This window comes from Zingiber officinale, chromosome 4A (assembly GCF_018446385.1).
Source record: "Zingiber officinale cultivar Zhangliang chromosome 4A, Zo_v1.1, whole genome shotgun sequence".
Taxonomy (NCBI): domain Eukaryota; kingdom Viridiplantae; phylum Streptophyta; class Magnoliopsida; order Zingiberales; family Zingiberaceae; genus Zingiber; species Zingiber officinale.
In genome coordinates this window covers 61,337,118-61,409,206 of record NC_055992.1, presented here as the reverse complement: position 1 = coordinate 61,409,206, position 72,089 = coordinate 61,337,118, and the positions used below count along the sequence as shown (strand labels likewise).

At 41.3% G+C, this 72,089-nt stretch overlaps 2 protein-coding genes and 1 pseudogene across 2 annotated transcripts; all 3 read left to right on the top strand.

The window, feature by feature from the left end:
- The first annotated feature begins 45,897 nt into the window (after positions 1-45,897).
- LOC121969956 (flotillin-like protein 1) lies at positions 45,898-47,557 on the top strand. Its single transcript, XM_042520288.1, has 2 exons — positions 45,898-46,883; positions 46,979-47,557. Exons 1-2 carry the CDS (start codon positions 45,951-45,953, stop codon positions 47,480-47,482), a joined length of 1,437 nt encoding a protein of 478 aa, XP_042376222.1. The 5' UTR covers positions 45,898-45,950; the 3' UTR covers positions 47,483-47,557.
- A 4,634-nt stretch (positions 47,558-52,191) lies between these two features.
- Positions 52,192-59,582, top strand: LOC121972419. Its single transcript, XM_042524089.1, has 2 exons — positions 52,192-52,357; positions 59,269-59,582. Exons 1-2 carry the CDS (start codon positions 52,192-52,194, stop codon positions 59,580-59,582), a joined length of 480 nt encoding a protein of 159 aa, XP_042380023.1.
- A 1,203-nt stretch (positions 59,583-60,785) lies between these two features.
- On the top strand, positions 60,786-62,868 carry LOC121973328 (annotated as a pseudogene).
- Positions 62,869-72,089: the final 9,221 nt, after the last annotated feature.

Sequence of the window (72,089 nt, the reverse complement as noted above, 5' to 3'; positions counted from 1 at the left end):
GGATTTCTTACCGAGGAAGAAGAGGATTGGCCGTTGCTTTGCATCGAATGGATGAGGAACCTATACTTCTTATTGTATTAAGAAAGAGGATTGTTGCTTTGCATCGAATGGATGAGGAACCTATACTTCTTATTGTATTAAGAAAGAGGATTGTTGCTTTGCATCGAATGGATGGAGAACTTCTACTTCTCATACCCATCGAGGAGGAAGAGGAAGGGAGATCACTTACAAAGGAGGAGAACCATGTCCTTTGAGTGTTGAATCATCAACGAGAGAGGGGAAGAGCACAGATCATCGACTAAGGAAAAAACAAGCACGGGATCATCGACTAGGGAGGGAAAGGACTTGAGATCATTAGCGAGAAGGGGAAGAGCACGAGATTGTTGATGACTATGAGAAAGAGTATATTTTTTTTGAAAGATTAATACTGACAATTAAATTTAGAAAAATAGAGTATCAATTTGAAAAAAAAGAAAAGTCCATTGATTTAAAAATTTATTAATTAAAAAATATAATATAAAAAATATTAAAAATATTAGGACTCTTAGAGCCTCACTAAAATAGACACCCTAGCCTAAATCATTAGTATGTCTTGAATCGGCATAAGCATACTTTTTCGTGGCTTATATTTTGAGTCGGACCATCCCAATAACATAAATTAAAGTAGAATAGAGGTTTATTTTAATAATAAATAAAAGGGACATTCTATTGTCCATTGTAATTAATAAAAAAAACATCTTTTTATTTTTTTTTACCGTTATTTATTTGGTTTGCGTACCTCTACACTTGCTTGTAGTCAACATAACTATCATATTAATTTATTGCACGACGAGTATAAATTTGGGTATTGTCCACCAATTACATGGTTGAAAACGTGGTTCAACCTTTTTTTACATTATTATATATATATATAATTCTAAGGCTATTATTCACAAACGGAATCCTCTTGATCCCGCTGACTTAGTTCATTTTTAGATAAAAGTAATGATTAGAGAAATTCATCTCCATCTATTAAAATAATGGTTCAGAACACATTATTAAAAAAATAAAATTTTATTTTAATAACTCCAATCTGTTCCATAAATAACATAAATATAAAAAAAGGATAAATATATATATATAGATATTAGGCCTAAGATAAAATAAATTTTACATCGTCAATTCCTGAAAATTAATCGCTAATTACTATACAAGAGATATCATACTCCTATTGTATTTATGTGGACTAGAAGAATTGACATTGGGCAGTCAAGCCTTCTCCCATACTTAATTGAAAGATTATGGGTTCGGTATTTACTAAATCATGTTGAAATATTTTCAGAATATTTAAATTAAGTACTTAATTTTAGAAATTCTCAAATCGTATTCCTTTTCTGTTATACCCATCTTTCCATATAGGTAAAAGTGGTCTGTAATTTTGTTTTTATTCGGATGAACACACGTTGAAAAGAAGAGGGATACAAGGGGAAAAGGATACGTGAGAATTTTCAAAGTTGCGTCTATGATTTAGATATTTCAGAAATATTTCAATGATTCAGTAAAATGCTGTTATTATTGTGTTCATCAACTAATCATATGAGAAATTAAATAATCGACTTTGTCAGGTCATGACAGGATTTAAATAATCTTTTTGTTAAAGGTTCTCAAACTCATTCAATACGCTGCCGATACAACAAACTCAAAGACGCGTTTGCAGCTGCCATGCAACTTCCTCAGTCAATGCGTACACATTTACACGATAAGTACATGATAATTAAATTTGTATAGATCTTTAGAAATAAAAATGATATCGCTTATTTCAAATAATTGAGTATGATTGATCATACAATAAATAAATCATAAAAAATATTATATCTTAATATAGTGATTTTTTATATGAGAAAAGCTAAACAGTATCTAATAATAAGATTGATCCTGTCCGAACACTAAATCAACGGACGCTGAGTACGTGTCGCTCTCCGAGTTGCTGACGTAGATCTCCGGCCGGTCGTATGGACCTCCGGTAAACCTGCAAGGAAGTCTGGCCGAGAAGGGGTTCCCGGCGACGACCTTCCGACGCTCAAGTCAAGCAAGTGGATAGCAAAAGGTGGCTTCGAATATCCAAGAATGCGTACCTCCGGTGAAGTGTGAGGCTCCTTATATAGAGCTGGAAAGGAACTCATGCACACATACTGAGGTGAATACGTGTCCCCAGCCCATACCTCAGTAAGGGCTTATCAGAAAGCTTGCCTGACACCATACTGCTACAGTCCAAGCACGTCTTCGATGTGACAGCGGAACCCTTTGTCGTAAGGTTTGGAGTATGGCCTGACCATAGAGCATGCACGTTGTCAGAAGATGTTCCTTGTCCTTTTCTCCTTACCCCATGACGGGTGTCCGGCCGGTCGGCACTCCACTCACGTCCGGCCGGTCATGAGTACTGGTCCACTTCAGAGATTCCCGGTAATGTGCTCTGTCAAGACTTTGCAGTATGCTACTCTATGCCTTCAGCCGAACGGGCTATCTGCTCGGCCATATGCCTCTCTTCAACCCGAACGTCGGAACCCTAACTCTTCGCCGGGTGCCTCTCTGATGAGACCCCGTTCGGCCAACCGTGCTTCCCCTTCTCCGGTCGGCCGTTCGGCCCTTTGACTCCACGTGGCGTTGACTTCCCTCAGAGGGGGGTCCCTGTTCTTACCGCCGGATCACTTGCCTCCCCTTCAAGTCTAGTCGAAGGAGGCGGTTAGTCCGACTGACTGGACCATCAGTTTGGCCGAACGGCGTGCTGCAACTACCATCCGCTCGGAAACCAGGGGCAGCCAAAACGCCAGTCAACGCCACCGTTACTCAGCATCTCTTCGAATTTTCCGCCAATCTCCATCATTAAGGTCTAGCACGCGCTCATTAAATGCGTTCCAGTGGTTGAATGCCACGTGGCGATGCTGCTGTCATCGTACGGCGGCGGCGTGGTGTTCTGATGGGATCGAGGCGGTTCGAAATGGACGGCGCGATTCGTGCTCCGATTCTCGCGACCTGGATCCAACGGTGGAGATCGCCCGGGCTCCGCCCTATAAAATCTTCGCCTTCTCCCCTTCACCGCATTTGCGTCTGCGCGAGTTCACCGCTTCCTCTTGCGTTCCAGACTCTCGGCGATCTCACGCTTCTGTTTCCGGCGATCTCCGGTGCTTTTCCCTCGATCTTCTTCTTCGTTGTAAGGTTCTTTTCCTTTCTCATTGGTTCTAGCATTTTCTTTGCACCTCTTTCCCAAGTTTTCGTCCTCGGGTACTGTTCTATTGCCATCTTCTTGCTTTTATCTTCTGCCTTCGTTTTTTTGGTTTCGTCCGCTCGGACAATGGCCGAATCTTCTCAACCCGAACACCAAACCCTCGGCCCATGGTACACTACCATGGAGTCACGCTTCGATCGGCGCGACGCCGACCTTCTAATTAATACTTTCGAGATCCCCTCCAACCTTGAAATCATCCTACCCACAGATTCCGCTCGGCCAAACAAACCGCCGCGCGGAGCGTTTTGTGTTTTCCGTGACCAGTTCACAGCCGGTCTGCGACTCCCCATTCATCCCTTCTTTGTAGAAGTTTGCAACTTTTTCGGCATTCCGCTTGGAAGCCTAGTCCCCAATACTTTCCGCCTCTTATGCGGTGTAGTCGTCTTCTTTAAAATCTATAACATTCCCCTCCGACTGGAGGTCTTCTACTACTTCTATTACCCAAAACAGTCCGAGCCGGGCACTTATATGTTCCAGGCTCGGCCTGGCTTGGTTTTCTTCAATAAACTTCCTTCTTCAAATAAGCATTGGAAAGAATTTTACTTTTACATTCGCCTTCCCGAGCGGGCTTCCTTCCGAACCCAATGGCAGGTCGGGAATCCTCTTTCCCCAGAGCTCAAAAAATTCAAGACCCGGCCGGATTACCTTCACGCCGCCAACATGCTCCCCGGCCTGCGGTTCGACATCAACAAGTTCCTTCCGGAAGGGGTCATGTACATATTCGGCCTGAGTCCGATCAGAACCCCCCTCCCGAGCGGCTTCGGTAAGAATTTTACTTGGTCATTTGCCTTGATTGCTAACTGATTTTCTTCTTTTTCCTTTGCAGCGAATATTGTCATGGAGTCGGTGATGGCTGGCATTCTGAAGAAAAAGGCGGCGGCACTCGAAGCCGCAGCGGCCAAAGAAATGGAGACGCTCGGCGTCCAGCCGGTCGGATTTAATGAGGGGGAGAGCGGGACCCATGCTGGGGAGTCGGCCGCTCAGGCTTCTCTTCCAGGGCAAGCGACTGGCGCAACTGCCAGTCGAGAGCCTTCCGCTCGGGATGAGGGCTCGGCGCAAGAGGAAGAGCGCCCCCTCCGACAAAAAAGACGCCGGGAGGAAACGCCACTCCGCTCAGCTGCTTCAGCTATACAACCATCCGAGCGGGTTACCGCCGCTTCTCGAGGTAAAGCTCCAGAGATCGAGGCGATCTCGTCCGATCGGACTCCCTCCCAACTGTTGGGTTTTTCGGGTCGTGAAAACCACTTTTTCGCGTCGCGGAAACCCCGAATCACCCTAGCCAACGGATCTCGTGCGAAGAAAAATTTCAAAACTAAATTACGAGTACGAGTTTCTACTTAGATCTACTCCTAGATCTACATGAAACGAGTTATACCTTTGAAGCGAAGCCCTTCGCGTTCCCGCTCGTCCAAACGGTGCCGGATCTCAAGAGTATCAAGATAGATACTCGTCTAGAAGTATCCACACGAACACGTAGGTGGAGAAAATCACACAAAAAGGTGTGCTAGCACCTATGTGTGGTTCGGCCAAGTTGAGGAGGAGAGGGAGAGGAAGAGAGCTCCAAGAGGAAGAAGAAGGAATAATGCACTTGAATGAGGAAAATCAATTTGATTCCCATTCAAAAGTGGCCGGCCACTTTCAAGTTGTGTAACTCCCAAAAATTGCATTAAGTGCAATTAATGTGAAGCTATTAAAGAAAATGGCTTTGTAACTTCCATGAGGTGGCACCCATGATGATGTGGAGTAACATCATTGGTCCACATCAATGCCAACTCACCAATGAGGTGGCATAAAGTCAAGTCAAACTTGACTTTTATCTTCCTCTCAAGTCAAGTCAAACTTGACCAAATCTCCTCCATGGTTGATCGAATCCAACCATTTGATTCAAGCCAACTTAATATAATGAATCTAATTCATTTAATTAAATTGATTCAATGAGTCATAATCTAAATTAGACTCATTGAACACATGAATCAACTTGAGTCGAACTCAAGTTAGCCCAATTAGGATTACTCTTAATCCAATTTGATTCATCAAATGAATCTAATCCTCTTGGTTTATCATATGAACCTAATCTCCATCTAATTGTCCTTAGTGTGTGACCTTATAGGTTCTTGTAACGTTGGCAATGCCCTAAACCCATTTAGGAGCATAAGTAATGAGCGGTATCTAGCAACACATCATTACTACCCAAGTTACAAGAATGTTGAGATCCAACATCACCTTGTGACTACTAATTGTGACTCCTCATAATATATGACAAGTGTCCTTCTATCCTAGACATCTAGATTGGTCAATGTGAGGCATAGACCGTGTCATCCTCTGACCAATCTAAATCTTGAACTCCAAGTAGACTCACTAAATCAAATGAGCTCAATATCCTATATTGACTCATTTGGGCATGGTCATGCACTTCGTGGTCTCACTCTATAAAGAATACCGATGTCTCTCCCGTCATATAGGAGGGATAGATCTCATCTACATCACTCACATCCCTCTGCATAACTTGTTATATACCCAGTAATCGCCTTTATAGTCCACCCAGTTACGGGTGATGTTTGACGAAACCAAAGTATATAACTCCTTATGTAGGGATCTATGGTAACTTCGGGTCTAAGGACTAGTAGTCATACTAATAGCCACATGAGAAAGTATATGACACTCATATAACGATCCATGATACTTTCTCATGGCGGGTCATTCAGTATACATTTTCTAATGTATACCCATGTGTCAACTTGATATCTCTATATCCATGACTTGTGAGATCAAGTTATCGAGTTGACCTACATGCTAGTCTTATTGCATTAACATTGTTCCTGAATGTTAATACTCGACTAGGAATGATTAAGAGTAGTGTTCCCTATATCATCTCACTATCGATTCAACCAATCGATTGATAAAGGTAAGAACCTTCTACTCAAGGACGTTATTATACTTAGTTTATTTGGCACCAATACAAGTAAGTATAATAACCAAACAAATGCCTTTATTAATATAAAAATATGATACAATAAGTCCATAATACAATCATCAAATGATTGGCTCTAGAGCTCTAGCTAACAATCTCCCACTAGTACTAGTGCCAATTAGTGTAGGCTCTAAGCCCAAATGACCTAGTGTGACCATCATGCTTCCTCTGTGCCAAAGCCTTGGTCAAGGGATCTGCGATGTTAGCCTCTGTAGGTGCACTGCAAATCTTCACATCTCCTCTCTCGATGATCTCTCGAATGAGATGGATGCGCCGTAGTATGTGTTTGGTCCGCTGGTGTGAGCGAGGTTCCTTCGCCTGTGCTATAGCTCCATTGTTGTCACAATAGAGCTCAATGGGGTCAGCAATGCTAGGAACCACCCCAAGTTCAGTGATGAACCTGCGGATCCAAACTGCCTCCTTTGTTGCCTCTGATGCAGCAATGTACTCGGCTTCTGTTGTAGAATCAGCTACTGTATCCTGCTTCGAACTCTTCCAGCTAACAACACCACCGTTAATGCAAAATACGAACCCCGACTGCGATCTATAGTCATCCTGGTCGGTCTGGAAGCTAGCATCACTGTATCCCTTTACAACTAGCTCATCATCGCCTCCATATATCAAGAAATATTCTTTAGTCCTTCTTAAGTACTTAAGAATATTCTTGACCGCTATCCAGTGACTTTCATCTGGATCTGACTGGTATCTGCTCGTCATGCTCAAAGCATACGAGACATTAGGTCGAGTACATAGCATGGTGTACATGATCGATCCTATGGCTGAGGCATAAGGGATTTGATCCATGCGGTCTCTCTCCTCTCTAGAAGAGGGACCTTGAGTCTTCGAAAGACTCACGCCATGTGACATTGGCAGAAATCCCTTCTTGGAGTTCTGCATGGCAAACCGAAGGAGTACCTTGTCAATGTATGTACTCTGACTTAGGCCAAGCAATCTCTTAGATCTATCTCTATAGATCTATATCCCTAGAATGCGGGATGCCTCACCTAAGTCCTTCATTGAGAAGCAACTCCCTAGCCAAGTCTTGACAGACTGAAGCATAGGGATGTCCTTCCCAATGAGTAGTATGTCATCCACATACAATATGAGGAAGACAACTATGTCCCCTACAACCTTCTTGTAGACACAAGGCTCATCTTCGTTCTTGATGAAACCAAACTGTTTGATTGCATCATCGAATCGAAGATTCCAGCTCCGAGAAGCTTGCTTTAGTCCATAAATGGACCTATGCAGCTTGCATACTCTGCTAGTATGCTGTGGATCTACAAAACCCTCAGGTTGTGTCATGTACACATCCTCGAGCAGGTTTCCATTCAGAAACGCGGTTTTGACATCCATCTGCCATATCTCATAGTCATGGTAGGCTGCAATAGCAAGTATGATCCGAATGGACTTAAGCATCGCTACTGGAGAAAAGGTTTTATCATAGTCAATACCATGAATCTGCTTGAAACCTTTAGCTACCAAGCGACCCTTATAGATAAGTCCATCCATGTCAGTCTTTCTCTTAAAGACCCACTTACACCCAATGGGTTTTACCCCTTCAGGTGGATCAACCAAAGTCCATACTTGGTTGGTGTACATGGATTCCATTTCGGATCTCATGGCCTCTAGCCATTTCTCGGAATCTGGTCTCATCACAGCTTCCTGATAGGTGGTAGGCTCTTCCTCTATGAGCATAACGTCATCATGGTCAGACAAGAGAAATGAGTATCTCTCAGGCTGACGACGTACCCTATCAGACCTGCGAAGAGGTATGTCTACTTGAACTGGTTGTTGTTCCTCAACTCCTTGTGGAACAACATCATCCACAACACTTTGTGGTTCCAGTTCAATTTCCATCGAGGCATCAGTGCTATTGTTCGCATCTTGAACTTCTTCAAGATCGAACGCGCTCCCACTAATCTTTCTAGAAAGACCCCAGTCTTTGCCACAACTACCTTGTGCTGACTGGGAATGTAGAAATAATATCCCTTAGTTTCCTTAGGATATCCAATAAAGTAGCACTTGTAGGATTTGGGTCCTAACTTGTCTGAGACTTGACGTCGAACGTAAGCCTCACAACCCCAAATCCTCATGAAAGACACCTGGGCATCTCTCCCAGTCCATATCCTATATGGTGTATTTATCACGACCTTGGATGGAACTCGGTTGAGTATAAAATCTGCCGTGTCTAGAGCATAACCCCAAAGGTATGTCGGAACATCTGTGTGATTTATCATAGATCGCACCATATCTAATAGGGTACGATTCCTCCTTTCGGATACACCATTCCACTGTGGTGTTCCAGGAGGAGTGAGTTGGGATAGAATCTCACACTCAGCTAGATAGTCACGGAACTCATGGCTAAGGTATTCTCCACCTCGATCGGATCGAAGTATCTTAATACTCTTGCCAAGCTGGTTCTGTACTTCATTCTTGAATTCTTTGAACTTTTCAAAGGATTCAGACTTATGTGTCATCAAGTACACATAACCATATCTACTGAAGTCATCAGTAAATGTGATGAAGTACCTATAACCGCCTCTAGCAGCGATATTGAAAGGGCCACATACATCACTATGTATGAGTCCTAACAAATCAGTCGCTCTTTCGCTGTGCCCTCTAAAGGGAGTCTTGGTCATCTTGCCTCGTAGGCATGACTCGCATATCTCATATGATTCTAAATCAAATGAGTCCAGCAAACCATCCTTATGGAACTGGGATAAGCGCTTGTCATTTATATGACCTAAGCGACAGTGCCAGAGGTAGGTTTGGTTCATGTCATTTGACTTGAACCTCTTGGTATTTATGTTATAAATAGGGCTCTCAAGGTCTAGAATATAGAGTCCGTTCATCAGAGGTGCACTACAATAGAACATTTCGTTTAAATAGACGGAACAACATTTGTTCTTTATTTTAAATGAAAAACCTTTCTTGTCCAAACAAGAAACAGATATAATGTTATTTGTTAAGGCAGGCACATAACAACAATCATCTAATTCTGGTACAAGCCCAGAGGGCAGAGATAGATGGTAAGTTCCTACAGCAATAGCAGCAACCCGTGCTCCATTGCCTACTCGTAGGTCTATCTCACCCTTCGTCAATGCCCTGCTATTTCTCAGCGCTTGTACATTAGTACAAATGTGCGAAGCACATCCGGTATCTAATACCCACGATGAAGAAATAGAGAGGTTGACTTCTATAACATGTATACCTGAAGTAGAAATCTTATTTCTCTTCTTCGTAAGGTCTTCCAGGTATTCTTTGGAGTTCCTCTTCCAGTGCCTTGCTTGCCCTTGATATAGGTGACAAAGATGTTCAATCATATCGTAAGCGCCCATCAACTCATGTTGCTTCTGAAGCTCAGAGTTCATGGTCGCGAGCATAAGACATGACACATCTAATGCGTCATCTTGATGCTTCTCGTAAGCATCTCGGTTTGCTCGCGTAGCAGTGGCAGGAGGAGCCTCCGGAATGGGCTGCTCCAGAATGTACAGTTTACGTTCTTGGGTGAGAACTATTCTCAGATTCCTGTACCAGTCCAGGAAATTTGCTCCGTTGAGCTTGTCCTTCTTAAAGACAGATCGCAGGAAGAAGGTGTTCGTGTTCGACGTCATGACAATTCTACAACAGAAATAAATGCAGAAATAAGTATCATATTCTTAATCATTTAATTAGGCCTTTAACTAAATGATGCTCCCACTGAATTCTATAATTCATGTGGGACAAGATCCACATCATACTAACCCTTGAGTTAGGTTTGGCTAATACGCCCAAGACTTAGTATGATCGGTAGGTAACGATTACCAATTACATCTCTATGCAACTCTTGTTTATAGGATAAAATCCTCATTTATATTAAAACTCGAGTTAGCTTTGGCTAATACGCCCGAGAATTAATATAAACGTGATTTTGTCCTACCTTTCTAACCATTGGAAGAATGCCTATAGTTGTACTCGATCCAACCGAGTAAACTAGGAATACTCAATCTAATTGAGTTTGTATTCACCCATGCGTTGATAGGCGGGACCAAGATTGTCCCTCCGTACCCTACCAAGATAGTATGTGTTGCTCTGCTTTGGCAGATTCAACAACAGCATGCGATCGAGGTAGTTGTAGGTATCACGGCATGATAGGCATTACGAGTTGACGCGTTTTAGATCTAATCTAAATGATGATGCGTATCATATACTCGATAGATCTAATCTAATCGAAGGGTGCATCATGTGCACGATTTAGATCAAATCTAATCGCTAGGCACTAATTAATTACTTAATTAACTAGCATGCATCACATACATATAAGCAATTAATTAAACTATTTTGTGATTGTGTCATGGCCCTACTACGATCTTCTCAAGCCAATGAGAAGATCGGATGGTCAACCTAAGGTCAACAGCTTCTCAAGCTTCTTCCTTTGACCACCTTGTGTTGCTCGCGCCCTCCTCGTAACTCCGTCTCGTGTGGACCTTCTACCGCTTCAAAATTACATTACAATTTTGAAACTCGAGTTACATTCGAGTCTAAATCTAATTTACAACCAGAATATAAGAGAAAGGCACGACGTGCAGGTCGTGAAAAAAAAAATAAAATACAAGCACGCACATCACATAATGGCACGCAGGCCGTATTATGAATTACAACACAATTGTCCAATCGAATTGGGTCTTTGGGCCATGACTATCACAAAAATAATATATAATTCAAAATTATATATTTTTCATAATTTTTCTGTAATTTTTCAAAATTTTACAGATTTTATGAGTAAATTTTCCCGGCGGTCCCGATTAGCGATTTCGGGCGCAATCGCGGAGCAAATTCCCTTGCGGGGTTAGGGGCAGTACCCCTACCCGCGATCTAACCATCGCGAGTTGCTCCTAAGCGATCCAAGAGCGCCTTAGCCCGCTGTCCCAAAAAATTTTGGGGCGAAACTTTGCCGTTTCGAAAATTCTTCTTGGTAGTCGAAGCCTACAAGTGCCGAAACACTTGTGCTTCGCTTCTACGAGAAAAATACCCATTAAAACTATAAAAAACATGAATTTACAGAAAGTTTAAAGATTTATATTTTTCATAAAAATACGAATCTAAACTCGTACTCGCTTCGCACGTGGCTCTGATACCACTGTTGGGTTTTTCAGGCCGCGAAAACCGCTTTTTCGCGTCACGGAAACCCCGAATCACCCTAGCCAAAGGATCTCGTGCGAAGAAAAATTTCAAAACTAAATTACGAGTATGAGTTTCTACTTAGATCTACTCCTAGATCTACATGAAACGAGTTATACCTTTGAAGCGAAGCCCTTCGCGTTCCCGCTCGCCCAAACGGTGCCGGATCTCAAGAGTATCAAGATAGATACTCCTCTAGAAGTACCCACACGAACACGTAGGTGGAGAAAATCACACAAAAAGGTGTGCTAGCACCTATGTGTGGTTCGGCCAAGTTGAGGAGGAGAGGGAGAGGAAGAGAGCTCCAAGAGGAAGAAGAAGGAATAATGCACTTGAATGAGGAAAATCAATTTGATTCCCATTCAAAAGTGGCCGGCCACTTTCAAGTTGTGTAACTCCAAAAAATTACATTAAGTGCAATTAATGTGAAGCTATTAAAGAAAATGGCTTTGTAACTTCCATGAGGCGGCACCCATGATGATGTGGAGTAACATCATTGGTCCACATCAATGCCAACTCACCAATGAGGTGGCATAAAGTCAAGTCAAACTTGACTTTTATCTTCCTCTCAAGTCAAGTCAAACTTAACCAAATCTCCTCCATGGTTGATCGAATCCAACCATTTGATTCAAGCCAACTTAATATAATGAATCTAATTCATTTAATTAAATTGATTCAATGAGTCATAATCTAAATTAGACTCATTGAACACATGAATCAACTTGAGTCGAACTCAATTTAGCCCAATTAGGATTACTCTTAATCCAATTTGATTTATCAAATGAATCTAATCCTCTTGGTTCATCATATGAACCTAATCTCCATCTAATTGTCCTTAGTGTGTGACCCTATAGGTTAACGTTGGCAATGCCCTAAACCCATTTAGGAGCATAAGTAATGAGCGGTATCTAGCAATACATCATTACTACCCAAGTTACAAGAATGTTGAGATCCAACATCACCTTGTGACTACTAATTGTGACTCCTCACAATATATGACAAGTGTCCTTCTATCCTAGACATCTAGATTGGTCAATGTGAGGCATAAACCGTGTCATCCTCTGACCAATCTAAATCTTGAACTCCAAGTAGACTCACTAAATCAAATGAGCTCAATATCCTATATTGACTCATTTGGGCATGGCCATGCACTTCGTGGTCTCACTCTATCAAGAATACCGATGTCTCTCCCGTCATATAAGAGGGATAGATCCCATCTACATCACTCACATCCCTCTGCATAACTTGTTATATACCCAGTAATCGCCTTTATAGTCCACCCAGTTACGGGTGACGTTTGACGAAATCAAAGTACATAACTCCTTATGTAGGGATCTATGGTGACTTCAGGTCTAAGGACTAGTAGTCATACTAATAGCCACATGAGAAAGTATATGACACTCATATAACGATCCATGATACTTTCTCATGGCGGGTCATTCAGTATACATTCTCTAATGTATACCCATGTGTCAACTTGATATCTCTATATCCATGACTTGTCAGATCAAGTCATCGAGTTGACCTACATGCTAGTCTTATTGCATTAACATTGTCCCTGAAGGTTAATACTCAACTAGGAATGATTAAGAGTAGTGTTCCCTATATCATCTCACTATCGATTCAACCAATCGATTGATATAGGTAAGAACCTTCTACTCAAGGACGTTATTATACTTAGTTTATTTGGCACTAATACAAGTAAGTATAATAACCAAACAAATGCCTTTATTAATATAAAAATATCATACAATAAGTCCATAATACAATCATCAAATGATTGGCTCTAGGGCTCTAGCTAACACCAACTTGACGCGTCTGCGGACCCTCTCGAGGCAGTTCTAGTCAGCGTCTTTCCGCCCGCTCCCCGCCAGGTCCATGTTCTACAATTTTGTCCCAGTTTTCTGCGCCGGCTTCCACTCCTTCTCTGGCTTCCGCCCAGACGACACCCGGTCGGCGCCGCACTATCCGAGTCTCACTTCACCTCCCTACCGAATAATTGCTGCCCGAGGCCGATCGACCCTCCACGCCCGAGAACATGATCACAGTGAAGGGGCCCTTAGCTGAAATGTGGGCCGACGCTCGGGCGCGTGTGGCGCTGATTCCGCTCCGCAACTTGGCCGATAGTCACATGTAACAGGCCACCGGGGTAGGTGTATTTCCTCCAACCCCCTCGCACATTCTTTCCGCTCGGCTTATAATAAATTTTCTTTTGTCAGAGATGGGTGGAGGAGATCGCCGTTTCCAATCGGCTTGCGATGGTGGACGAGGAGCTTAAAAGGCTACGGAGCTTGGGCGGCACTCCTCCGCAAGGCCCTTCGTACGCTGAGCTTCAGAAGGAGCTCAAAAAGACTCAGGATTTGCTGGTGGCCGAGCAGAAGAAGATGGTCGATCAGGCCCACGCCTTGGCCGAGTCCGAGCGGCAAGTCAAGTTGCTCGACCAAAAAATAACCCTGGCCACCACTCGAAAAAACACGGCCATCTCCGATCTGGAGAAAAAGAATGTCGAGGCTCGGGGATTGGAGCAGAAAGTCAAGGAGTTGATGGAGCAGCTCGATAAAGAGAAGGCGGGCCGCTCGGCCGACGCAATCAAGCATAAAGACGAGCTGAAAACTCTGCAGGAATCCCTCGCTGCGTCCCAAGCGGTCTTCACAGAATATCAGGAGGCCGAGCCTAGCCGGGTCGCCGCCTTGAGACAGAATTACATCCGCTCGCGTGAATTTTCAGAGAAGGTTTGCGAGCGGATGTATACTGCATTTGACCTTGCTATGACCGCCACGATGACCTATTTGAAGTCCAAGGGGCACCTTCCCGAGTCCACCATCATCCCGACCGCAGATCAGGTGACTCTTCTCGACAATATCCCGAAGGATCTGTACGATTATCTTGAATAAGAAATTTTTATGTAATTCGGCCGCTCGGGCAAAGACTGCCCTTTTTGTAATTTGGCCGCTCGGCCTTAGTTTCTTTAATATAATCTCCTTTTGCTTGCTTTGTCCTTTTGCTAGTCGATGTGTGCTATCCGCTCGCCTCCTATCATACCTCTCGTGTTCGAAAGGGATTTTTACGAAGTATTTTGAGTAAGTATTCCGCTCAGCTGAATATGTCCTGCTTCAACAAAAGATGTTGTTCGCGAATATTGAAGTACCTTTGGGTACTGGGCCGAGCGGAACGTAGGGGCGGTCGAACGATTATCGATGGCGAATACCCTTGGATACTTGTTTGCAAAGTCCTTTTTTATTGCCTTCTTCCGCTCGGAAGATTTATAGACGTCGGCTCGTCTCGATTTTTAACGTCGGAGCTCGACGGTCTTCCGCTCGGAAGGTTTATAGAAGCCGGCTCGTCTCTCGATTTTTAACGTCGGAGCTCGACGGTCTTCTGCTCGGAAGGTTTATAGATGCTGGCTCGTCTCTCGATTTTTAACGTCGGAGCTCGACGGTCTTCCGCTCGGAGGGTTTATAGACACCGGCTCGTCTCTCGATTTTTAACGTCGGAGCTCGACGGCCATTAAGGCTAATTTTGACACTGTCGTTCGGCGAAGCTATTTGCCATCCTTTAATTATTTCTGCTTCCTGCATTACAAGGACATGGACGACCAAAACATATATAAAATTACATTTGGTGCACCTCTCACCCAGCTTGGTACGGCTGGAGATGATTCGCGCTCCATGGTCGATCCAGCAGCCGTCCGTTGCTTCCGATCGGATTCAGGAGCGTTCCCACAGACGACGCCAAATTGATCCTGTCCGAACGCTGAATCAACGGACGCTGGGCACGTGGCGCTCTCCGAGTTGCTGACGTAGATCTCCGGCCGGTCGTACGGACCTCCGGCGAACTTGCAAGGAAGTCGGGCCGGAAAAGGGTTCCCGGCGACGACCCTCCGATGCTCAAGTCAGGCAAGTGGATAGCAAAAGGTGGCTCCGAATATCCAAGAACGCGTACCTCCGGTGAAGTGCGAGGCTCCTTATATAGAGCTGGGAAGGAGCTCATGCACACATACCGAGGCGAATACGTGTCCCCAGCCCATACCTCAGTAAGGGCTTGTCAGAAAGTTTGCCTGACACCATACTGCTACAGTCCAAGCACGTCTTTGATGGGACAGCAGAACCCTTTGTCGTAAGGTTTGGAGTATGGCCTGGCCATAGAGCATGCACGCTGTCAGAAGATGTTCCTTGTCCTTTTCTCCTTACCCCATGACGGGTGTCCGGCCGGTCTGCACTCCACTCACGTTCGGCCGGTCATGAGTACTGGTCCACTTCGGAGATTCCCGGTAATATGCTCTGTGAAGACTTTGTAGTATGCTACTCTATGCCTTCAGCCGAACGGGCTATCCGCTCGGCCATATGCCTCTCTTCAACCCGAACGTCGGAACCCTGACTCTTCGCCGGGTGCCTCTCTGATGAGACCCCGTTCGGTCAACCGTGCTCCCCCTTCTCCGGTCGGCCGTTCGGCCCTTTGGCTCCACGTGGCGTTGACTTCCCTCAGAGAGGGGTCCCTGTTCTTACCGCAGGATCAAAGATATTTTACATCCGTAAAAATTAAATAATAATAGGAAAATGTATTTTAAAGTTTTGAACCACAATTAAAATTTTCATTTTAATCTGATTTTCCAATCAAAACATGGTAGAATACAAATTCGGGATCAACTAAAAGTTGAATTCGCTTTCGCGAACAGTGGCTCAAATGGTAGAAAACAAACACAAAACAACCATAGAATTAAAGATTGAAATATATTTTCGTCTCTATATTTGAGACAACATTAACATTCCGTCTCTAATTTAAGACGAAGAGATGGAACTTTAAGTCCGTCTTTAATTTGGTCATTAATAATAAAAAATAAATTAAATATGAAATTAATAGCAATAAAAATAAATTATCTGTCTCTAAGTAGCGATAAAATTTAAACGTTCGTCGCTACTTAGTGACTGATTTTTAAATTCAGTTGCTATTTAGTGACGAATAATTTGGTTTCATTGCTAATATTACTATATTTAAATATTAGCAACGACATAAATCAATTTGTTGCTATATAACAATGGAATAAATAATCCGTCATTAATATCGGGATTTAGGGCACCGCTCAACTCCGATCTCCAAAAACGCTCTCTCCTCTAGTGATTCACGATCTCTCTCATGACCGTGCCCTCCAATCTATGACGCCCTCTCCTCCGGCGACCGTGCCCTTCCATATCTGGCATCCTCTCCTCCAGCGACCATGCAGGTATGATCTTCTCCCTTCCCTCTCCTGTTGTTTTAACCTAACAGCGACGAGCTTGGTCAGCCCTGAGCTCGCGGTCGTGAGCTTGGTCAGCCCTAAGCTCATGGCCGGGAGCTTGGCGGGCGCTAAGCTCGCGACCACGAGGTTGGCCGTCCCTGAGCTCGCTACTACGAGCTTGGCTAACTAGTCGACCTTGACAAATCTACCATGAGCTTGGCCGGTCGGCTAACCTTGACAAATCTACCATGAGCTTGGCCAACCCTGAGCTCGCTATCGCGAGCTTGGCCAGCCAGCCTTAACGAATCAACCGTGAGCTTGGCCAACCCTGAGCTCACAGCTGAGAACTTAGCATGTTAAGAGCTTGGTTAGCTAGATATGCCCCGACTACGACATCAACCTTATCCATGAGGGCTCAGCCAACTAGTTGGTTGTAAGGTTTAGAATTAAAACCTAAATACGATTCTTGATGATTTTAACCTAGTTTGACAAGTTGTAGAATTTTAACCCAGTATCATTGCCTTGATTGAACAACTTCTTGTGTACTTATTTTTTTTTTTTTGAATTCATGGCATGCTTAGTTAATACATTGAATTATATGTGTAGTACCTCTCTTATTTTGATGGATGTATGCTTAATAATATATTAAGTTTTGTATTACCTCGCTTATACATGGAATCATGTTATAGTACCTCTCTTGTATTAATTGTATAATTGCATAATTGCTAAGTAATCAATTGTATGCTCATTAAAATACAATATACATGAACAAAGATTGTATGTACAACAGATTAGCATATGAATTTATTCAAGATGAATATTTTACTAGAGTTGAAGAGTTTGTGAACTTTGAAAAGAGTTATCTAGAATGTATAGATGGTGTCGAGTTATGTTGTCCGTATAATCATTCTAAATGTAAAAATAAAGCTTTCTGTGATGAGGACACTATAAAAGTACATCTATGTAAAAAAGGATTTGTTCCAAATTATTATAACTGGTACTGTCATGGAGAGCCTTATTTGTCTTATCGTATTGGAACTTCGGTTACTTCTTCATCTAGCAATACTCCTCTAGGGGAATCATCATCTAATAAGAATGTAATGCAATCAATGGTTTATGATGCCATGAATGCAGTTGATCATTCCAATATAGATGAAATGTCAATACCTGAAGTTCAACACCTATATGATATGTTAAAGGCTAGTGAAAAAGAAATATGGGAAGGGATTCCATATGGTCATTCTCAACTATCAATTGCTACAAGATTACTGAACATCAAGGCAGAGTGTCATTTATCATAACAATGTTACGATGATATTTGTAAATTAATGTCAGACTTGCTCTATACTGATCATTTAATGACTAATAATTTCAACATTATAAAAAAATTAGTGAAGGGTTTAGGTTTGTCTATAGAGAAGATTGATTGTTGCATAAACAATTGTATATTATTTTAGAATGAAGACAATAAACTGATTGAATGTAAAATATGTACTTACCCTCATTATAATAATTGTAGTCATAGACCACGGAAGAAGAAGAAAAATATTGCATATAAAGTTATGCAATACTTCCTGTTAACTGCTAGACTTCAACGCTTGCATGCATCTGCTGCAATAACAAGCCACATGAGGTGTCATCATGAGCATGTGCATGAAGAAGGTATAATGTGTCATCCTTATGACTCCCTTGCATGAAAATATCTTGATACAACATTTTCCTTCTTTACAATGGAATCACATATGAGACTAAGACTTTCTGTAGATAGATTTTAGTCATTTGTTTAGTCGGAATAGTAATATTCATCTTAGTCAGTTATATTAACACCTTACAATATACCACCATGGATGTGCATAATGATAAATTCATATTTTTTTACTATACTTATTCCAAGGCTAATGAATTTGAAAGAAAAGATAGATATTTTCTTGCAACTTTTAATTGCCGAGTTGAATGAATTATTGAATGAAGGCTTAGAGACTTGTGATGTTGTAAGTAAAACTAATTTTACATTGCATGCTGTCTTATTATAAACGATCAATGATTTTTCAATATACTCAATGTTGGTGGGATGGAGCACGACTATAAATTTGTTTGCCCATATTGCATGACAGAGTTAGATGCATTTTTATTACCTTGAAGTATGAAGGTATTTTGTTTGATAATCACCATAAATTTTTTCTAGTTGAACACTCTTTCAGGTGAGATAAGAAAATTTTCATTAAGAATGTTGTAGTCAGAAAACTTCCTCCAACAATCAAATCAGGTGAAGAATTATTGACCAAAATAGACAACTAAGGATTCCTACCAGTGCCTCAACCTAATTCTGATAAGATAAATAGATACATTATTAGAAAGTGTAAGTGTGATTGGAACAAAAGAAGTATTTTCTGGAAGATTTCATATTGAAAGTATCTACTTATTCACCATAATTTAGATGTGATATATGTTGAGAAATTTTTTGTGATAATATCTTCAATACTATAATGAATATGGTTGGAAGAACTAAAGACACTGTAAAATTAAGTAAGGAATTTAAAAACATAGTTAATAAGGTAGAGTTGTATGAAGATGAAACAATCAATAAATTTCTAAAGATTTGTTATATATTGAATAAAGATGGTAAATAAATTTTATGTATTGATTGAAAGAAATCAAATTCTCATATGCGTATATTTTGAATATAGTTCAATGTATAGATATGAATATATTAAAGGTGTTTAGAATGAAGAGGAATCGATATAATGGAAAAGGATATTTGAGAATTTTTAAATTTTCGTCTATGATTTAGATATTTCAGAAAAATTTCAATGATTCAGTAAAATGTTGTATGATTGTGTTCATCAACTAATCATATAAGAAATTAAATAATCGACTTTGTCAGGTCATGACACAAATTTAATAATCTCTTTGTGTAAAGCGTTCTCAAACTCATCCAATACGTCGCCGATACAACAAAGTCAAAGACACGTTTGCAGTTGGCATGCAACTTCCTAAGTCAATGCGTAGACATTTACAAGATAAGTACATGATAATTAAATTTGTATAGGTCTGTAGAATTAATAGTGATGAAAATAAATTATTAACCACTACTATGGAATTTAAATTCTCTCGCTACTTAGCGACAGATTTTTAAATTCAGACGCTATTTAGTGATGAATAATTTGACTTCTTCGTTAATATTATTACTATATTTAAATATTAACGATGACATAAATCAATATGTCGCTAATACTGATGGAATAAATAATCTATCACTAATATCAGGATTTAGGACACCACTCGATCTAGATCTCCCAAAGTGCTCTCTCCTTCGACGATTCTAGATTTTTTCAGCGACCGTGCATGTATGATCTTCTCCCTTCCCTCTCCTCTCATTTTTAACCTAACAATGATGAGCTTGGTCAACCCTGAGCTCGTAGTCATGAGCTTGGCTAGCCTTGAGCTCATGGCCATGAGCTTCGGCGGCCTTGAGTTCACGACCACGAGCTTGGCCAGCCCTGAGCTCGCTACTACTAGCTTGGTTGGCCCTGAGCTTGCTGTTGCAAGCTTGGATGGCCAGACCTGACGAATCTATCGCGAGCTTGGCTGACCCTGAGCGCGGTCAGGAACTTAGAATGCTGCAAGCTTAGCCAACCAAATATGCCCCGGTTACGACATCAGCCTTATCCTTGAAGCCTCGGCCAACTAGTTGGTTGTCAGGTTTAGAATACAAATCTAAATACGATTCTTGATTATTTTAAACTAATTTGATAAGTTGTAAAATTTTAACCTAGTTTCATTGCCTTGATTGAGCAGTTTCCTGTATACTTATTTTTTTTTGTATTCATGGCATGCTTTGGTAATACATTGAATTATATGTGCAACACCTTTCTTATATTGATGGATGTATGCTTAATAATATGCTAAGTTTTGTATTATCTCACTTATACATGGAATCATGTTGTAGTACCTCTCTTGTATTGATTGTATAATTACTAAGTAATCAATCTTATACTCAACAGGATACAATGTACATGAACAAAGATGGAATATACAACAGATTAGAAAATAAATTTATCTGAGATGAATATTTTGCTAGAGTTGAAGATTTTGTGAACTTTGTAAAGAATCATCCAGAATGTAGAGATAGTGTCGAGTTACATTGTCTATGTAATCATTCTAAATGTAGAAATAAAGTTTTCCATGATGAGGATACTACGAAAGTACATTTATATAAAAAGGGGTTGTTCCAAATTATTACAACTAATACTGTCACAGAGAATCATCTTCTAATGTCTAGAGTGCAATGCAATCAATGATTTATGACGCGATGAATGCAATTGATCATTAAGTATAGATGAAATACTAATACTTGATGTTCAACAATTGTATGACATGTTAAAAACTAGTAAAAAGAAGTGTTGGAAGAAATTTTGTCTTTCATTCTCAACTATTAGCTGCTGCAAGATTATTGAATATCAAGGAAGAACATCATTTCTCAGAATGATGTTATGATGATATTTTTCAATTGATGTCAGAGTTTCTCCTTGCTAATCATCTAATGACTAATAGCTTCTGTAGGATCAAAAGCATTAGGAGGGTGCACAGCTTTCGTGGCTTTTACGTTCATTTAAAAATCTCGGAGAGACAAGCGAAAGCAAGATAAAGAAAGAAAGAAAATAAACAACGCTAACAAATTAAGATTTACTTGGTTCGGAGCCTGTGACAACTCCTACTCTAAGGCCCGCATATGAGAATGCATTCATTGGGGAAATACTAATCAAACAGAAAGTTACAAGAGTGATTACAATTTGAGTACAAGTAACTTGAATAATAAAATCAATGCTGACGACTTAGAGAATCAGATCTTTATTGTAGTCATCGTCAAAGCAGCTTTCGAGCATCGTAGAGACTATATCAGAGCAGTGCAAAGAAGCGGAAGATGTTTGGGATGATGTCTTGAAGTTGCTGGTCAAAGCCTCCTTTTATAGTCCCATCTGGGTGCCTGGATTTCCTCCCAGGCGCTTGGACTATGCTGACGTAGCGAGCTCTCATTGAAACTTCATCCTCGAAGTTTATCTACGTCCGGGTGCTTGGAGCACCTTCGAGTGCCCGAACTGCCCCAGTACCTAGCCAGGCACCCACCCGGGCGCTGCCTCTACAAAAGTTTCCAAGGCACCCGAAGCCACTTCGGACGCCCAAACTCCGAGCGCCCGGATCCCTTTCGGGCGCCCAGACAACCTTTTTTACAACATCTTCTTCTTGCAAAATAAGGTTAGTCCAGACAATAATATATGAAGCATAATAAGTTTTGACAGCCTTCAGACTGTTCGGTCCTGACTTTGAGTTTCGTAGAAACTCTAGGTCTGATCGACACCTACTGTTCCCTCTTTAGGGAACACATCCTCACCTATTCCTCTCAGAAGAGATTATCTTTTGCCAAACTACCATCTGGACTTTTGTTCAGCGTCCTAGACGTCAAGATTGCTAGATGTTTGATCCCTGACTTGTCCAGTCTTCCACCTGGTGTCTGTGACCCCCAGGATTTTCACCTAGCATCCTCGACTTTAGGATTTCACCCAGCGTCCTCGGCCAGCTAAATTTTACCCAGTCTCCTAAACCAAGACTTCGTTGTCTAACCATAGCTAGGACATTCCACCTGCCTAGCCTCAACTAGGATTTTGCTTTGCCTAAGATCACTTAGAACTTTTTTGCACTCTTAGTTCAACTTGTTAGACAACAAGAAACCTTAAGTTTGAACCCATTGCCATAATAAAAACTTAGGTTTGATCATTTAGTACTTCATGCACCAACAATCTCCTCCTTTTTTATTATGACAACATAGTTCAAAGTTAAGTAAAGCATAACAAGAAATAATGTAACATAAGTAAAAAATTTGAGCATAAATTTGACAATAAAGTAAAGATGCTTCCCCTTAATTTAATCCTCAACCTTTTGAAAAAAATTATTTATTAAGTTATGTTTGACTTAACTTCTTTTAACCTTTCTCTCCCCCTTTGACCCCCCTTTGACATGAATAAAAAATAATACAAAGAAAAGTTATTTAATCTAGCTAGGTCCGTGAGACCGGATAGTTGGTGGAAAATCTAGATAGGTCAACGGGCCGATCGGATATTTGGTAGGAAGACCAATTGGGTCCGTGGGACCGGACAACTAGCAGAAGTCCAGTTGGGTATGTGGATTGGACAGTAAATTGGTAAGTAAAGGTAAGTCACTGGAGGAGAGTGACTAAGTGAGGACGCATCATGGTTGAGGGACAGTACGCGTCGGTCTAGGTTAGGTCCATTTTGGATCCCTAATCTGAGACATTGACTAGTTCCTAATCCTAGAAGGGCAGTAACTTTAGTTTGCAGGATAGATATTTTAGATTTGGACTAATACAACTTGCAGGGTAAAAGGAGAAAAAAGTCTTTGGATGAATAGTACCCGAAGGCGCCTTCAAGCATTGGAAGGCACCTTCGTACTGTTCATGGAAGGCGCCTTCAATGGCTTAAAGGTGTCTTCCAAGGGATAAATTTTGGACTCCATCACAGATAAGGCACAACGAAGTCAAGATCAAATTTATCACATTGAAGGCGCCTTCAGTGGTTATGGAAGGCACCTTCCATGCCCTTTATAAGGCAGTCTCGACCAAGCATCAACCAACTACTATACGAACTACTACACATCTATTTGAGGTTCCGACTGCTCTGACTTCTTGCTGCGACTCTGTTGTGAAGTTGTTACAACTCTGTTACGAAGCTGCTACACCCGACAACTACTTTGAGGACTTCTGATCGTGGCTGGCAGATTGACACCGACACTCATGCACCCTCACTTCAATCCCTATGTGTCGGTAACAAAGTCATTTTTTATACTTAATTTCTACAAATGGAAAGTATAGTGTGTTACACTTTTCTAGTCTCTTTGTACTCGATCTCCTCTTCTGGAGGTACTGGAAGAGTTTTTTTAGTGGATTACCCATCAATAGGTCCACGGGACCTGGGTCTTGGAGTGGGAGTCGTCGAAGGCTCCGAACCAAGTAAACCGCTTATGTTCATATTGTTTTTCATTTGTCTATTCTCTTATTCCGTTGCGTTCATACTATGATTTGAAAATTGAAAAGAATGAGATTTTAAAAATCACGTGATTCACCCCCCCCCTCTCACGTGCAACTCGATCTAACAAGTGGTATAAGAGCATGTTCTACTATGAATTGGTGCAACCACCAATCAAGCCAGGGGAATTATTTTCTTTTCTTTTCAAATTTTAGTTTTTCATATTCAATTTGAATTGGTAGAACTTACCCCTTCAAATAATGATCTATCATTTGATTTTTAACTCAAAGTTGGTGCAACACCACTTGAGTTCTTCGAAATTTCTTATTCTTCTTCTCAAACTTTACTAATCCAAGATCAAGTCTTAGTACCTTTCTTTAGTTTTCTATCTATAGCTCTAAATGACCCAAAATGAAGGGTACATCACCGTTCTCCCCCCACTCTTTAACGGGGATGATTTCTTATATTGGAAGAGTGAATGGAGGTGTACCTGAAAACTAAATTCGACTAATGATTCAACGTCAAAACGGAGGTGGTATGACTATTTCAACGGGATTAATTAATGGGATTAGAATGAAAGCCTATTTGGAATACCCAAAGATGGGAGTTGATTGAGGAATAAACTTAGGTTTTGATTTACCTAAACCTAAGTTCAAATTTATAAATCCTTTCCTATTCAATTCGCTCCTAACTCGTGCCCTAAGTCCCTCACTGTCGAACCCATCTCCTTCCCTTCCTCTCAGTGCCAACCACCTCTTCCTCTTCTCTTCATCTTGCGACGCCGCTCTCTCCTCCTCCTCCCCTTTTCTCTTCTCGATGCTGCCAACCACCGCCCGGAGGACGATCACCTCTCCCTGATGCCGATTCTTGAGAGCCTCCGAGTGCCACCCAAGTGCCGCTTCTCAGAGCAACGTCGTCATCTTCTTTGAGCAAAGATTCACTCGATGATGTAGCATATCTATCGCTGATCGACACATATTTCCAATCGTGCCGACATCGTTTGCTCACCTTGGTTGAGCCGCCTCCTCCTCTACTCGCAGAGGTTCGTCCGGTTGTTTTCCTCTCCTGATCCACCCACGTCACGTATTCCGATTGCTGATGCTGGCCACCCCTTTCCCAACCCTAGCCGTGGACACCAAGAATTCACCGGGGGCCGAGCACTTGATGCCATCTTTCCAACGTACTGTGCTGTCAATCCATGATTTCATGTTCTGCCTGACTCTCACCCTCCTTGCCATAGGAAGTGAGGTTCTGGATTGTAGATCCCTAGCTGTGGCGATCCCTGTGGCTTGAAAGATTGTTGCTAGGGTTTGTAGAGACCATCAGCTCCAGCAACAATCTTCTCCAACAGCGAATAAATTGTTGGGGGCATTTAGATTGAGCAACTTCCATCTTGCTCCGGCCACGATCCACGGCAGCAAGCACATCTTCGGCTATGGATCACCAGTTCTTCCAGGTTTGGGTGAGTTTCGAAGATTATTTCATGTCTGCAGTTGATGTGATTAGTGTGATGTAGATTGGATTGATTAATAGATATGAGTGGATGAAGTTTGTGACCAGTTGTAGGTTATTACTTAGGGATTTATCAGAAATTATGATTCGATTGGAATTACTCTAATTGGGTTGGGAGTTTTAGTTAGCTATCTTATTCATGTGAATTTAGCTAAATAAAATACATTGATACAGAACTATAATTTGAGGCGAGCACTTCGATGTGGAGATTGTTTAGCTCGATCTGTATTTAAGGCGAGTACTTCTTAATTTGACTCTCTTTAGTTCTTTGAAACTTGGTGCATGAGCTATTATTTTTGGATAAGCTAAGGACTGCTTTACCTCCACTCATATTTTTCTTGTGCTTGATACTTCCACTCAAACCTTTGAGTTATTCGTTTCTATATCCATACAGTCTCTTGTTGTCATCTATGATATTTAGAAAATATTAGATACCAACCTTGTATGCTTTAATTGTTGTTTATTTATGTACCGTATTGAGCATGCTGGCTTCATGTAACATACCTGATTCATGTTACATGTATATGATGAATGTTGTATTTTACGCATCATATCATTGCATACATGTTAACAATAAATTCTTCCTTACAGTCGAGAGAGTCGTTAACCAGGGCCGCACACTCGACCACTAGAGAGAGTGGTAGCTGGAGCAGATGTCGCTTGTCCTGTCGTGTCATACTCGGTCACTTATGGGTAGTAGTAGCTGGAGTTGCGAGTAGCAGGGTACCCTTACGCTTTGTAGCTAGTTTGCTACTCAGTACCTACCCACTTGGTCACTCGAGACTTGTGGTGGCTTTTGAGTGGTACAGTTGTCATCAATCCGGCCTCTCGACCATACAGGGGTCGTGGTGCAGAGAGGTGGGCGGGGTGACCATCTGTGCATACGCTATTATTATTATACCGGCTATGTTGTTGCCTACTTATGTTGTTGTTGCTTACTTATGCTGCTGTTGCTAGCTTATGCTACTGTTGTTTACTTATGCTGATATGCTTACATAGGTTGAGATATATATCTGTTGTGTGTGTTTAGACTAACTTACCTATTGGTAATATATATATACCTCACATGTTACCCTTGTAGTTATGAGTAGTTCTGTAGTGGAGTTGTTCTACTCCTGATTTTACTAGCCTAGGATACAGTGTCAAGTATGAGCATATATTATGGTTTTATTTTAGTATCTGCTATTTCCTTTATGAGACTGTATATTGTTGGCTCACTCTGTATTTGTATATTGTTCATGCACTATCTTTCTTTACCCACTGAGTTCCAATACTCACCACCCCACAAACTGATTTTTCTTTCGCCAGGTAGCAAGTAGATGAATCAAGGATGCTTGGAGAGTCCTAGCTGCCAGTCCCACTACACTCTCGAGGATGAATTTCTTTTCAGTATTGTTTCTATTTAGTGGTATATTGATTTTGCATTTTTTTGTTTTTTTAATATAAGTTGATGTGGGTTTGGAGTCTAGTCCAGTGGTTACAGGTTTTGTGGTTAATGACTTTGTTAGTCGTACATTCATATTTCTTTATGATTTTCGTTGTGTTTATTTCCAACCGTGTGGGTTGTTATTGACTGCGTGGTTGTTTTCATTTTGTCCAGCCGGGTAGGTTGAGTATATTAACTATGTGGTTGTTTCTATTTTTGTTCCAACAAAGTGGGCTAAATATATATAACTGCGTGGTTATGAACATATTCCAGCTGTATGTGGCTGATGTATTTTGTATGTATGTATGCTTCAGATTGCCACCGGTACAGGAGAGATGCTGTCGGATTTTTTTTGTCTGGCAGGGACTCCTCTGGGGGTGTGGCAATAACTATTCTAGTTTAGGTGATGAAAAATATGATTTATTTTTTCTTTTGCTTTGTGCCTAAAAAGGCTCCCATTTAGTTCTTGATAAATGATAATGGTTGGTTTGATCTCATTGCGATCTTTATTTTCTAAGAATTATTTTGAGTTTTGCCATTTTGTACATGTATTTTTTATTTATTTATTTTTTGTGCTTTGCCAATGATGATGAGTTGAGAATGTGAGCATGATTTTTTTTCTATTTTTTCTGTTGTTATCCTATTTCATTGTTCTTATTTACTTAATTTTATTCCTTTTGTAAGAGTTGTTCTATTCATCTTTCATTTAAGTAATTAGACATACTTTTATCTTTCTTTATTTTTTTAAACAATTTTGAATATATTTATTTTTTAGCTAAATAAATCGTAAACTTATTATCGACTTGAGGTATATTATTATATCTAATAATAATACTCTGTTTAATACACTAAAATTTATACTTCTCTAAATTAAGTTATCAAAATATGAATATAAAAAATTAATAAATAATTTTACATCTCAAAAAGTGAGAAAATTAAATTTTATAAAAAATAATATTTTAATTTGTTAAAAAAAATTAATCCATATTTTTATCCCAAGTCTGAATGAAAAAAAGTGTGGAATTTGTTTTTAAAAATAATGTCAAAAGCTAATTTTTTTTTTTGCCTAGGGCCTCAAATATGCTTAAGCTAGTCCTGGCGGCTAGCCATCAAGATGCCAGTAAGCAACTAAGGAGGTCGGCGGCAATGGCTGGATGAGGGAGATGATGCATTAGGCAACCGTCGCTCCTAGCGGCGTCGGCGTGTAGAGGGCGACGAAGGGCTCGTCGCGCGCGTGAACAAGGAGGAAGGTCGCGACAATACATCAAAACTTAGGTTTTGATTTTTCCAACATAGGGTTTAGTTCCAATCAACTCCTCCTTTAAATAGAGTGTTCTTAAAGAGGCTTTATCTTACCCATTTATCCCTATAAAATCAAAATAGCTCATATAAAATCCATAAAAGTTATGGTAAATTCTAAAAAATCATATAAATTTATTTCCTAATAAATTATCCACTAAAATATATTTATTTTCATTAAAATCATTTAATTATGTCAAATTTGAATTGTTTACATCTTTATCTATATTTTTGATATATTACAATTAATTTTGTCACTGTATAGCGATAGATTGATTTATGTCATCGTTAATATTTAAATACAGTAATACAATTTGTGATGGAACCAAATTATCCGTCGCTAAGTAGCGACTGGATTTAAATGTCCATCACTAAGTAGCGAGAGACATTTAAATTTCGTCGCTATTTAGCAACAGATAATTTATTTTTGACGCTATTAATTTCAAGTTAAATTTATTTTTATTATTATCAATCAAATTAGAACAGAAATAAAGTTCCATCTCTATTTAGAGATGGAACTTTAAGTTCGTCTCAAATTAGAGACAGAATGCTAATGTCAACTCTAATATAGAGACAAAAATATATTTCCGTCTCTAATTCCGTCGCCAAAATTTGATTTTTTTTTTTTTTTTAAGTGAATCCTAATCTATTCAATCAAGTAGGGTGAATACTAGATGGATGGATGGATATATACACTAAATAATAGTCCCTTCAACTATTGGACATATAAATGAGTCCCTAGGTGATTAATTAGACGTGCGCTTGAAATTTACTTTAGAATTTAATCAAATAACTAAAAGAGAATCATTCAATATACCAGAATTAATCGGATCAAGTCACCAGAGCAAATCAAATTAGTATTGGGATTTAATAATTATTAAAATAATTTTGTTATAATTATTAGAATAATTATGTTATTAATTGGTCAATTGACCAAGTAGTTCTTCTACATTATATATTGTATTGTCCTTAGGACAAATATTAATAAGAATTATTATTGCTATCATATTTTTTTCTTGTCTTCTTCCTATTCTTCTTCTTTCATGGTATCAGAGTCAAAGCTCTTCTTCTTTCACGACACTCTCGGAGACACTCCTCGAGTCCTTTTCTATTGGTTTCTTCAAGTTTTGTGGATCTCACACCCACGAATCGCTGAAATTCTAGATTTCTTGGAATGATTCAAACTTCCATTGTTGCAGTTTACTTTATTACTGAAATATATCATCGCTTGCTCTCTCTCTCTCAGTCTCCTCCGCCAGCTTTATCTTTTTACCAGCTAAGTTATCTTTCTTTCTCTCTTTCTCGTTTTCTCTTTTCTAATAACTCCATCTTCCTTTCTTTCCCTCTCCCACCTTGCTATCGGAACCCCACTGGCGCAGAACCCCACTATTGCATCTCCCGCAAAACCCCATTGTTCTAACCCCTCTTCTTTTTCTTTCTTTTCCAACAAGCAAAAAAAAAAAAAGTCTCTTTGTTTTCTTTTTCTTTTTTGCTTTCTTTTCCAAAAGGAAAAAAAATCTCCCTCTTTGTTTTCTTTTTTTTTTTACTTGCTTTTCCCATAAAAAAAAAAATTCCCTCTTCGTTTTCCTTTTCTTTTTTGCTTTCTTTTCTAGTAAAAAAAACTAACGAAGACTTCATCTTTTTCAATCCCATCACAAAATCATCCCTTTCTGTCACTGTCCGTACTCATTTCCATGCCTTTGTTCATTTTTTATTTTATTTATAATGTCAAATAATTAACAACATCATGGTTAAAGGCAAAGTTCAGAACAATATCAAACCTGTCACATTATTGGACATACTAGATATCAATGTAACAGAAGATTTGATTGGTCATATACAAGAAGAAAATATCAAATTTGCCTCAGAATTGGACATATTGGTATTCAATGTCTTAGGTGATTTGACTCAAATTTCATTGGTGGTCCTACAACTTCAAGGCAATCAACTGCTTCATAAGTTTATCCTAAAATCCTCTCGTCTGTGCCTACTTATGGTAAACCCCCAGAGTTTTCATCTATGGAATATTATATTGACATTGGAGCAACACATCATGTCACATCAAATTATAATATTCTTATAAATGTAATGTCATATTATGGCTCAGATATGCTGAAGTAGCCGATGATTCAGGTTTGCAAATTACTAATCTTGGAAACACATACATTCATTTATCTAATCATACTTTTCACATGTGAAATATCTTTCATGTTCCATCTATTACCAAAAATTTACTTTCCACACGTCAATTTTATTTTGATACAATATCGTGTTTGAATTTCATCACAGTTATTATCCTTAAAAAGATATAGGAACAGATAATATCTTATTTCATGGTGGCATAAAAAATGGTCTCTACTATATTCAAAGTACTTCCATTAAAGTTTTTATTGGTAAAGGCACAAATAAACCAGCTTGACATGCAAGACTTGGTCATCCTTCTCTTCATATTTTTCAGATAATCATCAATAAGTATGATTTACCTACTTCCTTCACCTCCTCTCCATTTCATTCATGTAGGACATGCATGTAGACTAAAAGTCATAAGTTACCTTTTTATTCTTCCCATCATATTTTTAGTTTTCAACTTGAAATAATTCATTTGGATGTTTGGGGCCCTGCACCTATCTTGTCTAACCAAGGTTTCTTATATTATATTTCCTTCATTGATCATTTTATTAAATATACTTGGATTTATCCTATGAGAAGGAAATCTAATTTATTTGCCATATTATGTTTTTTCAAAAATAAGTTGAATGGTATTTTAATCATAAAATAATCTCTCTTCATTTTGATTGGGGAGGAGAGTATCAAGCTCTCCATCATTATCTTGTATATTGTGAAAATTTTCATCGAAATTCTTGTCCTCACACTCTGGAACAAAATAATTCTACTGAAAGAAAATATAAATATATAGTTGAAACTGCTTTAACACTTCTTCATCATGCATTAGTTTCGCATAAATTTTGAAATAAAGCTGTTAGCACTACCATATATCTCATAAATATACTTCCTACTCTATTGTTTAATCATAAGTGTTCTTTTGAAAAACTTTATAATCAAACTCCTGGTTACACTTTCCTTCAAATTTTTAGTTGCGGATATTATCCGTGGTTACGCCCCTACTCTAAACACAAAACTTGACTCTCGTTTACTACAATGTGTTTTCATTAGTTATAACTATTTGTATCATGGTTATCGTTGCTTGCATATGCTAACAAGATGAATTTATATTTCATGACATGTTACTTTTGATGAGTCTTTATTCCTTTTTTCAGTAGTTTCTTCAATCTCTCCTCCAGATACAGGTGGCACATTCTTGATATCACCTAACATTGTCAGAAGTGATGACATACTAGGTCTTATCCCGAAGCTCTCTGATAACTCCCCTATACCATCAAAATCATCTCAAGTTGTTGCTCCAATCTCGAAAGTCTCACCAGTCGAAGATAATATGCTCTCTAATTCTGGATCTTCAGATATTACAAGTTCATCATCTAAATCACCATGTCAACCTACTTCCTCATCGCCATCAACAAGTAATTCATTTGATAAACTCCTCACTGCATGCATCCCTTAAGTGACATCTATGCACGTTATCCACCAATGACAACTTGACATCCTCTTCCACGCGCTCTAGTGGTCTCTTCAAAATTTATCCAACCAACTTGTTTTTCACAAACAAGGATCCGAATTGGTGTAGTGCAATGGCTACAGAATTTAATTTACTTCTTTATAATGGAACATGAAGCCTAGTTCCGCGCACTTCCTCTATGAATGTTGTGGGCTCTAAATGAGTATTCTATCTTAAGGATCGAGCTGATGGTTCTCTTGAACAACATAAGGCTCGATTTGTAGCCAAAAGATTTAGTCAACAAACAGGTATTTACTTCAATGATACTTTTAGTCCAGTCATCAAAAATTACATCAGTAAAACTTTTATTATCGGTAGTTGTTAGTTCTAATTGACATGTATGACAATTAGACATTTCAAATGCATTTATTCATGGTTATCTTGAGGAAACTGTATTTTTATAGCAACCACCTGAGTTCATTCATCCATAATTTTCATCTCATATTTTTTAACTCAAGAAATCCTTATATGGTCTTCGACAAGCTCCTTGTACATGGTTTCATCAATTATCTAATTGGTTAATAAGCTCAAGGATTTTCTGGATCAAAGACTGACTCGTCTCTATTCCACAAATATAATAATGGATCTATGATATTTTTTCTTATTTATATGGATAACATCCTAATAACCGGCAATGATCATAAGAGTATCACAACTTTATTAAGTCTTCTCAATCACGAATTTCCTACTCAAAATTTGGGTAATGCTCACTTTTTTCTTGTATTGAACTTATTCCACAAGAGGAAAGTTATTTTCTCTCTCATAGCAAATACATTATTGGCTTCTCCAAAAAGCCAAAATAGATGGAGCACGTCCAGTTTCTACACCAATTACTATAACCAACTCTACAACTTCATCATCTCCTGCTCTGTCTGATCCATAGATTTATCGAACCATTGTTGGAGCCTTACAATATGTACTATCACACGATATGATATTTACCTTTGTAGTAAATCGTGCTTATCAATTTATGCATGCTCCAACTGAGCAAAATTAGAATAATGTAAAAAAATACTTCACTATCTCAAAGTACCATTTTACATTATCTTCTTTTATATCGTCAATCATCTTGAGATTTACATGGCTATAGCGATGCAGATTGAGCAAGCTCTCTAGAAGACAAACGATTTACAAGTGGATATGCAATATTTCTTAGACGAAATTTTATCTCGTGGAATTGAAAAAAGTAACCTACGGTATCTCGTTCAAGAATTGAGACTAAATATAAATTTATAACTAATATAATGTCTGAAATTATTTGGTTTCAATCACTTCTTTCTAAACTTCATCTTGCATCAAATATTGCACAAAAAATTTAGTGCAACAATATTGGAGCAACATATCTTATAGCTAATCCAATCTTTTATGCTCATACAAAGCATGTAAAAATTGATTTTCATTTTATTCGTGAACGTGTGACAACTCAACCGTTATCCATTTCTTATATTTCTGCTGAAGATCAAATCACTGATATCTTTACTAAGACATTATCCAGACTATGTTTCGACAAGCTAGCAAGCAAACTGATCAACGTCAAAGATCTCCTATTAAATTTGTCAAGGGATAAAAGAGAATCATTCAATATACCAGGATTGACTGGATCAAGTTATCGGATCAAATCAAATTAATATTAAAATTTAATAATTATTAAAATAATTAAGTTATAATTTCTTAGAATAATTTTATTATTAATTAATTAATTAATTGACTAAATATTTTTTCTATATGATTCGGTGGTAGGGTGGGGCCCGCCCGGTAGAGGGTCAAGATGGTCAATGCCCCGGGAGTTCGTCCGATCGGGCGACCCTTCCTTCCCGATCGGCGCAAGGAATACCTGATCCAACACTACAATAGCTCGGCCAAATACCGAGCTTTCGACGCTCAAAAAGCTCAAGCATGGAAGGGCGAAGGCCGAGCGGCCGTCCCGCTCGGTTGAACAGTGGATGCAGCCCCAACCAAGCAAGCTCGGCTCCCTCGTTCGACAGGACGGAGCCGAGATAGTGGACCATTGGCCAAGCGGCCTCTCCCGCTCGGCCCGGCAATGATGTCACCCGGACGACGGACTGGCCGAGCGGCTCTCCCGCTCGACCCAATAACGAACAAAAGGAGCAGTTGGTGATTCTTCCTAGGGATCAGTGTCACCGATAGGCAGCATGACTGGCGGCATGGTTAGACGGAGAATCGTACGGTGGAAGCTTCCACTATCACGTCAAGGATATGCTCGGACTGTTAAGGTATGACGTCAGACACGTTTTTCTGACACGTCCTTTCTAGGTATGCTTTGAGAAGCGTGCATACCTTGGGAAGCATGCACACGCCTCCCGAGAGCCCTATATAAGGACCCCCAGGCTTCGACGGAGGTATGTTCACTACTACTATAGCTACAGTTACGCTGTTGCTCTTTTCTCTTCTCTACTTCATTCGCTTGCCGCCGGTGACTGACTTGAGCGTCGGAGGGCCATTGCCCAGGAACCCCTCCCCAGCTCGACACTAACAACATGTGGTTGTAGGCTTAGCTCATTGGAGGTCCACGCCATTTTCAGTCTACATCCAGTCAACGTGAGCGCCATCTCCCCAGCATCCGTCGACTCGACTTTCGGACAGGATCAAATTTGGCACCGTCTGTGGGAACGCACCTGAATCCGAGATGAGACGATAGAAGAAGCTGGACATGTCCACACCGTGATGCTCACTCAAGAGGAGCTTGATGCGCTCATTCAAGTATGAGCGGTAAAAATAGTTGAGCAACAGCAGCAAAAGGCGCTAGCCGATCGGTTGGCGCAACAAGCGACATCGGCCTCGGGAGGTCGAGCGGCTCACGAAGATCGACCGGAGTAGCTTTCCATCTAGGGGTAGAATAAAATGTCGACCGACACTCATGGAGAAGCTCCACCCGTGCCCATTTCATTTCACTAAGCATTATTTCAGACGCCCTCAGAGATTGCTCAGGCCAACCAGTAAAGGGGCTCTTCCTCAAATGAAGCTCCCGTCTGGGACTCAAGAAAGGGCAAAGTGCCCCGTGCTGATCTGTCTCCCGAGCGGATCAACCGATAATTCTCTGAGGTAATTCTACAAGATCCACTGTCGAGGCACTACGCTCGTTTGGCGATTCTACATCCAATGCTTCAATAAGGTGCCGATGGATATTCCCTCGGTCTCGTCCAAGATCATGATGAATGCGTTCACGCAAGGGCTCGTGGACGGGGACTTCTTCCGGTCGCTCGTCAGGAATCCGCCTCACGACTACGACCACATATTGAAGAAGGCCAACGAGTACATAAACGTGGAAGAAGCCCAGGCAGCCAAAAGGAAGGAAGCGCCATCCGAACCATTGGCGTCAATCGAACGGAGGCCGCCGATCAGCCATCAACCGCCGAGAGGGCCGCGAGCCGAAGGAACACTGCCACACCAGGAACCAAGGCAACACGTCATTCAGCATGTGACCTCCGAGCAGCCAAAACCAAAGGGAAAGGTATGGACTCCTATGTTATGCTCTTTCCATCAATAAGCCACCCACAACACCCGTGACTGTCGTGGGTTTGCCCCGGTCGCACAATCAACACCAAGGAGCTACCGACGTCGATCGCCTTCACCCGACCGACGACGACACGGACATCAGAGAGTTGGACGACGTGAAGAGGCTCGGGATTCATCGCGACAACATCACAGGAGAAGCACCGATCTTGCACAAGCCTCACATGAGCGGAGCCGACTGACCACTCGAGAGGAGGAGACTAGAAGCAACGCCACGCGAGGCGAGATCAACATCATCGTCGGTGGACCGATCGGCGGAGACTCCAACCGAGCTCGGAAGTCATACGCCCGACGGCCAGAGATCCACGCCATAAACTGCAGCAATGAGAAGGCGAGCGGGCCCGAGATCAATTTCGGTCCCAGGGATCTCGAAGGAGTTGAAATACCATATGACGACACCCTCATTATCCGAGTGGTAATTGCAAACTATATCATTCATCGTGTATTCATTGACACTGGCAACTCGGTCAACATCATCTTCAAAAGGGCGTTTGATCAACTCCAAATTGATCGAGGCGAGCTGCTGTCGATGACAACCCCACTGTACGGGTTTACCGACAATGAAGTCCAATCGATCAGCCAAATCAAGTTGTCCATATCACTTGGGGAGGAACCCCTCAGAAGGACGAGGACCATTAACTTCATCGTGGTGAACGCCCCCCTCCGCCTACAACATCATTCTAGGCCGACCGACCCTCAATGAATTCTGAGCGGTCGTCTCAACCTTCTGCCATAAGATCAAGTTCCCGGTCGAAGATCAGATAGGAGAGGTCAAGGGTGATCAGTTGGTCGCTCGGCGATGCTACGTCGAAATGGTCAAATCAGAAGCCAAGTCCGCACGGAAGATGCCTCGACTAGAGGTTAGCGCTACAACTGAAAAACCTCCTAGTCTAGTTTATGAGGACAAGGAGGAAGTGCAGATACATCCGGGCAGAGCAGAGGCGGCAACCTTTATAGCGGCTGACCTAGAAGTCGAGTAGAAGGCCGAATTGATCAAGTGCCTAGAGCAGAACCATGACGTATTTGCATGGTCCACGCATGAGCTGCCCGGAATTTCCCCGAGCGTCGCGCAGCATGAGCTCCATGTCCGACCGAACGCCAGACCAGTGAAGCAAAGGAAAAGGGATTTCAGCGCTGAACAGAATTTGATCATCAGGGTGGAAGTCGATAAGCTTTTGGAGGCCGGCCACATACGAGAGGTTCAATTCCCGATCTGGCTCACGAATATAGTACTGGTTTCCAAAGCAAGCAACAAGTGGCGAGTCTGCATTGACTTCTGAGACCTCAACAAATCCTGCCCAAAGGACTTCTACCCGCTGCCCCGGATTGACCAAATGGTAGACTCCACGACTGGGTGCAAGCTGATATGCATGCTGGACGCATATCAGGGGTATCATCAAGTACCACTCGCCAAGGAGGACCGGGAGAAGGTCAGTTTTATTACCCCCGATGGAACATACTATTATAATATGATGTCGTTTGGCTTGAAGAATGTAGGAGCCACCTACTAGAGGTTGATGAACAAAGTGTTCCAGCGGTAGATCGGCCGCAACATGGAGGTATATGTTGACGACATACTAGTCAAATCCCTCCGAGCGGATTATCTCTGTGCAGATATCAAGGAGACCTGCCAGATCCTTCGGGCGTACAGAATCAAGTTAAATCCTCAGAAGTGTCTGCTCGGCGCGAAAAGTGGGCATTTCCTGGGATATATCGTCACTGAGCGGGGCATTGAGGCAAATCCCGGTAAGGTAAAAGTGCTCCAAGATATGCCACCACTGAGAAACTTGAAGGAAGCTCAGTGCCTCACCGGTCGGATAACAGCATTATCTCGATTCATCTCCAAGTCGTCCGACCGGAGCCTACCCTTCTTCAAGATATTGCACCGAGCCACCAAGTTCCAGTGGGATGAGGAGTGCGATCTGGCCTTCGAGGAACTCAAGACGTATCTGAACTCGCTACCTGTACTAGTCAAGCCAACTGCTGGTGAGCCGCTCCGAATCTATCTGTCCACGACCGAGCATGTTGTCGGCTCGGCGTTGGTTCGGCAGAACAGGGAAGAACAACCAGTGTACTTTCTAAGTCACATATTAAAGGACACTGAATCCCTCTACACTGGTCTCGAGAAGCTTGCTTTTGCTTTAGTACTTGCCGCTCGGAGGCTTCGCCCATACTGTCTCGCGCATACAATCGTTGTCATGACCAATAGTCCTCTGGGGAGGGTTCTTCTCAATCTCGAGGTGTCCGAACGACTGATCAAGTGGACAACAGAGCTCAGTGAGTTTGACATCCAGTATCAACCCCAAATGACCATCAAAGCACAGTCCTTGGCGAATTTCATCACCGAGGTACATAATCCTGAACCCGAGGCTACTTGGAAGATATATGTGGATGGGTCGTCCACTCGACAAGGGAGTGGGATCGACATACTGCTTATCTCCCCGCAAGAAGAGCGAATGTAGTTGTCCGTTCGGCTAGAATACCAGGCCACTAATAACGAAGCTGAGTACGAAGCGCTTATAGCCGGCCTACAAGGCGCTCGGCATGTCAGCGCTAGCAAGGTTCTAATCCACTCTGATTCTCAATTAGCTACTCAACAGCTGACTGCAGCATTCGGGATCAGCAACACGTGACTCAAGCCATACGCCGAAGCTTTGAAAAGCTGAAGGCTAACTTTCAAGAGGTAATCATCTAGAAGATCCCTTGAACGGAGAACCAAACGGCGGACGAGCTGGCCAAACTGGCAAGCTCACTCTCTCCAACTGTCATTGCACAGCCGATCGAGAAAGTATCTTTGGTGGCGTACATCGATCGGATGGAGGGACTCACCTTCCCTAACGATTGGAGGACAGCGATAGTAGAGTTTTTACGATCGGGAGCCACGTCATCCGATCGGGAAGAAACCCACTTATTAAGAAGAAGAGCTGGTCGTTTCATCCTGATTGGGGATCAGCTCTACAAAAAGGCTTTCTCCAGACCTCGGCTTAAGTGTGTTAGCTCGGAGGACATCGACTGCATTTTGCGAGAAGTACATCAAGGCTCCTGCGGAGGACATCCGGGCAGCCGGTCGCTAGCGAGGAAGATTCTGTTGGCTGGATATTTTTTGCCTACCTTACAGGAAGACGCCACTCGGATAGTGGCCACTTGCCTGTCCTGCCAGAGGTACCATAACCTTTCGCATCGACCCACTGAGGAAATGAAGGCTTCCATAGTATCATGCCCGTTCAACCAATGAGGTATGGACATCGTGGGGCCCTTCCCCATGGTGACAGGTCAATGGAAGTTTTTGCTGGTCGCAGTGGATTATTTCTCCAAGTGGGTCGAAGTCGAGCCGTTGGCAAGAATAACCGAGCAGATGGTCCAGAAATTTATATGGCAGCACATCATCTGTCGATTCGAGATTCTGCGTCGACTCGTCTCAGACAATGGTAGACAGTTCACCGAGCAGAAACTCAAAGGATGGTGTGAGGGGTATGACATTCAGCAGACCTTCACCTCTGTAGCATACCCTCAGAGCAACGGATAGGCTGAAGTCGCTAATCAGGAGATCTTGCAGATCTTGCGGGTTTAGCTCGACGACATCGGAGGGAACTGGGTGGATGAGCTCCCCGGCATGCTATGGGAAATCCTCACGACCCCTAAGGAAGGCATGGGGGTAATGCCATTCCACTTGGTGTATGGAGGTGAAGCGGTCGTCCCCGTCGAGATCGGAGTCGAGTTCGATCGGATATAGAACTACAATAAGGACAACGTCGAGCGGAGGCTATTGGAGCGGGAACTGGTGGATGAAGCGTGCGATCAGGCCGCCATTCGACTGATGGCTTACAGGCAAAGAATGCGGCAAAACTACAATCGGAGGGTGATTTTGAGGTCGTTCCAGGTTGGGGACCTCGTGTGGAAGAAGGTAAAGTCGATCGGCGATGTCACCAAACTGAAGGCTCCCTGGGCCGGACCCTTCAAGGACGTGGAAAAGCTCTGCTCGGGTGCTTACTACCTAGAGGATGAAGAAGGGTGGTGACTAGAACATCCTTGGAGCACGAACCATCTCCAGTCGTACTGAGCTGGATGAAAGGTGCGCCAATGTAATTGAGGTCGTGTATTTTTCATTTTTCCTGCTTCCTTTGAGTGCAGGACTGAAATCAAAAGTGAAAGGTTACCAAATTTTTGGTCGAGCGTCGACCTTAAACTCCTGCCTTAGAAGATCGTCGAGCGGCGACGTTAAACCCAGGTCTCTACCGACGGTCGAGCGGCGACCTTAAACTCCTGCCTTAGAAGACCATCGAGCGGCGACGTTAAACCCAAGTCTCCACCGACAGTCTAGCGACGACCTTAAACTCCTGCCTTAGAAGATCGTCGAGCGGCAATGTTAAACCCAGGTCTCCATCGACAACCGAGCGGCGACCTTAAACTCCTGCCTTAGAAGACCATCGAGCGACAACGTTAAACTCAGATCTCCATCGACGGTCGAGCGGTGACCTTAAACTCCTACCTTAGAAGACCGTCGAGCGGCGACGTTAAACCCAGGTCTCCATCGATGGTCGAGCGGCGACCTTAAACTCCTGCCTTAGAAAATCGTCGAGCGGCGACATTAAACCCATGTCTCCACTGACGGTCAAGTGGCGACCTTAAACTCCTACCTTAAAAGACCGTTGAGCGGCAACGTTAAACCAGGTCTCCACCGACTGTCGAGAGGCGACCTTAAACACCTAACTTCGTTAAATCGTCGAGCGGCAACGTTAAACCCTAGAGTCGAGCGGCGACTATAAACCCCAAGGTTGAGCTACAACGTTAAGCCCAGGAGGTATGACCCTAGCGAATTTATCAATAATGAAAATACGGTCGTAGCGCCCGTTCGAGATTATACAGTCAGATACTTGCGAAAAGGAAAGCAAACATATGAAGAGAAACCACAAAAGGACTTCATTGATAACAAGTTAAACACTGCCGAATGATGGGAATACATTCAAACCCCACGGAATCTCTCCTCACTCAATGGGCTCAAAAATCTCATTAGGTATAGAATTGAGAAGCTGGGCGTGGTCAACGGCGGTGTTGGTCATGTTAGTTAGAGCTCTAGAGCTAATCATTTGATGATTGTTGTATGGACTCATTGTATCATATTCTTATGTTTATAAATGCATTTGTTTATGGTTATTATACTTACTTGTATTGGTGCCAAATAACTAAGTATAATAGCGTCCTTGAGTAGAAGGTTCTTACCTATATCAATCGATTGGTTGAATCGATAGTGAGATGATATAGGGAACACTACTCTTAATCATTCCTAGTCAAGTATTAACATTCAGGGACAATGTTAATGCGACGAGACTAGCATGTAGGTCAACTCGATGACTTGATCTCACAAGTCATGGATATGGAGATATCAAGTTGACACATGGGTATGCATTGAAGAATGTATACTGAATGACCCGCCATGAAAAAGTATTATGGATCGTTATATGAGTGTCATATACTTTCTCATGTCGCTATTAGTATGACTATTAGTCCTTGGACTTGAAGTCACCATGGTTCCCTACATAATGAGTTGCATACTTTGGCTTCGTCAAACATCACCCGTAACTAGTTGGACTATAAAGGCGATTACTGGTATGTAACAAATTATGCGGAGGGATGTGAGTGATGTAGATGAGATCTATCCCTCATATATGATAGGAGTGACATCATTATTCTTGATAGAGTGAGACCACTAAGTGCATGGCCATGCCCAAATGAGTCAATATGAGATGTTGAGCTCATTTGATTGAGTGAGTCTACTTGGAGTTCAAGATTTAGATTGATTAGAGGATGATACGGTCTATACCTCACATTAATCAATCTAGATGTCTAGAATAGAAGGACATTGTCACATATTGTGAAGAGTCACAATTAGTAGTTATAAGGTGATGTTGGATCTCAACATTCTTGTAACTTGGGTAGTAATGATGTGTTGCTAGATACCGCTCATTACTTATGCTTCTAAATGGGTTTAGGAGCATTGCCAACGTTACAAGAACCTATAGGGTCACACACAAAGGGCAATTAGATGGAGATTAGGTTCATATGATGAACCAAGAGGATTAGGTTCATGTGATGAACCAAATTGGATTAAGAGTAATCCAAAGTAAACTAATTGAGTTGGACTCAATTTGGTTCATGTATTAAATGAGTCTAATTTGGACTTAGACTCATTGAGCCAATTTAATTCAATGAATAGAGATTCATTAAATTAAAAATTGACTTGAACCAATGGTTAGATTTGATCAACCATGGGAGAGAAGTGGTCAAGTTTGACTTGACTTGAGAGGAAGATGAAAGGTCAAGTTTGACTTGACCATTGCCACCTCATTTGTGAGTTGGCATTGAGTGGGCTAATTATGATGTGTCACATCATCAAGGATAGCACATGTGTGTGCCACCTCATGAGGGAGATCAAGAGTTGTGACTCTTGATATCCCATGGAGGTTTAAAAGCCTTCTTGAAGTGGCCGACCACTTAACTTAATGGTGAGTTTCATTTTGGTTTTGTAACCTTCTTCTTCTTTCTCTTCTCATCTTCTTCTCCCTCTCCTCCACCTTGGCCGAACCTTCAAAGGTGCTAGCACACCTTTTGTTTGATTTTTCTCCACCTAATCGTTCGTGTGGATACATATAGAGGAGTGTCCACTTGATCACTCTCAAGATCCGGCAAACTTGGACGAGCGGGATAAGGGAAGGGCTTCGCATCAAGGGTAATCACTCTATCATTTAGATCTAGAGTAGATCTAGGTTTAGAAACTCATACACGTAAAGTTTTTGAAATTATTTTCTTCACACGGATCCGGTGGCATGGGATTTCGAGGTTTCTGCAACGCAAAAAGCGATTTTTGCCGTTCGAAAATCCCAACAGGTCAGAGTTTCGGGGAGGTGGCCATTCTCCTTTAGCTGGCTGAATGTTGCGCCGATGGCCAACTCAAATGATTGGACGATCCGGTTAGCCACCCTTTCCAGGAAGGGGTCCGAGCAGAGGTATTCCTACCTCAGGACCGCGAAGTGACCCGATTCAGCCTCCTGGTAGACCTTCAGGGCCGAACGAGAAGCCTCTAGAGCATCCTCTAGGGCCTTCACTTTTCCCTAAAGGTCAGTCTCCCAAGCCAAACGACTCTCTCGCTCGGCGGCTAAAAGGTCCTCCGCCTTTTTGAGCTTCTCAGCCAAGTTCCGAGCTTCCTGGTTCTTCAAGTCCAGGTCAGCAACAGCTCGATTTTTTCTAGTTGTAGCCAGGTCGATCTTTTGGTCATACGTCTTTATTTGCGCTTCGAGCCGACCCAACATAGTATCCTGCCTGGAGGACTTCAGCTGCTCGGCCTCCAGTAGTTTGTTGGCCTTCTCCAGATCGACCTTCAATTGGGCGATAGATGGCCCCTGGGAAGAAGATGCTCCGTCGGAGATCTTCAATTTCTTTAGCTCGTCCTCCACAAGGGAAAGCTACTGACACACTGCGATGCTTTCCACCAAATACTGCCAGCAAACAAGATAAATGATTCACGCTAACCGGAGGTAACATTTGACTTACTGTTAGATACCTACGCCAGTGGGCATTTCCATGTGGTTGTTGGAAAGCACCCCCGGAGGCGCCATTGCCGCTCACACCCTAGCTTCTTCCCAGATATAGGCGAGCCGCCCGCGAAAGTAGACCTGATGCTCGGGGGTATTAGGTTGGTCACTCGGTGCGAGCAAGTCATCTGTGGGCAAGCGCAGAATGGCACTGATGGACTGCCGCCTGCTCGGTGCTGATTGAGAAGAAGCCGCCGGGACGGGAAGAACCGCGGACCGCATGATGCGCCGCGGAGCCAGAGGTAAAGTCGTGAGCAGCTGGGCAGCAATGGGATTCAGTGGGAGATCGGCCAAGGAAGGAGTCCAGTCGGAGGAAATGACTTCAACTGTTTCAGGAGCGACTGGAGATGGAGTGCCTCCCCGCTCGGAAGCTTGCATGGCCGAAGTGGCGGAGCGGGAGGGTGTGTCCGTTCGGCGTCTCTTATGCCGAATAAGCGACACCTCATCACCCGAAGACCCCCGAGCCCTCAGTATGGACGGCGGGTGGCACTTCTGAGACCAGGCGCGGGTCAGTCGACCCTTCTAGACTGGGCGTTCGTTCGGCGGTCCCCTCATCCACAGTTGGGGTCTCCCCAAGTGTACCTTCCTGTGAGCCGACCGGGATCAAGCCGAGCCTTTCCATCTCCTTTGCTATAGCTGCTTTGATCTTAGCTTGCTTGACCTTCATAATACTGGCTGCTCGGGAGCGCATCATGATATCGACTGCAAAAAAAAAGGAAAGAATCAGTTAGACTCAAGAGGAAAAGGTCTAGAAATCTCTTACCTAAGTTGCTCGGGAGCTTCGTTCGGATCAGACTCAGCCCGAACATGTACATAACGCCTTCCGACAGCAGCCTGTGGATGTTGAACTTCAGGTCGGCCAACATGTTAGTTGCATGGAGGTATTCCGGCCGGGTCTTGCACTTCTTCAGACCTGGTTGAGGTGGAAGCTCGACCTGCCATTTGGTCTAGAAGCTTGGTCGTTCTGGGAGTCGCAGGTAGAAAAAAAAATACTATTTCTAGTGTTTGTTTGAAGTAGTCATTTTGTCAAAAAAAACCAGGTCGATCTGAGACTGGAAGAGGTAGGTGCCCAGCTCGGACTACTTAGGATAATAGAAGAAGTGGAAGGCCTGAGGAGTTAAAGGAATACTGTGCTCCGAAAGGAGTTAAACAAGACCACTACGCTGCACAGGAGGCGAAAGGAATTGGGGACGAGCTGCGCTAAGGGGACTCCGAAATAGTTGCAAACTTCGGTGATGAAGGGATGGATGGGGAATCGAAGACCGGCCATAAATTGGTCTCGGAAAAAACACACAATGCCAGTCGGTGGGTTATGGGGTCGGTCGGACGATGAAGTCAGAACGATTTCATGGTCAGCGGGAAGGTCGAAGGCATTTATGAAGCTCGCAGCGTCGTTCGCGTCGAACCTCGTCTCTATAGTGGTATACCAAGGTCCGGGCACAGGGTCGGACGGCTGAGAAGAGCTCGCCAATGCCGGAAAGCAAGAACAAGTGATTCGACGGAGAAGACGATCGGGAAAAACCAAGCGGACACAGGAAAAAGGAATGACTATGAACGCTACAAAGAAGCTAAGATTGCGAAAGATCGAAGAGATTACGGCGGGAGAGATTGCTGAAGGAGAAAGTCGAGGTTCGCCAAAGCACTGGACACGAGCAGAATCGCCGGAGAACACGAGGAAGACGTCGAACAGAAGTCGACACTGTGGCTTTATAAAGCGTGGCTTGACCGACTAGAGTCGTCTGATTTAGGGCACGGGAATCAGAGCGCACATCCAACCGTTGAATTTGAACCGCCAAACGTCACATCAGAAGCTGTCAACTCGGGCGTGCGACGACTGCGGTGGAGACATGTGACATCCTCCCACGGGACAACATTTAATGAGCACCATCATTAAGCGTGGGTGCGTGCTCGTCCTTAATGGGGATGATTTGCACGAATTCCGAGGAGATTCGGGTGACATCAGTGTTGACCGCGCGGGTCGCGCCCATCCGAAGACGCCGAAGGAGAAATTTCCCAAGTGTAAGTCCTCAGGGTGATGAACGGCCTAGGAGATCAGCCCTACGTGGATTGATCATTGGCCGATCAGCCAATCGGTCACCAGACTATTTGTCCAGTCAGTCGGACTTGCAGCCTCCTTCGACTAGACTTGAGGGGGAGGCACGTGATCCGGTGGTAGGGTGGGGCCCGCCTGATAGAGGGTCAAGATGGTCAACGCCCCGGGAGTTCGTCCGATCAAGCGACCCTTCCACCCCTATCAGCGCAAGGAATACCCGATCCGGCACTACGACAGCTCGGCTAAATACCGAGCTTCCGATGCTCAGAAAGCTCAAGCATAGAAGGACGAAGGCCGAGCGGCCATCCCACTCGGTTGAATAGTGGACGCAACCCCGATCAAGCAAGCACAGCTCCCTCGCTCGACAAGACGGAGCCGAGACAGCGGACCATTGGCCGAGCGACCTTTCCCGCTCGGCCCGGCCATGATGTCACCCGGACGACGGACTGGCAGAGCGGTTCTCTCACTTGGCCCAATAACGGATAAAAGGAGCAGTTGACGATATCTTCCTAGGGACGAATGTCACCGACAGGCGGCATGACTGATGGCATGGTCAAATGGTGAATCGTACAGTGGAAGTTTTCACTGTCACGTCAGGGATATGCTCAGACTGTTAAGGTATAGCGTCGTCAGACACACTTTTCTGACACGTCATTTCCAGGTACTCTTTGAGAAGCATGCATGCCTTGGGAAGCGTGTGCGTGCCTCCCGGGAGCCCTATATAAGGATTCTCAGGCTTCGACGAAGGTATGTTCACTGCCACTGTGGCTACAGTTATGCTGCTGTTCTTTTCTCTTCTCTACTTCATTCGCTTACCGCCGATGACTAATTTGAGCGTTGGAGGGTTATCGCCGGAGAATCCCTCCCAGGCTCGACACTAACGATTTATGGTTGCAGGCTTAGCTCGTTGGAGGTCCACGTCATCTTCAGTCTACATCTAATTAATATGAGCGTCATTTTTCTAATGTCCGTCGACTCGACTCTCGGACAAGAACACCATATTATATATTATAAATATTAATGACCCATGACCTTTCTTCCTATTATTCTTCTTTTTCTTTTAATAACCATTAGAAAGCAATTCAACTAATGCGGCTGCGCGCCCACCTTATTATCGACCGTTTACTCCCGGCCGAGTCGTCGCTTCGTCCCTATAAATACACTAGCTCTCATATTTCTCATTTCACGATTCATCCCTGCGAATTGCGATATACACCCAAAGTTAGTTAAAAATTCTTAATTGATCAGAATGGTATTCTACAAAGTCGCCGGCGCATCGGAGTACCTGGCGATCACCGGATATGGTGTTCGTGATATTAAGCTGGCGAAGAAGGCCTTCGTCCTCCCTGGTCAGCGCTGCACCAAATTCGACATGTCCCCCGTCAACTACACTTTCGAGGTCCAGGCCATGAGCGCCGAGAAGCTCCCCTTCATCCTCCCCGCCGTCTTTACTATTGGCCCCCGCGTCGACTCCCGCGACTCCCTTCTCCTCTACGCCAAGCTCATCTCCCCCCACGACAAGCTTTCCAGCCACGTTAAAGAGCTTGTGCAGGGCGTCATCGAGGGTGAGACCCGCGTGCTTGCTGCCTCCATGACCATGGAGCAGATCTTCAAGGGCACCAAAACCTTCAAGCAAGAGGTGTTCGAGAAGGTTCAGCTGGAGCTCAACCAGTTCGGTCTCATCATTTACAACGCCAACGTCAAGCAGCTAGTCGACGTCAAGGACCACGAGTACTTCTCTTATTTGGGGCAGAAAACGCAGCAAGAGGCCGCCAACCAGGCCAAGGTCGACGTCGCCGAGGCCAGAATGAAAGGCGAGATCGGCTCCAAGGTACGGGACGGCCAGACCAAGCAGAACGCGTCCAAGATCGATGCAGAGACGAAGATTTACTCGACGCAGAGAGAAGGGGAAGGGATAAAGGTGGAGTCAAAGGTGAAATCCGAGGTCAAGATTTATCAAAACATGAGGGAAGCAGAGGTGGCAGAGGCCAACGCGGATCTGGCTATGAAAAAGGCAGAGTGGCAGCGGCAGGCCAAGGTGGCCGAGGTTGAGGGCACCAAGGCGGTAGCTATAAGGGAAGCTGAGCTACAACTGGAGGTGGAGCGGAGGAATGCGCTGAGGGAGACCGAGAAGCTCAGGGCAGAGTTGCTCAGTAAAGCTTTAGTTGACTACGACATGAAGGTTCGCTCCTCTTTTTCTTTCCCCCTTAATTGCGCAGTCAATTTGTTCGACAAGATTAGGCGGAGCAGGAAGCTACGTTTGAGCTTTGCGTGCAGGTACAAGAGGCAAATTGGGAGCTGTACAAGCGACAGAAGGAAGCCGAAGGCCTCCTGTACGAGCAGGAGAAGCTTGCGGAAGGGCGCAGAGCCACGTCTGAGGCCGCGCGTTTCGCACGGCAGAATGAGGCGGAAGCAGAGCTTTACGCCAAGAAGAAGGAGGCAGAGGGCTTGGTGGCAATGGCACAAGCACAAAAGCTGTACATCGCTTCGCTGCTTGAGGCGCTTGACGGAAATTACTCAGCGCTCCGGGACTACCTCATGATCAACGGCGGGACGTACCAGGACATGGCGCGGCTTAACGCGGAGGCCGTCCGCGGTCTGCAGCCAAAGATAAGCGTGTGGACTAACGGCAGCGGCGATGGTGCGGAAGGAGGAGGGGCGATGAAGGAGATGGCCGGAGTCTACAGAATGTTGCCGCCGCTGCTGAAGACGGTGCAGGAGCAGACCGGAATAGAGCCGCCGACTTGGATGGCGAAAATGACGGAGACGGCAATTGTTTGATTGATGAATATTACTTCTATAATATCGCATTGTTGTGAATCGCGCAGTGTATGGTAATTTCAATTATATTTATGTTTCCTTTTTCAATAAACTAATATTTTATTTGAAATAATATTAAGTAATTAAGGGCATCCATAATGATTAGAACCCATTGTGAGCTCCTTCATTGCCACAATCTTTTAACAATTCCCTCATGGATCCTACACTTTTTATTATATATAATTCTCACTTCTCCTTTATATTTTACATTATACACCATTAATTTTTTATAAAATTTAAATTTATAAATTGCTAACATAAAACAACATTAATAATTAAAAAAAATACATAAATATTACAATGCATCAAATAAAAAGACATAAATTATAATAATATATAAAAATAAACGTAAACTCATCTACACCAAGCCATGTCTCTGTTTAATTTTTTTTACCATTTCTTCATGTAAATAAAGTTGTCCTGGTGTCATCTCACTAGTATCCTTCATAAGAATTTCATAATCCTTATGAAAGATCTCGGCTTCCCACAAAGTCATTTTTTGGATTTGATATTCTTTAATATTTTGCCATTCTTTGTCGATGTTATGTTCCATTGTGTCGCCCTCTCTAGCTTTAATTTTTTCTACCATTTTTTCATGTAAATAAAGTTGTCCTGGTGTCATCTCACTAGTATCCTTCATAAGAATTTCATAATCCTTATGAAAGATCTCGGCTTCCCACAAAGCCATTTTTTGGATTTGATATTTTTTAATATCTTGCCATTCTTTGTCGATGTTATGTTCCATTGTGTCGCCCTTTCTAGCTTTAGATTTGTCATTTCTCTTCGTTGCCTTTTGCCCTATAGGGTGAATGCGGACTTCAGAGTCATCTAAATCAACACTTGTATCTGGATTTGATGTTGAAGTGTTTCCCCCTGATTTGGATGTCCTTGCCTTCTTGTTAGAGTAATAAGCAATTGATTGTGGAGTATATTTCTCATATTCTTTGAGAACCCTCCACACATGCATATACTTAAAATCCTTGCCTTTGTTGTTGGCTTTCTACATATTCAATGCATTCTCCAACACATTCTCGTTACACCAATTGCTTTGCCGATACGTATAAAAATTATTATAAGTTGCAGAAAATTCATTTACCATCGGTGCAAACCTATAATAATATGGTTTCAACAGCTGATAACTTCTCGTCATAGATCCAGTGGGGCGATGTTTATTGTAGTAATCAGTTATACGTTTCCAAAAAGCTTCATTGCTTACATTCCAACAGCTGATAACTTCTCGTCATAGATCCTTCTGGTCTTTACCACTGATTGCATCATTGCTTATAGTTGCCCATGACTTCGCAAGGACCACATCTTCATCGAGAGACCAAAATCTTCGTTTCGATTCATTTTCCTCCAGCTCAATTTCACGCTCCTCTTATGATGAGTGTGGTGGCAATTGAGTTGCAAGAACAGATGATGGTGTTAGAGATTCTTTGTCGCTGATAGATGGATCAATATTTGCCTTTCTTGATTCATTTGAATCTATGATAGGTGGTTGAGTAGGAGAAAATACGCAAGGATAAGGCATCACAAGTTCGCTACCCATTGCTGACCAATCTTGGGATGGATACATACCAAATGGAGCTGAGGCGACGTTACTTGGATTCCACGTCTGCAAAAAATTTTGAGAACTTTGAGAATTTGAAAAATTTGGAGAATATTGTGGAATATATTAAATATTTTGAACATTTAGAGGATATTATGGGTGAGAGTAAATATGAGGATATTGGATATTTGGAGGAGTGCGAGTATTTTGAGAAGATGTATTTCCTTCCGTATTTGAAAAATTCAAAAGATTTGTAAAAGAAGTATTGAGATTTTCATCAATCTCGAATACAAATAGAGAATAAAAGGAAGAAATGAGTTGAGAGCAAAGATAGCAATGGAATGAATGAAATATATCCCATATTTATACATTTTTTTATATATTAAATAATTAAATTAAAACGTTGAACAACGGCTAAAAATTAGTCGTTGTTCAACGGCATGCAACCTGTAAATTAACCGTTGCTCTCTTGTCTTTTTTTAAATTATTAAAAAAATTTAAATATAAAAAAAAAATTAAAATCCCCTAAGAAGCGGCTCTAACCACAGAACCACTTATGAAAAACCTCCCTCCCAGTATGGAAGGGAGATTTCTCATTTATGTAACGTTATAGTGGGACTGTGAATGCTCTAATACTTCTTCTTATTTATTTTTATTTTTATTTAGTTGTCAGTCGGTGAATAGCTTACAGCTACTAATTAGGATAATCAGTAAGGTCCATAGAAAATTTATTTCTATCACGATGTATTAATCTAATATTTTTAGATAACTGTCTATTAAAAAAAATTATCTTCTAATTGACCGGATCTTACCCTCAATCGGGAGAACCCCTACTGCATAGTTACCCCGAGGACTTCTTTCTCTTTATTTAACCTTTGATCTCATACCATCATCAACAATAAGAGATTAGGTCATATCATCTATAACATGGACAACAATGCCTAGCCTGACGATTGAACGATAAAATTGTGGTTTACGGGCTTAAATACACCTGGCATTGACTCACGGCCTGTGGTAGTAAATTTATACTAATTAATATACAAATAAAATACAATGCCAATGTGGTAGGACTATGTAGCGCAAGTAGAGAAACATACTCGCTGGATATCATCAAAGCTGCGATATAGGGAGAAAACAATAAACTTATCTCATTAATTTATGGGAACAATTAATTTTTATTTTATTTATTTTTATATTTGACTTGATTGTTTGAATTAATTCTTCCAATGTCATATTTACTTTATTCTTAACTTAGAATTAGAATGACTAAATAAGAAAAATAGAATATCCTACCTAGTGTACCTAGTTAAGTGAAATTGGCAGAAATTAATTCACTTAATCTTAATTTAGTTACACTAAAAATTTATATTAAGTTAGTTAAGTGTATAATTTCTTTTATTGTCTTTAAGTGTATAATTTCTTTTATTGTCTTTGTCTAAGGATATGATCGTTCTAAAGTAAACCCCTAACCTCACCACAAACTAGAAATTGGTTTAAAAAAAATACTCACTTAATTGATATAAAACTAAACCTGAATTTAACTTTCAAATCATCACTAATTAATTAAGTAAAATTGAATAACTCGTAAAACCCATATGTTGATTAGAATGGGTGAGATGTAAGTTTACCAGTATGCTTTTTCGTTATGCATAAAGCCAGTATTAAGTTAATAGCGTAGATTTTTCATCTCTGTTACTAAATATTATTACATATACAATATCATTGAACTAGCCTAGACACTATCATAGATTTCATGCATCTATAATCTAGGCAGGTCTGGCATCTCACAAATACCTATGATAAATGATATGGTGTATAAAGATAGGGCCTGATAAGATCATGTAGTCAGAAATCAAAGAGATATAACAGTCAGAAGTCAAGGGGATGTGACACTCAAAAGTTAAAAGGACGTGACAGCCAGCAGTTAGGAGGAAAAACAAGGAGTTAGACCACCTAACGTCATCAATCGCATATTTCCCGGTCAGATATAGATATATCAGGGTCTCATATCTGAGACATAAAATACAACCTGGGGTAATGTCTGACTTGCCCCGACTGGTCGGGTTTCCTCAACTTGGTCAGTATAGTCAAGTCTGGTACTTTTAGTAAGATAATTCCCGATTGGCCTTTCAGTGATCCAAGCGTGAAAGAGGGGACCCTTATCATAGCTCATCTCCCTCATCAAGACTCGAGTCAATTGGCACACTCGAACGGACATCCCGAGCTGTTCGTAACTAAACCCGAGCGGGACAGAAGGCATTAAGCGACAACAATGTCAGGGAATCGTAACATTTTGTCAGGGAATAACTGTCATACGTCAAGGAATATTCCAATGGTCTGCTACCCTCTGCAAATGGAGCCTTCTTTCCACCAATAGGAGGCCACCGTACACCTTCTCTCACCCGACAGGCTCTGATACCTGACATTCTCTAACAACATGTAGGCTCTGAAGGTACGCAGCATCATTTAAAAAGGGAGGTCCTCTCCCTTAGCTAAGTACGCGCACATTCGCACTCATCTTCTATAGTTCTGTTTTTCTTTCGTACATTGTTCTTTTGAGGGAAAAGGACTTGACTTTAGCGTCGGAGGGCCTGCGCCAAGGACTTTTTCCCTGATTTCTGGTCTCTAACGTTCCGTGTTCTTATCTGAGTGTGCGCAGAGCGTAAGTACTGTCGGTCTCGTCACTACTATCCTTGAGGTCCACCTGGAGGTCCACCTTTCTGGTGTGCACACGCTAGGTGTGTCCAAATTGCCTCTCTGTCAACACCAACGCCATCTCAGTCGGCCTTCATCTGACTTAGATTCTGAACAAGATCAATTTGGCACCGTCTGTGGGAACTTCCTTCACCTGTTCTGGAGCATGACGATGAAGGATACATGAAGGATCAACTTCACCATGACAGTAGGAGAGTACGAACTGTTCAAGGAGGACAAAAGGCGAGCGGCTTCCGAAAAATAGACAACTGCTTCACAACCACCCAAAATGCCTGCAGTTTCAAAGGACCAGACCCACATTTCCGACAGGGGGTCTAAGAGGAAATAGTTTGAGACTTTCGCCTAAGCCTTTTATCGCGAGCCCTACCCAGACTATTATAATAAGAAAGAGCAGCACCAGGTCTCCATGGTTGAGAGTTCCCCGCCTAGAGATCAGAAGAAGGGGAAATCTATAGTCCCTCGGGAGGAGCTGAGGGAGATGTCTAAGGAGAAAGTGTCATTCTCTCTAAGGGTACTTGAAGAGAAGCTATCGAAGGGCTACAAGCCTCCAACTATTAGAGAATACAATGGAAGTAAGGACCCAAAGGATCATCTCTAAAAATTTCGGAACGCTGCATTGCTGCACCAATATAGCAATGTCATCAAGTGTCGAGTGTTCTTGAACACTCTATCTGGCTAGACACAAAAGTGGTTCGATGGATTGCCGAACGGATCCATCACCTACTTTCAAGACTTCAAGAATGCTTTCCTGTGCCATTTTACCAATAGTAGGAAGTATCAGAAGACAGACCACTGTCTCTTCGCCCTCAAGCAAGGGTCTACGAAACCCTTGAGAAGATATATCAAGCGCATCAACCAGGTAGCCCAGGACGTCTCGTCAGCTACCTCAGAGATCTTGATGAGCGCCTTCTCCCACGGTCTGGTGGAGGGGGAGTTATTGTTGGTTAGTCCTAAAAAAATCATACCGGTTCCACTGTACAAAAATTTTGTACAAGTGTCGAACCTTTTCTTAAATAACCTACTGTGTTCTATAGAAGTTAAATTAGGAATCGCAGATGGAACTTAACATCATTGATTCCAAATTTAACTTATTTGTTCTTAATGGTTTAGATTTGGATCGCAAGCGGAACTTAACACTATTGATCCAAATCCACCTATGTTATTAATTTCATTAAATATTAATTTCCAAAATTGGCTTCCAGGACTGCATGGCGAGGCACATGGCCTTCTTGGATATGGGAGTAACCACCACTGCCTAGACAAAGCCTTTTAAGGAAAAACTAATATTTAATTTCCTTAAATAACTCTAGGTAAACCAAAAAGAACAATCGAATCACAAATTCGAAAACCAAAACAAAAAGAAACACATCTTCGAAACAAATCCGAAAATCTAGAATCTAATGCCTCTTGTGTTTGGTATTTCCAAAAATAACTATACAAAGAAAACTAGTATGATGCGGAAAACAATTACTAGTTATACCTTTCTTTGTAAGCAAATAACCTCTTGATCTTCTACCGTATTCCTCTTCTTATCCCGGACGTTGTGTGGGCAACGATCTACCGAGATGAGAATCCACCTAAGCCACCTTCTTCTCCAAGCATGATTCGGCCACCACAAATATTCCATGAATAGATGTGGTTCGGTCACCACCACCAAGCTCCAAGGGATACTTCCTTTCTCTCCTTCTTCTCCATGCTAAAATCCGGCCATCTTCAAGCTCCATGAGATTACAAGGTCCGGCCAATGAAGAAGAAAGAAAAGGAAGAGGGAAAAATAATAGGGCCGGTCACCACCAAGGAAGAAAAGAGAGGAAGAAAAATAATAGAGTCGTTCACTATGAAGGCACCTCTACCTCCTCTTTTATATTCCTTGGTCTTGGCAAATAAGGAAATTTAATTAAAAACTTCCTTAATTCTTTTTCCATGATTTTTTTTTATTTAATTAAAAACAATTTTCCTTTTTATTACATGGCCGACCACTTATTTCCCCAAAACAAGGAGAGTTTTAATTAAAACAAAAATTAACACTTCCTAATTTGTTTCCGAAAATTTATAAAAAAATTCTCCAATAATTTTTCCTTCATGGGTTATAAAAAGAAAATTTTATAAATTAAAATCTTTCTTTTAAACATGTGGATAATTTCCAAAAAGGAAAGTTATCTCTAAAAATTAAAATCTCTTTTCAATCTACAAATAAGGAAAGATATCAAATCTTTTCTTAATCTTTTGTAGAAACTAATAAAAGAGAATATTTAATTTTTAAAACTCTCTTTTAAATTATGATCATGGTTAAAAGGGAAAGTTTTCTCAAAATTAAAATCTCCTTTCAATCTACAAATAAGGAAAGATTTCAAATCTTTTCTTAATCTTTTGTAGAAAGCTATAAAAGGAAAGATTTAAATTTTAAACTCTCTTTTAAAACCATGATATCCATATAAGAAATAATTTTAATAAAAATCCTTTTTAATATTCTAGTGGCCGGCCACCTAAGCTTGGGACCCAAGCTTTGGTCGGCCACCAACTTGGCTCATCCACTTGGTCTTGGCCGGTCCTAGCTTGGGTTCCAAGCTAGCTTGGTCGGCCCCATTAGGATGGGTAAGAAGGTGGGTATGTGGTGGGTATAAATCTCTATATACAAGAGGCTACGATAGGGACAGAGAGGAGGAATTGATTTTGGTCTCTCGATGAAATTAAGCATTCCGTGTTCGCCCCGAACACATAACTTAACTTCATCAATAATAATTCATTACACTAAAGAACTATTATTGAACTACCGCACCAATTCCAAATTACATTTTGGGCTCCTTCTTATTATGAGTGTGTTAGTCTCCCTGTGTTTAAGATAATGAATGTCCACTAATTAAATGAGTTACTGACAACTTACTTAATTAATATCTTAGTCCAAGAGTAGTACCACTCAACCTTATCATCATGTCGGACTAAGTCCACCTGCAGGGTTTAACATGACAATCCTTATGAGCTCCTCTTGGGGTCATTCTCAACCTAGATCACTAGGACACAGTTTTCTTTTATAATCAACAACACACACTATAAGTGATATCATTTCCCAACTTATCGGACTTATTGATTTATCAAACTAAATCTCACCCATTGATATATTAAAGAAATAAATATCAAATATATGTGCTTGTTATTATATTAGGATTAAGAGTACACACTTCCATAATAACTAAGATCTAGTTCTTTTATCAAGACAGTATAAAAAGAACTTACCTAAAATGGTCCTACTCAACACACTTAGAGTGTACTAGTGTAATTTATTAGTCAAGATAAACTAATACCTAATTACACTACGACTATTATAATGGTTCGTTCCTTTCCATCTTAGTCGTGAGCAACTGTTTATAATTTATAAGGTGTTGATAACATGATACTCTGTGTATGACACCACACACCATGTTATCTACAATATAAATTAATTGAACAACTACATTTATCATAAATATAGACATTTGACTAATGTGATTCTTATTTCTAGATAAATGTTTATACCAAAAGCTAGGCTTTTAGTATACATCCTTACAATCTCCCACTTATACTAAAAGACTAAGCTGTCATATCTGCTGCCATACATCTGATTCCCAACCCTTCAACATGCCCATCAAAAGCTCTTGCCTTAAGGGCCTTAGTGAAAAGATCTTCTAGTTTATCACTTGATGCAATCTAAGCAGCAACAACTTCTCCTCGTTATACGATTTCTCGTATTGGGTAGTGCTTGCGCTCTATTGTGTTTACTTGCCTTATGGACTTATGGTTTCTTCGAGTTTGTTACTGCACCAAATTATTTTGGCCAAACCAGAAATCATATCTAAGTCTATCTTGAAGTATCTGAGCCATACAGCTTCTATGGCTACCTCAGAGGCTGCCATATACTCAGCTTCTATGGTGGAGTCCGAAAAAGCACCTATGCTTATCACTCTTCCATAGTTATGACTTTACCTCCTAAAGTAAACACAAAACCCCGAGGTTGACTTACTATTGTCCCTTTCCGATTGGATGTTAAAATCCATGCAACCCACAGGGAACAAATTACCTGCCTTGTAAGCTAGCATATAATCTCTAGTGCCTCTAAGGTATTTCAATATATGCTTTGTCACAGACAAATGTCCTTGTCCAGAGTTGCTTTGATATCTGCTAACCATGCCCACGGTAAAGCAGATATCCAGTCTCGTACACAGCATTGCATACATTAGACTTCCTACAGCCGAAGCATAAGGAACTGCCTTCATGTCCTTTATTTCCTTTGATGTCTTTTGAGACATCTCTTTAGATAAAGCTACTCCATGCCTAAAAGGTAAGAAACCTTTCTTGGAGTTCTACATGCTAAAACGAGCTAAGATTGTTTCGATATATGAAGCTTGGGATAAGAAAAATATATTCTTTTCTTGCGATCCCTTTGATCCCAAGAATATATACATTTTCCCAAGTCCTTCATATCAAATTATTTTGGACAACCATACCCTTACTTCTGACAACACTTTGATATTGTTTCCAACTACCAAAAATATTATCTACGTATAGTACAAGAAATACTACCACGTTTCCATCACACTCTTTGTATACACAAGACTCATTCGGTTAAATCCATAGGTCTGGACTACTTTATTAAACCGGATGTTCCAAGACCTTGAAGATTTACTTCAGTCCATAGACTGATTGAGCTTACACACAAGATGCTCTTTGCTCTTTGCAATGATCCCTTCTGGTTGCTATATATGGATGTTTTCTTCAAGACTTCCATTAAGGAAAGCTGCCTTGACATCCACTTGCTAAATCTCATAGTCCATATGAGAAGTAATAGATAAAAGAATCCGAATAGACTTGAGCATGACTACAGGTGGAAAAGTTTCCTTTTTCAACAAGCCTTGCTTTGAAAGTTTCTACCTTCCTGTCTATCCCTCTTTTCCTATTGTAGACTAATTTTCACCCAATGGCTTTTACACCATTTGGTGATTTTATAAGCTCCCAGACTCTATTAGAATACATATATTCTAATTTTGTATTTATTGCTCTTTGTAAAGATGCTGCATCTTTATCTTGGAGTGCTTCGTCATATGTCCGGGGATCAGGTTCATGTCCACCAGGGATATAGTTCAAAGACTCTCCCAAAACATGAATCTTTTAGGTTGCCTAACAACCCTCCCACTATGACGAGGCACTTTATGCAATTGTGTATTATTTGTGATATGTGTTGCAGTTTCTTGTGATATTTCATCTTGTACAGTTGGTACTAGGTTAGACGTGCCCTTTAATTTCCTTAAGAACAATTTTTACTCATGGGCTTGTGGTTCATAGTATAGTCCTTTTCTAAAATCGAGCATTGGTGCCAACAATGACCTTCCGATTTTAAGGACTATAAATCTCTTTTCGTTTTTCTAGGATAACTCACAAACAAGTGAACTCCTGCCCAACTTATCAGTGTCTCTCATGTGCTGACCACCCAAATCCGAATATGCTTCAGAGTAGGCTTATGCCCATTCTGCAATTCTATGGGAGTAGAGAGTTCTGACTTAGAAGGTACTATGTTCACTTCCGTTTCCAGTGTATATCCTTAAAACGAATTTGGTAATTTTCTGAATAACTCATCATCGATCTAATTATTCCATAAGAGTCTTATACTTTCTTTCCACTACACCATTCTGTTGGGGTGTACCAGGTGTAGTTAGTTGGGATTGAATCCCTTCTTCTGATAAGTGACTCCTAAACTCTCCCAAGAGGTACTTGCCACTATGATATTACCATAGTGACTTGATACTTTTACTTTGACGTTTCTCCGCATTAGCCTTGTACTCTTTGAACTAATCAAAGCACTTAGTCTTGCGGTGCATCAAGTAAATATATCTATATTTCAAATAGTTGTCAAAATATTCGAACCTACCTCTTGTCTGGATAGTCATAGGACCACACATATCAGAATGAACCAATTCCAACACATCCTCAGCTCTATACCCCTTAGACTTAAAAGCTTCTTGGTTATTTTTCCTTCCAAGTAAGACTCGCAGGTTGGAAAGATTTCCACTACCAATGAACCCAAGAGTTCATTAATTATTATTATTCTTTGAATCCTACTCAAGTTAATATAACCTAGCCTTAGACTGCCAAGGATGTGATTGGTTCATTTTTGAAGATTGTTTTCTCTTATTTAGAAAATATGTTATTAATTTTCATTTATTGCATCGTGGGAGTTATTGGATTATAAATTGTCAACCAATGTACCAACAAATATCTTTCCTATTTTCTTGATAACAAGTTTGTTATCAAAATATCTATTCTTCGATAGTTTAGAAACCGAAATCAAATTCTTTCTAAACTTGGTACGTAAAGATAATTTCTTAAAATCCATATTTTATTCCTATCAGAGGATAAGCATTTCCCACTGCAATAGCTACCACTTTTGCAGCAGTGCCCATGTAGACGGTGACTTCTCCTTCATATAGTTATCAGGTTTCATGGAACCTCTGCAATGAATTACATACATGATCAGTAACTACCGTATCTACACACTAGGTACCGGTAGATAACACCACTAATCATGTATTAACTAATGAATGAAATACACCTATTTTGTTCTTAGTTTTAAGTGGACAGTCTACCTAAATGTCCAAGTCCTATTTCCAATCATTACAATTGGGACTACTAAGTCTATTCTATAGTATAAGAACTAGGGGATTGACAAACATTTTAAATCCTAAGAATCACAAAAATATTTGGTCAAGACCAACAACTTAAAATCCCCATGAATTTTGTATGCCACGATAGTGTGAACGTATACAAAATCAAAGAGGAGATTTTATCCATTAATTTTATTATCTCGTCATTCTATCTTTATGACAAATAAAATTAATAGTTGGTCTATCAAATATTTGGTCAAAACTTTTGAATTTAAAATAACATTGATTCCTCAAACAATATTATTTAAATTCACCAACACTTCAAACACCGTGAATTTTGCATGCCACGATAGTGTGGACGTATACAAAATTGAACATTTGTAAGAGGATGGTTTTACCCATTAATTATCTTGTCAATAAGTCTTTATGACAAATAAAATTACCTCAAACACCGTGACTTTTGTATGCCACGATAGTGTGGACGTATATAAAACCAAACATTTGTTAGAGGGGTTTTTCCCATTAATTTTATTTTCTTGTCAAACTGACAAATAAAATTACCTCATACATCATGAATTTTTGTATGCCACGATAGTGTGGACGTATACAAAATCTCAACATTTGTAAGAGGGGGTTTTAATTTTATTATCTTGTCAACCTATCTTTATGACAAATTAATAGTTGGTTTTCTTCGGTCATACAAATAATAGCAGTGACTCCGATGGGGAGGATACTATTAGACGTGCCTAAGTGTATACCATTACTTGACACTAAGTCCTCCTCCCTCCTCCTCCTCCTTTCTCTCTTCTTCCCTTCCTCCCTCTCCGCGGTGGTGATTGCCCAATCGCCAGCCTCGTCGTCCAACATCTCCACTGTCTACAACATCCTCCAGGAGTACAACCTCCCTCCCGGCATCCTCCCCGACAACGTCAAGTCTTTCTCTATCGCTTCCAACGGCTACTTCGTCATCGATCTCTACGGAGAGTGCTACGTCGACTTCGAGTACGTCGTCTACTACGCCCCACGCGTGTCTGGCTTCCTCGGCTACGGCTCCATCTCCAACCTCGAGGGTGTCCAGATCCGGAGTTATCTCATCTGGTACGGCGTCAACTACATCAAGGTCGACCTCCCCTATTCCGATTTCGTCTACATCCAGTTCGGCTAGGTCACTCGCAAGCTCGGCATTGACCAGTTCCAACACATACACTCTTGCAGAGGGAATCTCTCTCTGTTTCAGCGCACCAAGAAGGTTGTCCGTTTAGCATTCGAGGTAATGCCACTGTGTAGTTTTTGCATTTACAATAGATTTACTTTAGTCCATGAGTCAGAGAGACATTCCAAGTAGCAAAGTCAGAGAGACTTTGCTGGTGCCAGCCTCAACAACATCTAGCTTGACTCCCTGCTGGCGTATTACCTCAATGGTGACTTTGCCTTCCTTGCCAACTTCACAAATCATTTATTAATTAACTCTTTTTAATGTTTTCATAGATATGGAATTCCATAGGTTGTAATAGATTTATTAATTAACCCTTTATTTTATGCAAGTATGTCTATGATGGGGAATTTTGTTATTGGTTATATATTGAACCATTTTTTTCCATTTCAGAATATTTTTGTTCCCCAACATTAAGCAAGTCATGTGAAAGAAAGAACCATACTGCCTTTTTTACAAGAATTTTTGTAAGAAAGCAGTTGCAATCAACATGAGTTGTAAATTTTACATATACTACTTTATGCATTTCATTATACACTCTAGTCGGTGAACTTCAATTTGTCCATGGACTATGTAAGTTTGTCATGCACTATTCATTCCCTTGGAAAAATGCTTGAAATTAACAGAATTTAATCTCTATCGTACATAATTTCCATTCAGGATGACAACAGATATAACTCAAGTAGAGGTGCACATTTAAATCTCAAACGTGCAGAAAAAGCTCGCATATTGATTAACAAGATTCCAGGTATGATTTGCACAACCTTGATAAATTTAATTTTAGGTAAAATAATGGCATGAAGCCATGAGGTAAGGAATGTATCTGATCCACCTGGTGAAATAGGTTTGCTTTTTGAGTAATTATGATGATTTTCTTTTTTGTCTCCCTTTTACATATTTAACATACACTTGGTACTTGGACACTTTACAGTGGCTGCTTGTGACTTGTTGATTATTGTTTGCATTTATGTGCCTTATCTGACGATTCTCATGACTTGCCTTGAAACAAGGTAGTAGTAAATTCTATAATTGTGTGAGTGTAGCTGATGGGTAACTTTTGATTACAAAATGTGTATTATAACCAAGTTAATTGCTGATCTTTGTTGGTGTTCGTTTGAACAGATTATTTATGTGGAAGCATGTGAGAGTGGCAGTATCTTTGAAGATTTAATGCCAGAAGACCTTAATGTATATGTGACAACAGCATCCAATGCTGTTGAAAGTAGCTGGGGAACCTACTGTCCTGGGATGGATCCTCCACCACCATCGGAATATATGACTTGCCTTGGTGACTTGTATAGCGTTGCATGGATGGAAGACAGGTTTGAGTTTTATACCTAAACAAGTCATATCTGTTGTCAAGTTCAAAAGGTCTAAACATTTTATTGCATTTGATTTATTTTTTTTCATGTTAATGGGCTGACATTAGATTGTTTGGTTCCGCTAAGGATTTTTTTTTTAAAATGTATTTCCTTCTTCAGTGATTTTGTTTCTTTTGAGATGAAACAACAAAGAGGCACTGAAGTACAACAAATTGGATTAGAGCATCGAATCCAAGTTCAATTGTTGAATTTTCTGATTAGTAACTTAGTTTTAATTACAAGATGTTAGTGCATTACAGAATAGCTACACTTTTAAGTCTTGCTAATGACATAGCTTTATTTGTTTAAAATTTCCCCAAGAAAATTTTGCTTCGGACATTAAATGCTTTTTACCTTTTACTCTTCTCAAAGCCATAACTTGGTCTTTCTTGAAAAACTTTGTCAAGAAATTAGCGTGTGGTTACTATTGTCACAATAACAGAATGTAAATTTTATTGCTGCAAAAGTCATATCTTGGTTCTTAATTTTGACACAGCCTGGTGTGCTAACTCATTTAAAAGATAAAAAGGAGCCAGAACTTCCATTTGTAATGGTATTCCTATTTTTAAGGGTAGAAATCCTCCAAACATAGGAGCCTTTTCAATATGATGGCATTGCTAACCTTCTAATTATATTTATGGCAGTGAGAATCACAATCTAAAGGAGGAAACGGTTGGGAAACAGTATGAGTCAGTAAGTTCCTGTTAATCTCTATTATAGTCCTCTTCTTGTTTTTTTGAAGGGTTTCTCTGATAATGTGTTCAGGTGAAGATGAGGACATCAAACCAGAACACATACAGTGTAGGGTCTCATGTGATGGAGTATGGTGATAAGAATGTAAAACCTGAGAAGTTGTACCTTTACCAGGGCTTTGACCCTGCCAATGCCAATTTAACTGAGAATGCACTTCGCCTCAGCAAGCAGATGGGAGTCATCAATCAGAGAGATGCTGACCTCCTATTCTTATGGCACATGGTGAGTGAAGAACACTTCATTTTCCCTTATTATTTTTATGCTATTTCCATTCGTGGCAATGATTTAACTTGGAGACTGAATGATTTAATAAGAACATTGTATCTTTGGTACCAATCTAAGGGCCTAGTACCAAGGGATGTGTGAGTGACCTTGATTTCTAGCATATTGATCGATAATGTTATATTTAACCTGTGAACTTGGAGCAATGGAGAGAAAAACTATATACACGGATTTCATATGTAAGTAGGAAACATGGCATTTCAATTGGTTTTAACTATCAGTAATGTCTTTCAACTGATTTAGACCCATTTGTCGATCTTTTCATGCAGTTTCCATCTTTCAACACTGCAGATTCTGTTTTGGAGCACCTTTTTAACCCCTTGCATTGTTCTTATAACTTAACAACCTAGTGTTTGCTTTCAGTATGAAAGATTAGAGGAAGGGTCAAACAAAAAGAAGAAAATTCTCTCGGAGATCACTGATATGATGATGCACAGAGCACACCTTGACAGTAGCATCAAACTCATCGGCAATCTAATTTTTGGATCGGATGTTGCACCTTCAGTCCTCAAAACCATGAGGCCATCTAGTCAGGCTCTGGTTGATGATTGGGTTTGCTTGAAAATAGTGGTAAATATTGTGCTCTAGCGTATTCATCTTCACAATCTATTTTATTAAACATGACCATGTGTTAACAAAAAACCTTAGGTCCAAGCACGCGAGTTACATTGTGGATTGCTCACTCAATATGGCATGAAGTATATGCGAGCTTTCGCAAACATATGTAACGAGGGTGTCTCGAAGGATGCGATGGAAGAAGCTTGTGGTAATGCTTGCGGAAGTACAACTCAGCTAAGTGGAGTCCCTTTATCCATGGCTACAGTGCATGATCTTGTATCTCAAAATTGCACGTCTAGTGCAATGTAAGCTCATTAGTGCTCATACATAAATATATACACACTGGCAGTAGGAATAGTCATATGCTTACTTAAACTTGTTCAAGGGTGTTGTTTCAGATAGCCAGAGCCACCTAAAATCTCGGTCTTGATATTTTAATTGATAATTCATGTTAGCTAATATAATTAATTTTGTTAGTTAGAGCCCTAGAGCCAATCATTTGATGATTGTATGGACTCATTGTATCATATTCTTGTATATTAATAAAGGCATTTGTTTGGTTATTATACTTATTTGTATTAGTGTCAAATAGACTAAGTATAATAGCGTCCTAGAGTAGAAGGTTCATACCTATATCAATCGATTAGTTGAATCGATAGTGAGATGATATAGGGAACACTACTCTAAATCATTCCTAGTCGAGTATTAACATTCAGGGACAATGTTAATGCAATAAGACTAGCATGTAGGTCAGCTCGATGACTTGATCTCACAAGTCATGGATATAGAGATATCAAGCTGACACATGGGTATACATTGGAGAATGTATACTGAATGACCCGCCATGATAAAGTATCATGGATCGTTATATGAGTGTCATATATTTTCTCATGTGGCTATTAGTATGACTATTAGTCCTTAGACCTGAAGTCACCATGGATCCCTACATAAGGAGTTATGTACTTTCGTTTCGTCAAACGTCACCCGTAACAGGGTGGACTATAAAGGCGATTACTGGGTATGAAACAAATTATGCAGAGGGATGTGAGTGATGTAGATGGGATCTATCCCTCCCATATGACGGGAGCGACATCAATATTCTTGATAGAGTTAGACCACGAAGTGCATGACCATGCCCAAATGAGTCAACATTAGATGTTGAGCTCATTTGATCGAGTGAGTCTACTTGGAGTTCAAGATTTAGATTGATTAGAGGATGACACGGTCTATGCCTCATATTGATCAATCTAGATGTCTAGGATACAAGGACAATGTCACATATTTTGTGAGGAGTCACAATTGGTAGTCACAAGGTGATGTTGGATCTCGACATTCTTGTAACTTGGGTAGTAATGATGTGTTGCTAGATACCGCTCATTACTTATGCTCCTAAATGGGTTTAGGGCATTGCCAATGTTACAAGAACCTATAGGGTCACACACTAAGGACAATTAGATGGAGATTTGGTTCATATGATGAACTAAGAGGATTAGATTCATTTGATGAATCATATTGGATTAAGAGTAATCCAAATTGGGCTAATTGAGTTGGACTCAAGTTGATTCATGTATTCAATGAGTCTAATTTAGATTATGACTCATTAAATCAACTTAATTTAATGAATTAGATTCATTATATTAAGTTGGCTTGAATCATATGGTTGGATTAGATCAACCATGAGAGAGATTTGATCAAGTTTGACTTGATTTGAGAGGAAGAGAAAAAGTCATGTTTGACTTGACTTTTTACCACATCACTAATGAGTTGGCAAGATGTGGACCAATAGAATTGCTCCACATCATCAATGTGTGCCACCTCATGGAGGTCACAAGCCTCCATAGCATTTAATGTGGCCGGCCCACATTAAATGAGGAGGTTACACTTGTTGCCATGTCATTTAGTGAGGTGGCAAGATGTGGACCAATAGTGTTGATCCACATCATCCTAGAGTGCCACCTCACGGGGGTTACAACTCTTAATGTTCTCCACATTAATTGGAATTAATGTGGGGGTTACACCTCCTTGAAGGTGGCCGGCCACTTGAATGTGGAGAACAATTTTCATTTTTGAAAATTGATTCTATCATTCATTCCTTCTTCTTCCTCATAGAGTTCTTCTTGCACTCTCCCTCTCCTCCTTCCTTGGCCGAACCACATAGGTGCTAGCACACCTTGGTTTTTGGTCACCTCCATCTAGTGTGTCCGTGTGGATACTTCTAGAGGACCGTGCGCTTGACGGTCTTGAGATCCGGCAACATTTGGACGAGCGGGATTCGCGTGGGGCGCGCATCAAGGGTAATGATCTTAACTTTAGTGTAGATCTAAAGTTTTTACAAACTCGTACAAGAAAAAGTTTCTCGAAAAGTTTTGTTTACGAATCTTTGCACGAGATCCATGGCTTTGGGTGACTCGGGGTTTCCGCGACGCGAAAAAGCGGTTTTCGCGGCCCGACGAACCCAACAGTGGTATCAGAGCCACGTGCAAAGACTTGTACGAGTTCGTTTGTATTTTTATGAAAATATACCTTCTGTGATTTTCTGTAAAAATTGAGTTTTTAGAGTTTTTATGAGTAATTTTTCCGTAGAAGCGAAGCACAAGTGTCTCGGCACTTGTAGGCTTCGGCTACCGGAAAGTTTTCTTTTAAACGGCTTCGTTTTGCCCCAAATCCGTTTGGGACAGCGGGGTCGGGTGCCATTAGATTGCAAAGGAGCAACTCACGATGGTTAGATCGTGGGTAGGGGCATTGCCCCTAACCCCGCAAGGGAATTTGCTCCGCGATTGCACCCGAAATCGCTAAAAACGAACCCGCCGGGAAGATTTTTCCGAAACGGCAATGTCTCGACCCAAATCGTTTTGGGATAGCGGGTTTAGGCGCTGTTGGATTGCAAAGGAACCCTCGCGATGGTTAGATCGCAGGTAGGGGCGCTGCCCCTGGGCCCCGCAAGGGGATCCGTTCCGCGATTGCGCCCGAAACCGCTAAACGGGACCGCCGGGAAATTTTACTCATAAAAATTGTAAAAATTATTTTAAAATTACAGAAAAATTATGAAAAATATATAATTTTGAATTATATATTAATTTGTGATAGTCATGGCCCAAAATACCCAATAAGATTGGATTTGTGTTGTAATTCATAATACGGCCTGCGTGCCGTCATATGATTGTGTGTGCTGTATTTTTATTTTTTCACGGCCTGCGCGTCGTGCCTTTCTCTTATTCTGGTTGTAAATTAGATTTAGACTCGAATGTAACTCGAGTTTCAAATTGTAATGTACAAATTGGAGCGGTGGAGGGTCCACACGAGACGGAGTTCCGAGGCGGGCACGAGCAACACAAGGTGGTCAAAGGGAGGAGCTTGGAGAAGCTGTTGACCCTAGGTTGACCATTCGATCTTCTCATTGGCTTGAGAAGATCGTAGTAGGGCCATGACTAAATCACAAATAGATTAATTAATTAATTGTTATGTATCTGATGCATGTTTAATAATTAATTAATTAATTAGTGCCTTAACGATTAGATTAGATCTAAGTCGTGCACATGATGCACCCTTGCGATTAGATTAGATCTAAGTCGTGCACAAGATGCATCCTTCTCGATTAGATTAGATCTAGATCGAACCAACTCTAAATGCCTAACCGTGTCGTGATACCTATCACTACCTCGATCACATGTATTGTTGAATCTGCCAAAGCAGAGCAATACATATTATCTTGGTAGGTACGGAGGGACAATCTTGGTCCCGCCTATCAACGCATGGGTGAATACAAACTCAATTAGATTGAGTATTCATAGTTACTCGGTTGGATCGAGTCAACTATAGGCATTCTTCCAATAGTTGGAAAGGTAGGACAAAATCACGTTTATATTAACTCTCGGGCGTATTAGCCAAAGCTAACTCGAGTTTTAATATAAATATGGATCTTGATCCTATAAACAAGAGTTGCATAGAGATGTAATTGGTAATCGTTACCTACCGATCATACTAAGCCTTGGGCGTATTAGCCAAAGCTAACTCAAGGGTTAGTATGATGTGGATCTTGTCCCACAAGAATTATAGTATTCAGTGGGAGCATCATTTAGTTAAAGGCCTAATTAAATGATTTTAAAAGAATATGATATTTATTTCTGCAAATTTTATGTTGTAGATAACCATGACGTCGAATACGAACTCTTTCTCCCTGCGTTTTGTCCTTAAGAAGGACAAGCTCAACGGAGCAAATTTCCTGGACTGGTACAGGAACCTGAGAATTGTTCTCACTCAGGAACGTAAACTGTACGTTCTGGAGCAGCCCATTTCAGAGGCTCCTCCTGCCACTGCCACGCGAGCAGACCGAGATGCTTACAAGAAGCATCAAGATGACACATTAGATATGTCCTGTCTTATGCTCGCGACCATGAACTCTGAGCTTCAGAAGCAACATGAGTTGATGGGCGCTTACGATATGGTTGAGCATCTTTGTCACCTATATCAAGGACAAGCAAGGCACTGGAAGAGGAACTCCAAAGAATACCTGGAAGATCTTAAGAAGAAGAGAAATAAGATTTCTACTTCAGGTATACATGTTATAGAAGTCAACCTCTCTATTTCTTCATCGTGGGTATTAGATACCGGATGTGCTTCGCACATTTGTACTAATGTACAAGCGCTGAGGAATAGCAGGGCATTGATGAAGGGTGAGATAGACCTACGAGTAGGCAATGGAGCACGAGTTGCTGCTATTGCTGTAGGAACTTATCATCTATCTCTTCCCTCTGGGCTTGTACTAGAAATAGATGATTGTTGTTATGTTCCTGCCTTGACTAAGAACATAATTTCCGTTTCTTGTTTGGACAAGAAAGGATTTTCGTTTATAATAAAGAACAAATGTTGTTCTGTCTATTTAAACGATATGTTCTATTGTAGTGCACATCTGATAAACGGACTCTATATTCTAGATCTAGAGAGCCCTATCTATAACGTTAGTACCAAGAGGTTCAAATCGAACGATATGAACCACACTTATCTCTGGCACTGTCGCTTAGGTCATATAAATGACAAGCGCTTATCCCAGCTCCATAAAGATGGTTTGCTGGACTCATTTGATTTGGAATCATATGAGATATGCGAGTCATGCCTACGAGGCAAGATGACCAAGACTCCTTTTAGTGGGCACAGCGAAAGAGCGATTGATTTGTTAGGACTCATACATAGTGATGTATGTGGCCCTTTCAATGTCGCTGCTAGAGGCGGTTATAGGTACTTCATCACATTTACTGATGACTTCAGTAGATACGGTTATGTGTACTTGATGACACATAAGTCGGAATCCTTTGAAAAGTTCAAAGAATTCAAGAATGAAGTACAGAACCAGCTTGGCAAGAGTATTAAGGTACTTCGATCAGATCGAGGTGGTGAATACTTAAGCCATGAGTTTCGTGACTACTTAGCTGAGTGTGGGATTATATCTCAACTCACTCCTCCTGGAACACCACAGTGGAATGGTGTATCCGAAAGGAGGAATCGTACCTTATTAGATATGGTGCGATCTATGATGAGTCACACAGATCTTCCGACATATCTATGGGGATATGCTCTAGACACGGCAGCTTTCATACTCAACCGAGTTCAATCAAAGGCCGTGATAAAGACACCATATAGGATATGGACTGGGAGAGATGCCCAGGTGTCTTTCATGAGGATTTGGGGCTGTGAGGCTTACGTACGACGTCAAGTCTCAGACAAATTAGGACCCAAATCCGACAAGTGCTATTTCATCGGATATCCCAAGGAAACTAAGGGATATTACTTCTACATTCCCAGTCAGCACAAGGTAGTTGTGGCAAAGACTGGGGTCTTTCTAGAAAGGGATTTTGTTTCTAGAAAGACTAGTGGGAGCACGTTCGATCTTGAAGAAGTTCAAGATGCGAACAATAGCACTGATGCCTCGATGGAAATTGAACTGGAACCACAAAGTGTTGTGGATGATGTTGTTCCACAAAGAGTTGAGGAACAACAACCGGTTCAAGTAGACATACCTCTTCGCAGGTCTGATAGGGTACGTCGTCAGCCTGAGAGATATTCATTTCTCTTGTCTGACCATGATGACGTTGTACTCATAGAGGATGAGCCTACCACCTATCAAGAAGCTGTGACGAGACCAGATTCTGAGAAATGGCTAGAGGCCATGAGATCCGAGATGGATTCCATGTACACTAACCAAGTATGGACTTTGGTTGATCCACCTGAAGGGGTAAAACCCATTGGGTGTAAGTGGGTCTTTAAGAGAAAGACTGACATGGATGGACTTATCTATAAGGGTCGCTTGGTAGCTAAAGGTTTCAAGCAGATTCATGGTATTGACTATGATGAAACCTTTTCTCCAGTAGCGATGTTTAAGTCCATTCGATTCATGCTTGCTATTGCAGCCTACCATGACTATGAGATATGGCAAATGGACGTCAAAACCGCGTTTCTGAATGGAAACCTACTCGAGGATGTGTACATGACACAACCTGAGGGTTTTGTAGATCCAAAGCATACTAGCAGAGTATGCAAGCTGCATAGGTCCATTTATGGACTAAAGCAAGCTTCTCGGAGCTGGAATCTTCGATTCGATGATGCAATCAAACAGTTTGGTTTCATCAAGAACGAAGATGAGCCTTGTGTCTACAAGAAGGTTGTAGGGGATATAGTTGTCTTCCTCATATTGTATGTGGATGACATACTACTCATTGGGAAGGACATCCCTTTGCTTCAGTCAGTCAAGACCTGGCTAGGGAGTTGCTTCTCAATGAAGGACTTAGGTGAGGCATCCCGCATTCTAGGGATACAGATCTATAGAGATAGATCTAAGAGATTGCTTGGCCTAAGTCAGAGTACATACATTGACAAGGTACTCATTCGGTTTGCCATGCAGAACTCCAAGAAGGGATTTCTGCCGATGTCACATGGCGTGAGTCTTTCGAAGACTCAAAGTCCCTCTTCTAGAGAGGAGAGAGACCGCATGGATCAGATCCCTTATGCCTCAGCCATAGGATCGATCATGTACGCCATGCTATGTACTCGACCTGATGTCTCGTATGCTTTGAGCATGACGAGCAGATACCAGGTGAAAGTCACTGGATAGCGGTCAAGAATATTCTTAAGTACTTGAGAAGGACTAAAGAATATTTCTTGATATATGGAGGCAATGATGAGCTAACTATAAAGGGTTACAGTGATGCCAGCTTCCAGACCGATCAGGATGATTACCGATCGCAGTCAGGGTTCGTGTTTTGCTTAAATGGTGGTGTTGTGAGCTGGAAGAGTTCGAAGCAGGACACAGTAGCTGATTCTACAACAGAGGCCGAGTATATTGCTGCATCAGAGGCAGCAAAGGAGGCAGTTTGGCAAGTTCATCACCGAACTTGGGTGGTTCCTAGCATCGTTGACCCGGTTGAGCTCTATTGTGACAACAATGGAGCTATTACACAGCGAAGGAACCTCGCTCACACCAGCGGACCAAGCACATACTACGGCGCCCATCTCATTCGAGAGATTATCGATAGAGGAGATGTGAAGATTTGCAGAGTACCCTAACATCGCAGATCCCTTGACCAAGGCTTTGGCACAGAAAAAGCATGATGGTCACACTAGGTCATTAGGCCTTAGAGCCTATACTGATTGGCACTAGTGCTAGTGGGAGATTGTTAGTTAGAGCCCTAGAGCCAATCATTTGATGATTGTATGGACTCATTGTATCATATTCTTGTATATTAATAAAGGCATTTGTTTGGTTATTATACTTATTTGTATTAGTGCCAAATAGACTAAGTATAATAGCGTCCTTGAGTAGAAGGTTCATACCTATATCAATCGATTAGTTGAATCGATAGTGAGATGATATAGGGAACACTACTCTAAATCATTGCTAGTCGAGTATTAACATTCAGGGACAATGTTAATGCAATAAGACTAGCATGTAGGTCAGCTCGATGACTTGATCTCACAAGTCATGGATATAGAGATATCAAGCTGACACATGGGTATACATTGGAGAATGTATACTGAATGACCCGCCATGAGAAAGTATCATGGATCGTTATATGAGTGTCATATACTTTCTCATGTGGCTATTAGTATGACTATTTGTCCTTAGACCTGAAGTCACCATGGATCCCTACATAAGGAGTTATGTACTTTGGTTTCGTCAAACGTCACCCGTAATAGGGTGGACTATAAAGGCGATTACTGGGTATGTAACAAATTATGCAGAGGGATGTGAGTGATGTTGATGGGATCTATCCCTCCCATATGACGGGGGCGACATCAATATTCTTGATAGAGTTAGACCACGAAGTGCATGGCCATGCCCAAATGAGTCAACATTAGATGTTGAGCTCATTTGATCGAGTGAGTCAACTTGGAGTTCAAGATTTAGATTGATTAGAGGATGACACGGTCTATGCCTCATATTGATCAATCTAGATGTCTAGGATAGAAGGACAATGTCACATATTTTGTGAGGAGTCACAATTGGTAGTCACAAGGTGATGTCGGATCTCGACATTCTTGTAACTTGGGTAGTAATGATGTGTTGCTAGATACCGCTCATTACTTATGCTCCTAAATGAGTTTAGGGCATTGCCAACGTTACAAGAACCTATAGGGTCACACACTAAGGACAATTAGATGGAGATTTGGTTCATATGATGAACTAAGAGGATTAGATTCATTTGATGAATCATATTGGATTAAGAGTAATCCAAATTGGGCTAATTGAGTTGGACTCAAGTTGATTCATGTATTTAATGAGTCTAATTTAGATTATGACTCATTAAATCAACTTAATTTAATGAACTAGATTCATTATATTAAGTTGGCTTGAATCATATGGTTGGATTAGATCAACCATGAGAGAGATTTGATCAAGTTTGACTTGATTTGAGAGGAAGAGAAAAAGTCATGTTTGACTTGACTTTTTACCACATCACTAATGAGTTGGCAAGATGTGGACAAATAGAATTGCTCCACATCATCAATGTGTGCCACCTCATGGAGGTCACAAGCCTCCATAGCATTTAATGTGGCCGGCCCACATTAAATGAGGAGGTTACACTTGTTGCCATGTCATTTAGTGAGGTGGCAAGATGTGGACCAATAGTGTTGATCCACATCATCCTAGAGTGCCACCTCATGGGGGTTACAACTCTTAATGGTCTCCACATTAATTGGAATTAATGTGGGGGTTACACCTCCTTGAAGGTGGCCGGCCACTTGAATGTGGAGAACAATTTTCATTTTTGAAAATTGATTCTATCATTCATTTCTTCTTCTTCCTCCTAGAGTTCTTCTTGCACTCTCCCTCTCCTCCTTCCTTGGCCAAACCACATAGGTGCTAGCACACCTTGGTTTTTGGTCACCTCCATCTAGTGTGTCTGTGTGGATACTTCTAGAGGACCGTGCGCTTGACGGTCTTGAGATCCGGCAACATTTGGACGAGCGGGATTCGCGTGGGGCGCGCATCAAGGGTAATGATCTTAACTTT

Excerpts from the sequence above, each read along its gene's own strand:
- LOC121969956 (XM_042520288.1), top strand. The coding sequence starts at position 45,951 with ATGGTATTCTACAAAGTCGCCGGCGCATCGGAGTACCTGGCGATCACC. Across the intron at positions 46,884-46,978 it reads TAGTTGACTACGACATGAAG|GTACAAGAGGCAAATTGGGA; the intron begins GTTCGCTCCTCT and ends CTTTGCGTGCAG.
- LOC121972419 (XM_042524089.1), top strand. The coding sequence starts at position 52,192 with ATGGTTGAGAGTTCCCCGCCTAGAGATCAGAAGAAGGGGAAATCTATA. Across the intron at positions 52,358-59,268 it reads TATTAGAGAATACAATGGAA|CCTCGTCGTCCAACATCTCC; the intron begins GTAAGGACCCAA and ends CCCAATCGCCAG.